A 70,616-nucleotide genomic window follows, 5' to 3' on the forward strand; every position below is an offset into this window, starting at 1 on the left:
AGACTCAAAGCCCGACCACGGTAGAAGATAGAAAGAGAATGAAAGTCATTCCCTATGCTTTGGCCATAGGTTCTATAAAGTATGGCATGCTGTGTACCAGATCTATTGTATACCCTGCACTGATTTGGCAAGGGAGTACAATAGTGATCTAGGAGTAGATCACTGGACAGCGGTCAGAATTATCCTTAGTGAAATAAGGATATGTTTCTCGATTATGGACGTGACAAAAAAGGTTCGTCGTAAAGGGTTACGTCGATGCAAGTTTTTGACACTGATCCAGATGATTCTAAGTCTCAATCTGGATACATATTGAAAGTGGGAGCAATTAGCTAGAGTAGCTCCATGCAGAGCATTGTAGACATAGAATTTTGCAAAATACATACGGATCTGAATTTGGCAGGCCCATTGACTAAATTTCTCTCACAAGCAAAACATGATCACTCTTTGGGTGTTAATCACATAGTGATGTGAACTAGATTATTGAATCTAGTAAACCCTTTGGGTGTTAGTCACATGGAGATGTGAACCAATCACATAAAGATGTGAACTATTGGTGTTAATCACATAGCGATGTGAACTAGATTATTGACTCTAGTGCAAGTGGGAGACTGAAGGAAATATGCCCTAGAGGCAATAATAAAGTTATTATTTATTTCCTTATTTCATGATAAATGTTTATTATTCATGCTAGAATTGTATTAACCGAAAACATAATACATGTGTGAATACATAGACAAACAGAGTGTCACTAGTTTGCCTCTACTTGACTAGCTCGTTAATCAAAGATGGTTATGTTTCCTAACCATGGACAAAGAGTTGTCATTTGATTAATGGGATCACATCATTAGTTGAATGATCTGATTGACATGACCCATTCCATTAGCTTAGCACCCAATCGTTTAGTATGTTGCTATTGCTTTCTTCATGACTTATACATGTTCCTATGACTATGAGATTATGTAACTCCCGTGTGCCGGAGGAACACTTTGTGTGCTACCAAACGTCACAACGTAACTGGGTGATTATAAAGGTGCTCTACAGGTGTCTCCAAAGGTACATGTTGGGTTGGCGTATTTCGAGATTAGGATTTGTCACTCCGATTGTCGGAGAGGTATCTCAGGGCCCTCTCGGTAATGCACATCACATAAGCCTTGCAAGCATTGCAACTAATGAGTTAGTTGCGAGTTGATGTATTACGGAACGAGTAAAGAGACTTGCCGGTAACGAGATTGAACTAGGTATTGAGATACCGACGATCGAATCTCGGGCAAGTAACATACCGATGACAAAGGGAACAACATATGTTGTTATGCGGTCTGACCGATAAAGATCTTCATAGAATATCTTGGAGCCAATATGGGCATCCAGGTCCCGCTATTGGTTATTGACCGGAGACATGTCTCGGTCATGTCTACATTGTTCTCGAACCCGTAGGGTCCGCACGCTTAAGGTTTCGATGACAGTTATATTATGAGTTTATACGTTTTGATGTACCCAAGGTTGTTCGGAGCCCCGGATGTGATCACGGACATGACGAGGAGTCTTGAAATGGTCGAGACATAAAGATTGATATATTGGAAGCCTATGTTTGGATATCGGAAGTGTTTCGGGTGAAATCGGGATTTTACCGGAGTACCGGGAGGTTACCGGAACCCCCCGGGAGCTATATGGGCCTTAGTGGGCCTTAGTGGAAGAAGAGGAGAGGCGGCCAGGGCTGGGCCGCGTGCCCCTCCCCCCTAGTCCGAATAGGACAAGGAGAGAGGGGGCCGGCGCCCCCCTCCTTTCTCTCTCTCTCTTTTCCACCTCGTGAATCCTATTCCAACTAGGATTGGGGGAGTAGGACTCCTCCTGGTCGGCCGGCCTTCCCCTTGAACCTTTATATACGGAGGCAGGGGCACCCCAGAGGAACACAAGTTGATCCACGGGATCATATTTTTAGCCGTGTGCGGCGCCCCCTGCCACCATAGTCCTCGATAATATTGTAGTGGTGCTTAGGCGAAGCCCTGCGACGGTAGTACATCAAGACCGTCACCACGCCGTCGTGCTGACGGAACTCTTCCCCGACACTTTGCTGGATCGGAGTCCGGGGATCGTCATCGAGCTGAACGTGTGCTAGAACTCGGAGGTGCCGTAGTTTCGGTGCTTGATCGGTCGGGCCATGGAGACGTACGACTACATCAAGTAAACGCTTCCGTTTTCGATCTACAAGGGTACGTAGATCACACTCTCCCCTCTCGTTGCTATGCATCACCATGATCTTGCGTGTGCGTAGGAATTTTTTTGAAATTACTACGTTCCCCAACACTCTCCTCTACCAATAAGGACTCTCGATGCCAGCCCTTGGCTGGTGAGGCGTACCGCGTATGACTCCACGATGACATGTGTCGCGACCATGGCGGCCTTCGACGAAGAGGAGGGAGTGAAGGGAGAACGCGATGGGGGGGGAGGTAGGCGTCGACATGGCCGGACTGCAAGATCAAGATATGATCTGTGTAGGCGGTCGTGGGGTCTACCTCAGACCAACGTAGCTATTGTCTGGTCTTTGACTATCCCAATGCATGCCACATAGACAATACCGCCCACAGAAACTACTTAAAACAGGCCGAGGGGGTGTTTTGTATGGTTTAAAAACTTCAGAGGATTAAGATGTCAGTTTTAGAGGTGAGGGGGTGATGTAGCCGAAAGGTGATACTTTAGGGGGTTATGTATACTTTTTTCCTTCTTCCAAGAGTCCGCAGTCAGCCTGATTCTTTCGATGCAAGCTCCCCTACCGGCCTACCCCTCATAGCCATGTGCTTTTCCTACATTCATGTTTGCAAATAAGCTCTTAAGATAAAACTCATCAGTTAAGTGAACTAACAAACCTGGCCTATACAATAACATATGTGTCATAGGGGAGTGGCTATCTGTAAGTTGTCTATGATGCCAGCCAATTTTTTTCTCCCGCTCCTCCTCTTGCTCCTGGCTCCCTTCTTCCTTCCCTTCATCTTCGACATCCCTTCTTTCTCTTCCGACCATTCGCGTCCATGCTTCTCCTATGGTTGCAATTGGCGCGTATTGCTACCACTCATCGCCTCATCCTTGCCCCTGGCAAGGTCGTTGTATAATCCAACCAGTAGTTAAAAAAAAGCCCTACCTGCACCTATCAAGCCCCCACCTGAGATGTCATGACCGGTCCCGTCGTCTACGACTTCGGCTCGTTCTAGGCTCGACTCGTCGTCGGCTCTGCACCTTGCCGCGGCTCGTGGCAAGCCCCCATCTCTGCCTCAGGGTCGCGCCATCTAGAAATAAACTGACACGAGTTACAAATTCAGGCAACTTACTGCTAGCAAATGCGGTGTCATAGATCAACGTCCATCTAGTACATTATTCAAACCATAGATGACACAAACAATTTCTACAACTATATTTTACACGGTGGAACAAGAAAGCTCGTGATACTTAAGTTTGCGGTCAAACAAAAGTGGAGTTATGACCGCATTTTTATGACCCACTATTAAGTGGCAATGCATATTTCAACCGAACATGGAAACTACCTCTAGTTGACCCATTCTGTGACTTATATTTAAATTAATTCTAGATGCTCAATAGAGTATGAAGTGTGAAAATGCATTTTGCCCCCAGTGACATCGGGCCTGGTATCTAGCCCGCACATCTGCGTCCTGATTGCGATGCATGCCCTTTTTGGCCTTCGTATTCATTACAGTGTAGACCATATCAATTATAGTTCGGGATTTCACACAATCTACATGCCCCTCCCCCGCCCGTGGTTTCCTTATGTTCACAGGCTTGAGGGACATTGGACATGGCCTCATTCACAATTATGGTTTTACAACATAAACATAAGTTGGACTTAAAAAGATGTTTCGGGACTTTATTGACAAGATAACATAAAATTTTGGGCAGGAGATCATGTTCAAGCATTGCAACAATTAACGATGAAAATTAAGCAAGTATTTGTTGGAATTGAAGATTGCCTGTCCAATGAACCGTCAGCTACCCGCTAGTCCACAAGACAGTGATTACAACTTAATCCAACACGTGAAACAAAAAAAATCAACATGAAAAGATCATCAAACGTCCGAAGGGAAGTAGGACCAGCCACCTCCTCACCGAGGTCCGCATCCAGAGCGCGCCAAACAGCATCACCGCCGCTTGGCCTTACATAAGTGCAACACGAGATGTATATACCGGTTGGAGTTGGGGTTCTCTTCTTCCCCGATCCGTGGATATCGCTTTCTCCGTTCCGGCAAGGGCACATAACTCCAGCGCCGGCAACGCCGACGCACGCGCAATCGACATGTGCGGGGTAGGGAGGATGAAGGACTCCCGAGGAGTGGACTGTATTTTCCTTTTCTTCTAGGGTTGTGTACTGGTGTTTGATTTCGGCTCTTCTGGAAAAAGGAAAAAGGAAAAAAGAAAGTTACCTCCTTTTTTCTTTGGCGTGGCGTGTCTGACAACCCTGTCCCACCTCCTCATCGCCTCCCTGTCCAAGCCGCGTGGCTGGGCTGAGAAACCCAGGCTGAGCCGCACCGCACGGCACGCCCACGCCCGGCCGGCCCATCCCCCCCACTCCCACCAACGCCACGGCGAAGAAGCTGCTGGGTCTGGGAGGGTGGCGTTGACAGTTAGATTCGCCACCGCCGCCTCCGCCTCCGCCCCCGCCCCCGCCCCAGCTCCAATCTCTCCCTCCCGGGACCGTCGGCGCGGAGGACTCCGCCCCACCCCGCCCCCAGCTCGATCCCGCCGCCCCGCCCCGCCCCGCCCCGGAGGAGGGGAGGCAGCGGGCCCGGCGATGGCGTCGTCGTCGTCGTCCGCGGCCGCGAGGAGGACGCCCCGCGGCCGCCCCCCGAAGCACCGCCACGACGGCACCTCGCCGCTGCCGCTCGGCATGGACTGGAGCCCGCCCCCCAAGCGATGGGTAAGCAGCTCCCGCGATCCCCCTCCCCCCTCCCGCCTCGATCCCGCCCGCGCTCTGATCCGTCCGTGGGCCGACGCCGCGCCGGCCGGCCCGGTGGCGCCGGGTGCTTCTGATCCTGCGCCGCGAGCGTCAGATTTGTTCGATTCCGCTGCTGGATTGCTTCTACTTTCGTTGCTCTCCACCCGATCGCCCGAGCGGGCGGCGAGCAGGGTTTCAGCTCGATTTCGTTGCGTATGTGCGGTCCGCGGCAGCAGCTAGTTAAGTCCGCCGATGTATTTAATGTTGGGGATAGGATCTATCTGCATTGGGATTTTGCGAATTAAGTGTTGCCAAGTTGCCTGCGGTTACTGATTCAGTGACTAGTGATTTGGAGCTTGCCCCAGGCTAGGGTCCAGACTTCTGAATATCAACAAGTTGGGTTTACGAATTTTACCAGCCTGTTGGGCTTATGAATTTTATCGGCCTGAGTGGGCTGTAGCTTCGCCTGCCGAGCCTATGTCTGATAGTTGCATTTGAGTGCATAACTAGGTTAATTCATCTCATGGTAGATGTAGGTTTGGTCCTTCTTTTATTATTCCGAGCGTGCTATTGAATTGACCTCTTAGGCCTGCCTATGTTGTGTGCTGATCATGCCTGTACCCCTGTTTGAGCGACAGACATCCTTACCGTGCATTCGCCAGAAATGGTCTTACACAACCAACTGAATAACGCCTTTGTACTCAAAAACACCTTGGTTAATACACTGAGAATCCCTGACCCTTATTACTAGGGGTTGCGATCCTCTGCAGTAACGCACCATGCAGTATGGTTGCTGCATATTTTTTTTGCCTAATCCCATGCATTGAATTTGTTCCCACCCAAAAAGGAAAGAAATTAACTGCTATGCACAACCAAGCGGATATTTTGTTTAATTAGCAAAATTTAGTAGTGCGTACGCAATTAGGAAGTTGCATGAAGAGTGAATTATTTTTTAGAACAGGTTCCGTCGCAAAGATGAGGGTGTTACCAACAGAATGCTCTGTACATTATCTGAGTCTTCTTACAAGCTCATATTTATTGCCTGCACGCAGGAGGGAAGGAACACCGTATGGCCACATAACCCTCAAACAGGCTGGAGTTACTGTGTGACTATACCTTCTTGGATTGCTCAAACACCCGAAGCCGGTGTAGCCTCTGACAACTTCTTGAAATCTATAGTTGTGAGTATCGTTTATCTTTTACCCTCTTGTTTTTCTCACTTATGTCGGTCCAGGAGTTTAGTCAATCAATTTTGTTACATGTCTGCAGATAGTAATTGACACGTCACCAGTATTAAAACTTCGTGCTATAACAAAATGAGCTAGTTGGAAATACAAGTGATAAAATTTCGACAGATCAATAAAAAGACAAAAATGGTTTGGCATTTATCAAGCCTATATCGAAGTTTTACTTAAGGGCTATCTAAGTTCATATCATGTGCATGTATTAATAAAATTTAGTATATCATGGAGACATGGACTTAAATTTAAGAATTCCAAGTTGTAGATGATATCTTGCATGTCACATTGTTCTATTTTTTGGCCTCATAGGCTTAGGACACAAATTTGCTTGTGGTCTTGCTTCATCTAAATGTTCCTGTTTTTCCATGACCTTTCTTTAATGCCCATAAAGGACAGTTTTACAGGATACATGTTGGTATACAATCACCAGAAGGCGTTAGCTCTAGCCATGGAGTTCTTCGAAGGTTTAGTGACTTTCTAAAGTTGTGCTCTGATGTAAGTTAATACAACTGTTGCTATGTTATTGTTTCACATGTCTTACATGTTAAAGCCGTGGAGTGCATTTTGTGATTTTATGAGTGTACTCTCGCTTCTCACCCACACAATGTGCATTCAGATAGTTGGTGCAGTGTCATTTGCTTTCAAGTGCATGCATATTTCTTGAGTATAACAATTGTATGGCATATTTCCATATTTGATGTGTTCCTGATAGAAGAAAGGATGACTATGTGCTTTGTAATGCTATAATGCAAGATTTTGTTTATATCATCACTCATCATGCTACAATTCTCCCATATTTCAGCTTAAGCGTGCTTTTCCCAGAAAAGACATCCCCCCTGCTCCACCGAAACATGCCTTCTTAAGAATAAATTCAAGCAGGTTGCTTCTAGAAGAGGTTAGCTGTACCCATTGTTAATTGCTACATTCTGTTGTGCTTTGCCTTTTGAACTTGTGGTTCTAAAAATGTTTTGGTTGCAGAGAAGGAATACTTTGGAGGAGTGGATGCAAAAGCTACTTTCTGATATTGACTTATCAAGAAGTGCTCATGTTGCTGCTTTTCTTGAACTTGAAGCCGCCGCACGCTCATGTATGTGCATTGGTCCATATTGAAGTTTTTTTTCTGTGTATGCATTGATCCATGTCTTGATTGTGCGTGCTGAATATCATAATCGACAATTGAATTCTTCCATTTTACTGAATTCAGATTTCCAAGATTGGAATCAGCGTCCCCCCGAAGCAGGTACTTCAGTAAAAAGCAGTACAGACTCTTCTCGTCATTCTGATGATCCTGGTTCAGGTGCTCTCTCTGAGTCCAGTCAAATAAACCCGGTACTTGTTCGTAGCATCAGTCTGACAGGAGTAACTGGTAACGGTGTGCTGGGAGAATCTATATCAGGTCAGTCTGATCAGCATGCTGGTAGTGTGTCAAAAAGCAGGAAACAGGGTCTTGTCTTTTCGGAACATGATGGAAGGAATGGTTCAGTAGAGTCTTCCAAGGGAGTAGTTTCTGAAGAGGATTGTGATTCTAACCCTGGTCATGCTCGGAAGGATTCTTCTGAAAGTTTAGGCAGTGATTTGAGTTCTTTAAGAGGAAGTGAATTGTCAACTCCAGGGGCTAGTAGTTCCCCATGGGATGGTCCTGTGGATGTCCCAAGTGGTGTGGATGGACATAGTCAAACAGAAAGTCTTGCTGGTGTAGATATGCAGTTTTTGTATGATATGGATGCCCAAGTCATCCTTCCAACTGATCAAAGACAGAAGTTGAGTAGACTTTTGGTAACCATGCAAAGAAGAATCGGGACAGCAAAAACTGATATGGAGGATCTCATAGCACGCCTAAATCAGGAAGTAGCAGTCAAAGATTATCTTTCCACAAAGGTATCACTTTTTATCTGATATTTAACTTATATGCTTTAGTGTAAATCAGGCTCTTGGTATTACAGGATTAGGCCAAGTGTCTTTTGTTGCTTTTATGCGTTTTTCATTGGCATTCAGTGGACTTTCTTGGGCCTCGTATAGTTATTATGTGGCTTCTAGGTACTTTCCTTCCACTGATGACTTCTGATGCAGGTAAAAGACTTGGAGGGTGAGTTGGAAGCTACAAAGCAAAAAGGCAGAGACACATTACATCAAGCTATCTTAGCTGAAAGAGAGAGGATTACCCAGATGCAATGGGATATGGATGAGCTTCGCAGGAAGTACTCTGAGATGGAGTCAAACCTGAAGGCGGAACAAGTCAGTTTTTTCACTGTTCCTGTGCCTTAGCATTTCTTAATTCATCATATTATGAGGATTCTGATTATCTTCCTCTATTTACTTACAGGATGAGAAAACTCGTGTGGAGTCAGAGAAAGCAACCGCCAGTGGTAATAGAGAAGAGTTAGCCGAAGAACTTGAAACGAAACGAAAAGAAGTTGAGAGTTTGCAACGGCAGCTTGGAGAAGTTGAGGCAAAGTCTAAAACAGATATGAAGGTTCTTGTTAAAGAAGTCAAGTCCCTTAGGAATTCTCAAAGAGAGATGAAGAAAGTGCTGAATCAGTATGTTGAGGAGAAGACTGAACTAGAGGTACTCGTAAAATTATAATCCATTCCTCCTTTGAGAATTGCAACAATAGCAATATTTAACATCGGTAGAGGCTTGCTGCCACCAGATTAACCCTGTTATGCCTGTTTACACCTTTAAACCAATTATTTATATGCCAACTCATCAATGTTTCCTTAACAGTATCCTACTTGTATGTGATCAGTGTTTCTCTCTCTCTAATTTTTAGTTATTTTCCATTTGTTCAGAGGATTATTAATAGAGAGAAGCAGCGGTCAGCACGTGTGAAGTCATCCCGTGAAAAAATGCTTCATGAATGCCGACTGCTCCGTGAGCGTCTACAAGAATGTAGTGCTAAATTTCTTGCAGAAGAACAAGATAACTTGCCTGTTGACCCATCATCTTTGCCTGATGCACTAGACCTTCTGGCGACGTCTGACAATAGAATACGCCTTCTTGTTGCTCAGGTAAATTTTCTTCTTCTGGTAGGCTGTTTTCATTTGACATGAAGGCCTGCTTTGTCAAACTCCAGCTCTAGCTTGTCGTATAGAAGCCAAAGTCGTAAATTGGAGCTCGAGTTCCAGTTGAGAACTTGGACCATTGGAGTCCTGCTTTTGTATTAGAAAGACTTTACTTACAGATCATTTTTGGTTCGGAGCTGCAGCCGTCATTGAAATAGCATTTCTTTTAACTTGAAAGTACTGTAGCTAGACTTCCCTCGTTCCAAGTTTTGATCATGAATGTGTTACCTGTCTGCTAATTAGTACAGTCTGGAACATGCGCAATCAATCTCAATATCTTAATGTACGTACTTACTATCTTTCCTACTGATTTAAAATGTGGGGAAAATCCTTGCTTTACGTTGATGTCTGTAGGCTCAGCATCTAGCACTGGATGACGAACAGGGGGGCTCTTCCGATGATGGCGAAAATTCCGATGGTAAATCCTCAATTACCATGGGCAGCGAAGACTCAAGCCTCACCGATGAAGAGACAACAAAGATGTTATCTGACCTGCTCATCGACAACGCGCAGCTGAGGATGCACCTCAACTCCGTGATCCGCAACGCTGTAAATACCTCCGTGAAACTGGAGAAAGAAGACGCCGACGGAGTCGTCCCAAAAAAGACGGTCCTCAACTGGCTGCTGGACAGATAGAAACACCGGTGTATATATCCTTGTGAATTAGCTCCCCTAGTTATGCGGCCTGACGAGAGTTGATATGATGAGTATACTGCCAGAGTAACAGCAGGAGGAGTCTCACACTGTCCTGCCCCCTCTGGTCTCGGCGTGGAGGCGGTACTGTCGTGGTGTTGTATTATTGCTTGTTGACGTGGAAAATCCATGGGAGGATAATATATATATTTAGATGGATATGGGGAGGGTTTTTCGGTGCTGAGTGATGATGATAGAGAGAAAATAAACAAGTCCCCATTTTGTGCCATGCTTCTATATATGTAATTGCAAAGCTGCTGGTATACATGATTGCTTTATCTCTGTGTAGATGTTTGAGGTGGTGAGGTGAGAACTCCACTGCGCAGTTTGCTCCGGACCAATCTTCTTCCATGGAGTTTTGCGCTGTTTTGACTTTGTAACTGAGAAAGAATTGTGTTCTCTCATGGAGCATTCTGCATTCGGCCGAGCTGTTGATAAGCTGCATCTTGAATTGCTGTGACCAGTTATGAATATGTTTTTCTGTTTCCTGCTAGAAGCAAAATGGTTTTGCATGAAACCTAATGAACTTCACGTTTGCTCTTGAAATTCTTGAAAGTCATTCTAGAATTGAAACTCATGTAGCATCCTGCATTCCGCTGCATCTTGATACTTGTGACCAGTTGTGAATATGTTTTCTGCTTCATGTGAGAAATTAAAGTTTTTTTTGCACGAAGCCTAATGAAATTCGCATTTGTGCCTGAAATTCACGTGATAAATGAAATGTTTCTTTTGTGAAACCTAATGATTCATGTTTGCTATTCTTCAGTCGTTTGGAGAAAAATCCCTTTAGAGCACCGAGACGTCCGGGCGTGTTGAGTATCTGTGAGGAGGGGGGCAGAGGGACAGTCGGGGCATCGGCAGAGGAGGCGGTGCAGCTACGACGCCGACCACGGGGTGGTGGGATTGGCTGTGGACGGCGGTGATTGGCGGGTGACGACGATGTTGGGTGGGATAGCAAACCAAACGACTTATTCAGCCAAAAAAAATGTTTCTTAAGCTGACCTAGCTTGAAAAATGATCTTATATTATTGTACGCAGGGAGTAGAATCTTTCATTCCCCGGTTCAAACACATGATAGTAAAGAAAACAAGAATATGAAAAATGTAGGAACTGCGAGTGGCCGCATGTCTTGCAAATTCATACATGAACCACTGATCTGGCCCGTGGCCGCTTTGCCTCCCGCATCGGAGCGTCACGCGATGTGACAACGACGTCTGGTGGCCGTTGCTGGAAAGAAGGGATGCGACCACCCGCGAGTGTGGCGCCCGATGACATGACCCGCGGGTGGCCGCATCGGGCTACATTGGTCTTAATTTTTTTGTTTTTAAACCCTTTCGAATGAAAAGGAGGCCCCCGATCCTGCTGCTTCCTGTGTGTGCACGTGTTTTTTTTTGTTTTTGTTTGTTTATAATAATGGGAAGTGATCTCTGGTCGCGGCGGTGATTGAAAAATGAAGGAATCATTTTCTTTCGTTTCGAACACTAGGCCTCCTTTGGGTTGGAGGAATTATGTAGGATTTTCATAGGATAGGATTTCTATAGAAAAAAATTCCTTCAGAGCTCTTTGATTTGTAGGAATGAAATCCTATTTCTATGAAGGAATTCTTCCTATCCTCCACATTTCATAGGAAAATAAACATTAGCCTAGAATCAGTGAAAAAAATCCTATGGTGTGAACTTTGGTTTGTAGGAATGAAATCCTATTTCTATGGAGGAATTCTTCCTATCCTCCACATTTCATAGGAAAATAAACATTAGCCTAGACTCAGTGGAAAAAATCCTATGGTGTGAACTTTGGTTTGTAGGAATGAAATCCTATTTCTATGGAGTAATTCTTCCTATCCTCCACATTTCATAGGAAAATAAACATTAGCCTAGACTCAGTGGAAAAAATCCTATGGTGTGAACTTTGGTTTGTAGGAATGAAATCCTATTTCTATGGAGGAATTCTTCCTATCCTCCACATTTCATAGGAAAATAAACATTAGCCTAGACTCAGTGGAAAAAATCCTATGGTGTGAACTTTGGTTTGTAGGAATGAAATCCTATTTCTATGGAGGAATTCTTCCTATCCTCCACATTTCATAGGAAAATAAACGTTAGCCTAGACTCACTGGAAAAAATCGTATGGTGTGAACTTTAGTTTGTAGGAATGAAATCCTATTTCTATGGAGGAATTCTTCCTATCCTCCACATTTCATAGGAAAATAAACATTAGCCTAGACTCAGTGGAAAAAAATCCTATGGTGTGAACTTTGGTTTGTAGGAATGAAATCCTATTTCTATGGAGGAATTCTTCCTATCCTTCACATTTCATAGGAAAATAAAAATTAGCGTAGACTCAGTGAAAAAAATCCTATGGTGTGAACTTTGGTTTGTAGGAATGAAATCCTATTTCTATGGAGGAATTCTTCCTATCCTTCACATTTCATAGGAAAATAAAAATTAGCGTAGACTCAGTGAAAAAAATCCTATGGTGTGAACTTTGGTTTGTAGGAATGAAATCCTATTTCTATGGAGGAATTCTTCCTATCCTCCATATTTCATAGGAAAATAAACATTAGCCTAGACTCAGTGGAAAAAATCGTATGGTGTGAACTTTGGTTTGTAGGAATGAAATCCTATTTCTATGGAGGAATTCTTCCTATCCTCCACATTTCATAGGAAAATAAACATTAGCCTAGACTCAGTGGAAAAATCCTATGGTGTGAACTTTGGTTTGTAGGAATGAAATCCTATTTCTATGGAGGAATTCTTCCTATCCTCCACATTTCATAGGAAAATAAACATTAGCCTAGACTCAGTGGAAAAAATCCTATGTTGTGAACTTTAGTTTGTAGGAATAAAATCCTATTTCTATGGAGGAATTCTTCCTATCCTCCACATTTCATAGGAAAATAAACATTAGCCTAGACTAAGTGGAAAAATCCTATGGTGTGAACTTTGGTTTGTAGGAATGAGATCCTATTTCTATGGAGGAATTCTTCCTATCCTCCACATTTCATAGGAAAATAAACATTAGCCTAGACTCAGTGGAAAAAAATCCTATGGTGTGAGCTTTGGTTTGTAGGAATGAAATCCTATTTCTATGGAGGAATTCTTCCTATCCTCCACATTTCATAGGAAAATAAACGTTAGCCTAGACTCAGTGGAAAAAATCCTATGGTGTGAACTTTGGTTTGTAGGAATGAAATCCTATTTCTATGGAAGAATTCTTCCTATCCTCCACATTTCATAGGAAAATAAACGTTAGCCTAGACTCAGTGGAAAAAATCATATGGTGTGAACTTTGGTTTGTAGGAATAAAATCCTATTCATATGGAGGAATTCTTCCTATCCTCCACATTTCATAGGAAAATAAACATTAGCTTTGGTGTGAACTTTAGTTTGTAGGAATGAAATCCTATTTCTATGGAGGAATTCTTGCTATCCTCCATATTTCATAGGAAAATAAAAATTAGCGTAGACTCAGTGAAAAAAATCATATGGGGTGACCTTTGGTTTGTAGGAATAAAATCCTATTCATATGGAGGAATTCTTCCTATCCTCCACATTTCATAGGAAAATAAACATTAGCCTAGACTCAGTGGAAAAATCCTATGGTGTGAACTTTGGTTTGTAGGAATGAAATCCTATTTCTATGGAGGAATTCTTCCTATCCTCCACATTTCATAGGAAAATAAACATTAGCCTAGACTCAGTGGAAAAAATCCTATGGTGTGAGCTTTGGTTTGTAGGAATGAAATTCTATTTCTATGGAGGAATTCTTCCTATCCTCCACATTTCATAGGAAAATAAACGTTAGCCTAGACTCAGTGGAAAAAATCCTATGGTGTGAACTTTGGTTTGTAGGAATGAAATCCTATTTCTATGGAGGAATTCTTCCTATCCTCCACATTTCATAGGAAAATAAACGTTAGCCTAGACTAAGTGGAAAAAATCATATGGTGTGAACTTTGGTTTGTAGGAATAAAATCCTATTCATATGGAGGAATTCTTCCTATCCTCCACATTTCATAGGAAAATAAACATTAGTCTAGACTCAGTGGAAAAAATCATATGGTGTGAACTTTGGTTTGTAGGAATGAAATCCTATTTCTATGGAGGAATTCTTCCTATCCTTCACATTTCATAGGAAAATAAACATTAGCCTAGACTCAGTGCAAAAAAATCCTTTGGTGTGAACTTTAGTTTGTAGGAATGAAATCCTATTTCTATGGAGGAATTCTTGCTATCCTCCATATTTCATAGGAAAATAAAAATTAGCGTAGACTCAGTGAAAAAAATCATATGGTGTGAACTTTGGTTTGTAGGAATGAAATCCTATTTCTATGGAGGAATTCTTCCTATCCTTCACATTTCATAGGAAAATAAACATTAGCCTAGACTCAGTGGAAAAAATCATATGGTGTGAACTTTGGTTTGTAGGAATGAAATCCTATTTCTATGGAGGAATTCTTGCTATCCTCCATATTTCATAGGAAAATAAAAATTAGCGTAGACTCAGTGAAAAAAATCATATTGGCGTGAACTTTGGTTTGTAGGAATGAAATCCTATTTCTATGGAGGAATTCTTGCTATCCTCCATATTTCATAGGAAAATAAAAATTAGCGTAGACTCAGTGAAAAAAATCATATGGCGTGAACTTTGGTTTGTAGGAATGAAATCCTATTTCTATGGAGGAATTCTTGCTATCCTCCATATTTCATAGGAAAATAAAAATTAGCGTAGACTCAGTGAAAAAAATCATATGGCGTGAACTTTGGTTTGTAGGAATGAAATCCTATTTCTATGGAGGAATTCTTGCTATCCTCCATATTTCATAGGAAAATAAAAATTAGCGTAGACTCAGTGAAAAAAATCATATGGCGTGAACTTTGGTTTGTAGGAATGAAATCCTATTTCTATGGAGGAATTCTTCCTATCCTCCACATTTCATAGGAAAATAAACATTAGCCTAGACTCAGTGGAAAAATCATATGGCGTGAACTTTGGTTTGTAGGAATGAAATCCTATTTCTATGGAGGAATTCTTGCTATCCTCCATATTTCATAGGAAAATAAAAATTAGCGTAGACTCAGTGAAAAAAATCATATGGCGTGAACTTTGGTTTGTAGGAATGAAATCCTATTTCTATGGAGAAATTCTTTCTATCCTCCACATTTCATAGGAAAATAAACATTAGCCTAGACTCAGTGGAAAAATCCTATGGTGTGAACTTTGGTTTGTAGGAATGAAATCCTATTTCTATGGAGGAATTCTTCCTATCCTCCACATTTCATAGGAAAATAAACATTAGCCTAGACTCAGTGTAAAAAATCCTATGGTGTGAACTTTGGTTTGTAGGAATGAAATTCTATTTCTATGGAGGAATTCTTCCTATCCTCCACATTTCATAGGAAAATAAACATTAGCCTAGACTCAGTGTAAAAAATCCTATGGTGTGAACTTTGGTTTGTAGGAATGAAATTCTATTTCTATGGAGGAATTCTTCCTATCCTCCACATTTCATAGAAAAATAAATATTAGCCTAAACTCAGTGGAAAAAATTCTATGGTGTGAACTTTGGTTTGTAGGAACAAAATCCTATTTCTATGGAGGAATTTTTCCTATCCTCTACATTTCATAGGAAAATAAACATTAGCCTAGAAAAAAATTCTATGGAGTGAATCAAAGGGCATCTCATTTTCTATTCCTATGCATATGATTTGAGATGCATATCATCTCATTTCCTATGACTTTTCTATTCCTATAATTTTTTAATCCTATGAATCAAAACTAAAAACATATGAAGGAATCCTTGCTAGTGCCAAGTACACGTGTCGACACCAGTTGCAGCGACATTCGTAGATGCGTATAATTCTTAAAAGAAAATAATAATAATAGTATTAATAATAAAAGATAATGGCACCGCGTCATCCCAGGGCGACACGGCGACCGTCATCGGAGAGTAGCCCGACCGAAAGCCACACGTGGGCCCCACCCGTCAGCCGCGTCGCCGGGGAAAAGCGCGTGCCCCTGCCAGGGTGGGGCCCGCCTGTCAGCCGCGTCCCACCGCTGGAAAAGGCAGGTGGTAATTCTCGAGGCAAGCGTAGACAACAAGGGACAGCGAACCCCCTCCCTCCGATAAATACGAGGGGTCAGAGGGTCGGAGGAGCCTCGCCATTCTCCCCCCAGCCAACATCCATCCGCCGTCGCGATCCGTCCGGCCCGACGAGACCCGAAAGCCCATCCACCCACCCGGACCGGGCCAGGCGGCGGGCGACGACCGGGGCGGAGGAGGCGGCGGATCGGGGGACGGACGGACGGATGGGCGGCGGGCAGTAGGACGGCGGCGAGACGCGGCGCGACCGGGAGGAGGACGAGGGCGGCGCCACCACCATGTCTGCGGTAGTCTGCGGCAAGAGGTCCTCCTCCATCTTCGCGGACGACCTACTGCTCCAACAGGCCTCCTCCTCCCCTCCCTCCCCCCGCCACAGCCCCGCGCCCAAGCGCTCCCGCTACGCGCACCACCACCACCGCCGGGACGGCCGGGACGCGCTCCTCCAACACCTCCGGGCCGCCTTCCCCGCCATGGATCCCCAGGTAACTTTCCCCGATCAAGTTTCCCCCTCGATTTGACCTAGTTTCCGAGTCTCCGGCGCCGAAAGGCGGCTCATTTAGGCGTTCCCTCGTAGATTCGTCGGCTGGATTTCCCGGCCATTTTTGGGCGGCGGATTCCCCCGTTACTTTCAATTATGATGAATGGCATGGGACGGGGCTTTGTCCGCCGTTTCTAGATTTGAGATTTGCTATTACGGGCGCCTCGATGCCGAAAGCTAGATCCCCAAAGGTTTACGCGTGCTCGTCTCCTTGCCTGCTGTGGATGTGCAAGGGGAGGCGTGCAAGCAACCCCAATCTGAATGGATTCAGTCAGGGTCGCGCAGGGGGTAAGGCATCCCGTCGCGGTCAGGAAACACAACTTGGTTCTGATGAATTCGGTCAGCGTCAACCCGGTCTGAGGGGGAGGCCGCCCTGCAATTCTGGACCAAGAGGGAAAAGTATTGGTCTTTTTTAGTAGACAGAAAAAATGCAATTGAGAACGCATATGCCTGTTATTCTTTTTGACTGATGATGAGTTTAGTAACTATGGCATTCCTGGGAAGCTTAGAAGGGCAGATACAGGGTAAAGTAGCTGCTTCTACTTCAGTTTGATACATATGTAATACTGTACATGCTTAAGAATCCAGCCCAAGACGGGTAATTACTCGCGTATTGTGCGCTTGCGTGTGCTAAGGATGACTTGCAGGGGTTTCCTGCCCCCAGGGACCCTGACCTGGTTTTACCCTCCTCTTAGAATCCTGATGGGGTCAATTGCTTCTGTAGTTTATGAGCTCAATAGTTTATGGTCTCAATCGCTGTACCACTGACTAAATGTGCAGATGTTTGCTATTGTTTATGTTCATATAGCTGACTATGGTTTCTCATAATGATTTCAGCTGCTTGAGAGAGCCCTTGAAGCGTCTGGAGATGATTTGGATGATGCAATAAAGAGTTTGAAGGAGCTGCACCTCATGGAGTCAAATCAGGCTAACCTGCCAGCCACTGGATCCACATTTGAAAACGGGCTAACAGCAGTTCAGCCATCTGTTGAAGGTTCATTTTCCTCTAAAAGCTATTCCATTCCTAGGGTACATAGTAGTAACATGCTTCCTCATGCATTTGTCCTAGTTGTACTAACAACACACTCCAAACACTGCAATATTATTATCTTCGTATGATATATATAGAATCTCTGCAGGTTGCATTTACTTCTATTTTGTTGTTATATTTCTACAATGCCATGTGCTGTCAAATCAGAACAGAGAACATGTGTGGATCCATTTGTGTCATAAGAACTTCTGGAGTATGCATGTCACTGTATGTGATTGTCTACCCATATATTCAGATCACCGCACCCTTGCCCACTCTTATATGTTTCGCATTGAGTAGAATAGCAATTCATCTGTCTATCCAGTAGCACCAAGCACTCGATTTCTTGCACTATTGCATACTACATGACTGCTCTGTATTGAACATCATATGAGTAGTCGTATCTCACTATTTCCTAGCACATTTTGTTAATTTCATGAACTTAGAATCATATTAACAAGAACAACAAATTTTGCATATGTTGGCAGGCATTGTTACCAGCGGCGGTGTGGACACAGCTACTGAACACCAACCTGCTGCAGATGGCCAACAGCCAAGTAATAGTGGCCCTGAATGGGTTGATCTTTTTGTGAGGGAGATGTCAAATGCTTCTGACATGGATGACGCGCGGGCCCGTGCGTCAAGAGCTCTTGAAGCCTTAACGAAGTCCATCCTGGAGGGTGCAGGAGCTGAAGCAGCGCAGAGCTTGCATCAGGTACCCACCAAATATGTCTTGAGGAAATAAATAGCCTTAGGATTACAAGGAGGGAATTGCAATGCCTGACAAGATCCTGTTTTTCCCTTTCTTGGCAAAACAGGAAAACATGATGCTCAAGGAGCAGATGACAGCCGTCCTGTCGCAGAACGCGGTCCTGAAGCGCGCGGTGGCGATCCAGCACGAGCGGCAGAAGGAGTTTGACGAGCGGAGCAACGAGGTGCAGGGCCTGAAGCAGCTCGTCCTGCAGTACCAGGAGCAGCTGAGGACTCTCGAGGTGACGATCGACCCTAGGCCCCTCCTTTCGGCAAATTCACACATCCTTTTCTGTTTGATGACATATGAACTGAAGAATCTACTTTGTGTCGCAGATCAACAACTACGCGCTGCAGATGCATCTGAAGCAGGCCCAGCAGAGCAGCTCCATGCCCGGGCGCTACAACCCGGACGTCTTCTAATTTGGCTTGAGGGTGATGATGGTGAGCCCTGGCCCTTGGGGATTGAGAGTTGAGAATAGCGGTGCTCTGCCGTATGATGATGATGAAGATGACTAGAAAATGTTGTTGTCTGGGATTTGTTGGGTGGATGTTGGCTTGCTGACCACCCCGTTGGCCGTGGGATGGGGCGCAAGGCTCCCATGATAGATGATGTGCTGGTTCAAACGTGCTGCGTTTAAACGGTTTTTCGTATTTAATATATGAGTTAATACCACTATTCATACATAAACTTGTAGGGGTGGGAACAGTTTCATACAAAAACTAAAAAACCCCACAAAACTAGCCCTCCAACTTGTCTGCTGTAACAAATTCATACAAAACAACTGTGGATGCGACATTTGGCATGCAACGCTGGATTTTGGCCTGCGCCTTTAATTTTACAAAAGCCTCCTCGCACTCTGTGTATTTTACAAAAAGCCCCCCGCCCTCTCTCTCTGCATCGATTCCCCATTCGTAAATCCCTAGCCGTCGCCCTCCCCTTTGCCGTCGCCCTTGTTCGCCGCCAGCCGTCTTCGCCTTCCCCTTCGACGCCAGCCGTCTCCGCCGCCCTCTTCGTCGGCAGCCGTCTCGGTCGCCCTGTCGAGATGAAGGGGTGCACATCATTGAGCGGGAAGCAGCAGGCAGGACGCCGTGGAGCAGGGGCGTCGTCATCCTCAAGCCACCCTCTCCCGCTCAATGGATGTGACCTCGCCGGTGCCGACATGACGAAGGACGGCGAGCCTTGGGCGAAAATCACCGGAGAGGTGCGCTACATGGATGTCGATTTCTGCAAGGTGCGTGTCCCCCTTCCCCTCGCCGATTTGGTTCGGATGCCCATGAATTTGGGCTTTCCTGATGAGTGCGAGCTTTCTGATGCTAACATTTGATTTGATGGCCATGGTAGGGGACTGAAAACCTACCTGAATTTGACTGGAGTATACCTCTATCCTCTCCTGATGCTGCTTTCAATGGCAGTGACAAAAGTGACCATTGTTGCCACTTACTGAACCCTGCGAGAAGAGTTTGCTCTGATGGATATGACTATGGTCGTAGATTTCTTGTTTGTCCTCGTGAGGTTAGTCAAGTGCCCAACTTTTATTTAAAAAAGTGTGTTGTTTATCTGACCATTGTTATATGTTGATCTGACCATTGTTGTACTGAACAAATTGGTGTGTTTTGCAGGGTTATGATACATGTGCTTATCTGAAGTGGGTGGACAAAGAATGGCAGGGGAGACCTAGGCAGGTGATTGGCAAACTTGCTGAAGAGAATGTGGCTCTTCAAAAATTTGTGTTTGACAAGGATGCTGAAATTATGAGGCTGAAGGAAGAAAGGAAGGCCATGATCATGAAGCACAAGAAGGAGATCAGAACTAGGGATAGGAGGGAAATTTGGTTAGCCTGTTTGGTCTGCTGCTCCGCACTGTTGTATGGTGTTGTAGCACTAGTGATAAGAGGTTTTGTGTAGCACTAGTGATGTTAGAGGTGAAACTATTTGTTATCAGTTGCTACTTGTACTGATTATATGAAATCAGTGGCTACCTATTATCTATGTTCAGTGTTGTAAACATTCCAAACTGGAATCAGTGGCTTGAAATGAAATCAGTGGCTATGTTCAGTGTTCTGTTTACTTAACTGAAAATTCTATTATTTGACATGAAATCAGTGGCTTGTTTACTTAACTGAAATCAATGATTCTCTTATTTGACATGAAAATTCAGTTAACTTAAGCAAAATTCAGTTAACTTAAGCAAAATTCAGTTAACTTAACAGTGCAAATTTCAGTTAAGTTAACCATTTGGAAGGGGCCCAGGGATCTTCAGGTAATACAACTTGGCATATTTGGCACAAAGTGAGCACCTAGTACATTCTATTTTAGGATGTGTGCACATGGGCACAACATAAGCAGACAACCTGGGCACATGCAAATTAACAGCAGATCAACATGGGCACATTTAGTTCAACAGCAGATCAACATGGGCACATGCAGTTCAACAGCAGATCAACACTAGATTGCCAAAGATACAACAGTTCAACATCGACTGCTCAAAATAGATAACTTATATGCCAACATATAGATCAGCAGACCTAACTACTCTTCTGCATCTTCACCTCTTCTGCATCTTCTTCAGTTCTTGAGCTGCTGCAGGCGGATGGAGCGGCGCACCTTCTTCACCTCTTTCTTCAGAGGCGCCTTCTTCTTGTTTTGCTCTGGCTCCTTCACCTCTTCTTCTTGTTCAACCTTCACCTCTTCTGGCAGGAGCTCGACGTCCGGCAGGAGCTCGACATTGATGGGCATGTTTCTGCCACCCACAACGGCGACCGGCGCAACGAGCACAACCTCGTCCGCATCTGTGTCGTCGTCACTGATGACAACAGTCTCTTTCAGGTCGTCGTCAGAGGCGTAGTCCGCAGGGTTGACTGGAGTAGGCAGCGCGAGCACGACGCCGACGATGTTCGCAGGGTCGTCGTCGAGGGGGACCGGGGCCAGAGAGGTGGTGGAGCGGTACATCCACCACCTAACTCGCTGGTACGGATCCACGCTAAGCGTGCCCTCACGCATTGCCCAGACGAGGAACATCGACGGCGGCACTTTGCAGCCTGTGGGGAAGGCACGGGCGTTCTCACCGTCCGTCAGCTGCTTGGCCAACCCGCGCGCATGCATGAGCATCATCTTCAGGGTGGTGAACCAGGTGCAGACCTCTCGAATCTGCGCGCGGAACGACTGGTCGTTGCCGGCCAGATCCTCCAGTGCGAGCTTCCAGCCCTCGATGTTCGCCATGGCGGCGGTGGCCGGCGGTGGTGAGTGGGGAGAGGAGGCGACGCGGTAGGTGTGTGGGGAGTGGTGAGTGGGGAGTGGTGGGCGGAGCGGTGGGTGGGCGGAGCGGTGGATTTATTGATGCGGCGACTGGGAACGCGAACCGTCCACAGTGGGAGTTGGCGACTGGAAGAGTAGAAGTAAGTTTCTGCATCTACAACTAACAAGCTCCTACTCTTACCGTACTGGCATTGCACCCTACTTCTCTATCCACAGGTCCTGGGTTCAAGACCCAGGCCAAACAATTTTTTGTTTATTTTTTTAATTGTGGGATTTCACCAAATTCAGTTCAGCAAATGCAGAAAATTTAGTACATTCAGCAAATGCACATTCAGTACATTCAGACATTTTTCATGTAATGCACAAACAACTCAAATGTGCTGGTATTCAAAACTCAGATGTTTTTAATTCTTCAGTACATGGCCATGAAGTTCACTACATGTCTAACTGTCATTGCAACAGAAAATTGGTATTACATGAAAAATGCTAGCATCAAGTTCAGATATGAACTTCTACAGTTTAGCATGAAGTTCATTGATGAACTAAACAGACATCTAAATGTCAACCCCAGGTGCATTCTGAGAAACTGGAATTTCTTCAGTTAAGTTGAGATCAGGTATTGGCTCCCCCCTTGCTCCATCTTCACCAAACATGAGCCTGTATGCTGGATAAGAGCTAGCTTCCCTCCTGTCTCTTCTCCCAGCCACTCCTCTGCCTCTTGCTCTACTCCCAGAAGATCCTCTTCTCTCTGTAGTGCCAGATCTCACTGTCTTTCCTTTCTTCCTTCCTCTTCCTCCAGTTGCACTTGACCCTGGCTCATCTGGATGTGGTACTGCTGCAGCTTTCTTCCTTCCTCTTCCTCTTCCCCTCACACTTGTTGTGGCTGTGGTTGTGGTTCTTCTGGGAGGGATAGAATCCCTAGCTTGCACCACAAAAGCAGACTCTTCAGGAAGTGGCCCAGGAGGATTCCAAGTGCTCACATATGCCCTTTCCTATGCAGGATCACAAAATGTCAGGAAGATACAAAATGAGAAAAGGAAATGCAGATACAAATTCAGAGAAAAACAGTTAACTGAAAATGAAAGACAGTAATATTAAAGGTGCACCTCCTGGCCTATGGTGTAGACCATACTGCTTCTGTCATTCATAGGATCAAGCCTAGGATCAAGTCTTGTTGGCATAATATCCTGTAGTCAGAAAACAATTCATGTTAGTAACATAAATGAACTTAAATGCAGTTAACTAAAATCACTGTTCAAAGTCCAAATTCAGAGAAAAACAGTTAACTGAAATCACTGATTTAACCTACAGAATTGAAGGATCTTCTACTTCATCATCATCTTCTAATTGAGCTTCCTGTTGCCTCATAAACTTGGCATGTCCTCTCTTGTTGTGGTCAGCACTGCCACACACTGAGCAATGCATGGCCACTCCTTTTTTGTTGATGTAAACAGTTCCATCTTTCTTCTTCTTCTCTTCTGGTGTCTTTCTCCTGTTCTTTGCTGGCCTGCCCATTTTCTTTGTGAAGACTGGAGGGTGGATGGGAATGCCATTCATCTTGTCCCAGCTTTTCCTGTCCCTCATAGGCATGATGTTGTGCCCATATGCCTTTAGATAATTTTCTATGCTATAGCATTTGTGAACCAATGTTTCAGGGTCAATCCTATCAGCTCTACAACAAGCAATCACATGATTGCAAGGGATGCCATCCAATTGAATTTTTTTGCAATCACAAGTTCTTGCTAGAATATCCACAACATACTTGTTGTTGCCTGATTCAACACCATAAATTCCAAGTCCTGAATGTGTTGGAAAGCAGTTACCTGAGTACTCTGCATTTTTGTCCAGTTTCTTCCTAATCTTGGGGCAGATAAGTCCAGTCCACTTTTCTGAAGCTTCTTTGTACTTTTTGTCATGCCTCACAGTAATTTTATGTGTTATGCATTCTAGCATTGATATAACACACAATTCTCTTGCATCCAAGATGTAGCTGCAAGAGATATATAGTAAAGTTTTGTCAGAACTAACTGAAGTCTTATGTGTTAAACATAACATAACTTGTTTGCTAGAAAAGTGAACTAACTGAAGTTTACCTGTTGTACACCTCTGACATGTTGTTCAGCAAAATGTCACACTTGGGGAAATCTCTGAAGTATGCTTTCACCCACTGGTTGGGGGGCTTGCCATCCAACCAATTATATGCCTCCAAGTTCTGTGCCCTAAGCTTCTCTCTGTTCAAGGTCCACTTGTCCACATTAGTTGACCTAGCAATGGCCCACAACATATTCTTCAGTGTTTCTCCTTTGAACTTCTGGTGGAAGTTTTGATAAAGATGTCTAACACAGAATCTGTGTTCTGCATCTGGCCATATCTTCTCAATAGCATTGATCAAACCCTGCAAAATTAGTTCATAAACATGTGAGACAACAGCACCATATGGAAATATGCAACAGCAGCATGTTTGGACAAATGGAACACACCTTTTGCTTGTCACTCATTATAGTGAAAGGGGAGGTGTTAATGATGTTCAAATCATTCTTCAAAGTGGTGAGAAACCATTCCCAAGAGTAAGTTGACTCCACCTCCACCATCCCCATTGCAATTGGAAATATGCAATCATTGGGATCAATCCCAACATATGAATCTGCTCATTTCCACCGTAGCGATCGCATACGGTCAGCTTCTCCAAGTCTCTTGTGATGTGATCAGTGGCACCACTGTCCAGGTACCAGTTCGTGCCCACCCCGTACTGCGGTGCAGCGAGGTTGGCCGACTTTTCCTCCACTCCTTGATAGGATTCGTCGTAGCGCTTCCAGCACTTCCAGGCTGGGTGGCCCATCTTGCCACAGATCTGGCACTGGACCCTGGGGACGGAGGCATGATTGTTGTTGTAGTTGCCCCTGCCGCCGTTGTTGCCGCTGTGTCCGCCGCCGCATCCGCCAGACTTGGAGTAGCCACCGCGCCCGCCGCGGTCACCACCATTGCCGCCTTGTCTGCGGCCGCGGTCACCACCGCCACCACCATTTCTACGGCCTCGGGTAGCGGCGTTGGCAGAGGATTGAGAACCCCCGCCGTGAAGGTTGAGCATCGTCTCGAAGCTCAGCAGCTGCGAGAACAGCTCAACCACGGTCACCGGCTCCACCCGGGAACACATGGCCGACACCACCGGGTCGAAATCTTCGTCTAGCCCGGCCAGGATGTGGGAGACGATGTCGTTGTCGTCGTCCACCTTCTTCCCTGCAGCGATCAGCTCGTCGCAGAGGGACTTGATCTTCCCGATGTAGTCGGTGATGGAGGAGTTGCCCTTCTGCAAGTTTGTGAGGGCGATCCGAACATTGATGGCCTGGGAACGAGTGTGGGATGCAAGCATCCCTTCCACCGTGTTCCAGAGCTCAGCAGAGGTGTGACATGAGGCGACCTGGATAGCTATCTCGCGAGGAAGAGTCGTCAGGAGATAGGAGAAGACTTGTTGATCTTGTGCATACCAGGTTTGGAATTCAGGGTTCGGCGCTTTTGCCGTCGTCTTGCCATCGGAGGAGGTCACATCGATCTGCATGGGAGGTGGCTGTTGCTCGACGTCAAGGTACTTGGCCATCTGCGCTCCACGGATGGCCGAGAGCACCGTCGCGCGCCACAGTGCTTGGTTGCCCTTCGTCAGCTTCTCGGTGGCGGCGTGCACGAATGGCGAGGACGGGAAGGAGCTTGAAGACGACGCTGCCATGGATGTGTTCGAGGATGGCTCTGATTACCATGAAAGAACTAGGATTGGAAGCGTGTGCTCTCAGCAGGGACGCGTGCGTGTTTATATAGGCAATAGGTTACATGATGCGGCTAGGTTGTTGTAGACTTGATCCATACTCCAAGGCTATACAAGAGAGGATCTATCTATCCTAACAACCTGCCTAGATACAACAAACTCAACGTACAAACACGCACACATTACATATTGTCACGTTACAACTTAAGCCTATAACTTAACATACATTAAAAAAACTGTACATAAAAGTTTGAAAAAATGTTAATGATGGGTTCAAAAAATGTTAAATGTGCATTTGATAATATTTCTGATGTATACATAAATTATTTAACCATATGAACAGAATTAGGTATCACACTATGTATGTGAAAGAAAATCTTGATCGTGCATTTGAAAAATTTCAGGCTGGTATACAAAATGTTCCTAGTGTATTCAGAAAGTGTACTACAAGGACTAGTGGAAGAAAGTATACATCAAAAATTATATTTTTAAAAATGTTAGTCATATGCTGAAAAATGTTAAACATGTATAAAAATGTTTATATGTATACAAAAAATGTACAATGTGTATGAAAAAGATAGACATCAAAACATTATTTTCGAAACTGTTTATCATGTACTTAAAAAATGTTAAATGTGTATAACTAAATGTTCCTGATGTATAAAAAATGTGTAAGGTGTTTTAAGAAACTATTGTTTTTAAACTGTTAATCATATATTGGAAAATATTAAATGTGTATAAAAATGTTTATATGTACATAAAAATATAATTTATATAAAAAAGATAGAGATCATAACATGTATTTTCAAAAATGTTAACCTTCAGTTGGAAAAATGTGAAACATCTATTAAAATAGGATTGTTCTAAGGCACATCTAGGTGTGCTCTAATTATTGCCCATGTAAGTGACTCAATCAAACTTGAAACGAAAAAGGAAAAAGGCAAAAAACAAAATGCTTGCACGAATCTTTGCGTAAAATCAATGGCATAGGACTTAGATGTGCAATACTTAAAGCACGTCTAGGTGTGTTTTAGCAAAACCCATAAAAATATTAGTTATGTACATAAATTTTTACAATGATAGGCATCAAAACATATATTTTATAATATGATAATCATTTATTTGAAAAATCTTAGACATGTATAAAAATATACCTGTGTGTACGAAAAATATATACTTGTTTTGAAAACACCGCGAAGAAAGCCAAAAAACAATTAAAGAAAATAAGAAACCATTGAAAACACCAAAAATCAAGAAAACAAACGAATTATAAGGAAGAAAAATAAAAAAAATAATGGTGCAAGAACTAAAAAGTAACCGACGTATACCAAAGATAAAAACAAAATAAGAACCAAAGAAACCAATGAAGAAATATTGAAAATTGAAGAAAAAAGGAAAGAAAACTAAAGTGACGAATTAGCGAAGCAACCACGAGCGAGTGAGCGAACGACAAGGCTGGCCTTGTACTAAATCATGATTGGAAATCTTTCACGCGAGTGCTTTCATCTCGTGATAAGTCTTGCGGGGCAGCGCTTAGTCTCGCTTATGCGAGGGATCACCATAAATGGGTCAGCCCATTTAGCTTCGATACAGTTTCATCTCGCTTCTGTTGTTTCATTCTTTCATTGTTTTGTCTTGTTTTCAAAAACATTGTAAATACATATATTTCAAACCATCAGTAACTCAAACATTAACAAACTTAAATTGAGAAAGGTTTAGCATAGTTAATAAATTGTTTAGCTTAACTAAAAACTGATAGCATTAAGGAACATGTTTGTGAAATTTTTAAAAGTATTCACATGATTCAGCAAATGCACGTGACATTTTTTTACAACTTTTGAAAACCTTTGTGTAATTCAAAAAATGTTTTGAACCATTCAAAAAAATGTACATCACATTTTAAAAAATGTTGAAATGTTTAAAAAATATGTGCATGGCATGTCTTTTTAAATGTTTATGCAATCTAGAAAAATGTTTGCAGATTTTAATAAAAATCTTTCATATCATAAAAAAGTGTTTCAATGTGTATTTGAAAAACTTGTTTAAAACGTTCTCAAAATCATGTGTTTGAAAAATGTTAAATGTATACAAAGAACTATTTTTGATGTATATATCAAATTTCAATGCGTACGAAAAACAGTAGGAATCAAAACCTATATTAAAAAAATTATAGTCATGTATTTGAAAATTCTTAAACATGTATAAAAAACATTCCTGATGTATTTGAAAAATGTAGATTTTGCATGAAAAATATAGACATGTGTTTGTAAAAAGGAATGGAAAAAAGGAAATTGTTTATGTCATTAAAAAATGGTCAACATGTATTTGAAAAGGTTTACCATGTATTCGATTTTTTTTCGAACCATGTGTCAAGAAAATGTACATCGTGTATTTATAAAATGGCCGACTTGTATAAAAAAAATGTTCCACTGGTACAATGAAAATATATATTGTGTAAAAGTAGACATTTTTAGAAATAAATTAGAATAAAAAACAAAGAAAACCGTGATGAAACAAAGAAGTACAAAACCCCGATGAAGAAAAGCAAAGAAATAAACCCCCAAAGAAGACCATGCAGAACAGTGGAAACAGAAAACCATACAACAGTGCTGGTACAAGACACGACCTCGACACGCCAGAGGCGTGGCCAGGCTATACTATGAGATATAGCCCTTGTGTGCAGCGGACACAATTGACGTACGAAATCATGGGCTGTGGGTTTATTCTCATAAAAATCAAGAGGTTTTGTGCAAAAGTTCATGACGGACCAAGAAACTTACCCCCCCCCCCTATTTATTACTAGCATAGAGCTCGTGCGCTGTAACGGACGAAATTTCTTTTTCCAAACACCTCTAACCCAATAACCATGAGTCAAGACCTCAATAGGTCCATGTGCATACCATCTATGTTGCCACTTATCTTCCTTCTTAATCTTGCCGATGGTGGCCTCAGTGCTGACACATTCACAATGCGTTTAAATATGGCCAATCCTAAGTTCTCTCTCCGCATAAGATGAGAGATTTGCTTTCTTTTCCGCCTGCGATGTTTCACCGAGGTGTGCATACATGGTTATAAATGATTCTTTTGTCTCCAATGTGCTTTTGTTGAGGTGTTGATTTTCAATCCGGATCTACACCGGTACGAAAGAAAAACGTATCGTGCACTATTGTTTAAGGTTGCACCCTAAATAGCATTATAAAAATGTTTAACTAATAAGACAACATCACATCTAGATCACATTTTTCTAACCAATTTTCATATATAACATGTCAAAATTGGAGTTAGGATTTAAAATATATAGATATTAAAAAACATTTGATTTTGCCAAAAAATAACGTTATTTTCTAAATGGTCCGCGAGTTTATTAACCAAAATATTACAGGGGTTTCTGCAAAAAACCAAAACATTTTCTAGAATCACTTAAAACATGACCACTGGTTAATTAACCGAAAGATAAGGGGGTTTTCTATAAAAAGCAAATATTTTTTCTAGACTCACTTAAAACAAGAACGCGGGTTGATTTGGAGAAACAGTAGGGGATTTTCTCCAAAATGCACGATGGACGGGCAGAAACGCTTCTTCCTTTAGGTATAGTTATTAACCAAAATATTAGAGGGGTTTCTGCAAAAAAAACATTTTTTAGAATCACTTAAAACAGGACCATGGATTAATTAACCGAAAGATCATGGGGTTTTCTATAAAAAGTGAATATTTTTCTAGACTCACTTAAAACAAGAACGCGGGTTGATTTGGAGAAAGGGTAGGGGATTTTCTCCAAAATGCATGATGGACGGGCAGAAACGCTTCTTCCTTTCGGTATAATATAGGTAGAAATTATGCCAGGTGTCACAAAAGATTGGAATTATGATTTATGCCAAAAGAAAATATATTTTAATGCATGAAACTTGAAGTGCTCAAATCTAAAAACAAAGTTCAGATTTGAGATCTGGTCAAGAATTCTTGGAACATGGTTACATGCACACCCATTAGAACGAAAATCAACTTTTTTTTTTAGAAAAACAAAGCAAAAATCTTTTGTTTAACATACATAGTGGACTCAGTGTACTCGCGTGTGAATATCATAAAGAAATGACATCTGTCATGGTCAGAGCAAAAATGATGAAATAGATTGTAAGGTCTCGACTCTTCACTAAAAATACAACGGGTGTCAATAATTTATGAAACTTCTCAGGTGAGTAGAACGGTCGACCAGGTTTGAACCCCCAAAATTTCAGAAATTTAAAATTTCCCTGGTATTTTTTCTACTGCATTTTCTGTTCACGTGAGTAAGCTCGTGGAACCAGGTTTACGCAGAAATCACTGTTTTGACCTAAGGACGAAATCAATTCACAAACCGAACTGTCTTGAAATTTTTTTCATCCAACTGACTTTTTTTATGGCGCCCGACAGTTAGGCGCTACACTATACTATGCAGCGCCTAGCACACTGGCGCTACACATCTGGACAGCGTGGCACCCCGGAGCCAGGCCTGGCCCCACCCCTAATGGTGCAGCGCCTAGGCGAAAGGCGCTACACTATCATATGCAGCGTCTAGACGAAAGGTGCTACACATGCACTTACTAACCGCCTCGAGGCAACAGAAAACAAAGCTGAAAAATGCTAAGTCAGTGTGTAGGAAATTGATAATGTGCTTACATGTTATCATAAAAAATTGGGAAGTTGATAATGTGCTTCATCAAAGATGTATTTACGTTATTAATAGGAAATTGTAATGACAGGTCCCCTTGCAGGATCACTCTCAGTGGTTGGCCCTCCTGTTCAGTTCCACGGTGACAGAAGGCAGAAGATGATATTGGCCCTGCTGTTGAGCCGCAAACATAGAATGTTGCTTTGGCAGGTACATAATTTGTGAGTTATTGGTGCGGAAATTAACTTTTATTCTTTATCCTGACGTATCTACTTGGGACAATGAAGTTATATTTTTTATCCCCACAGCTAGATGTAATCTAAATTATGAATGGCTATTTTAGTTCACACCAGGTCTAGGACATAGGATGCATGTATCAGTTAGGCTGGAAATCGCTATAGATGTGTAGTATTGTGATGTGCACATGTGTATATTTTAGAACTATATATATTCTGAAAATTACAATTCCGAGTATTGCTGCAACGGGTCAAAGGAAGAAGCAGGCCACGGAAGAAGTTTAGACTAAAGTGGAGAGAAGAATTTTACACTTGCGTATATCCGGCTGGCTGCAACGGGCAGGGCGGGCTGTACCAGTGGGGATCTCCCGACGGGATGCCACGCTGCGAGGGCAGGGTCCTGGGCGTTCCGTGGCGTCGCTGCCCTGGCGACCTTGCTGGGCGTTCCGTGGCGTCGCTGCCCTGGCGACCTAGGGGAAGGATGCTCGGCAACAATGGCGATGACGTTGGCGATGGTGCGACGATGCGATGACGAATTAATTTTGTTTCCTTATTTTACCAGGAGAACAACGTGGTGCGATGGTGCGATCACGAATTATTTTGTTTCCTTATTTACCAGGAGAACAGCATGATTGTAGGGGGTGGATGGGGGGTGCTGGAGGTGGAGCACGGTCAGTCAAGGGTATTTCCTAAGTCCACACCGTACAGGCAGCAAATGAATGATGGCTGTTAGATTTAGATGTGCGGGTATAATTGTGTGGTGCTGATTGTTTCGTGCGTTTTGTGAGATAAATTGCCGGGTGTACTTAGGGAAGTTCTTGTTTGCTTGTTTATTAGTAGTAGAGAAGAGATAGAGAAGAGATAGAGATAAACACGACCCCGCCCGGCACGCATCGATCCACCACATCACACAGTTCGCCACCCCTCCCTGCATCTCTCTTCCACACCTCGCCGCAAGCATGACGGCGAAAGTGTCCGGCTGCCGGAAGCGCGGGGCGGAGGCCTTCATGGAGGACCCCTTCGCGGCGCTCCCGCCGCTGAACGCGAAGAGGGGGCGATGCTCGCCGTCCGCCGCCGCCGACGTGGCGGAGCTCGGGGTCAGCATGGACTTCGACCCCGTCGACGCGCTCCAGCTCATCTTCCCCGGCGCCGACCCGCAGGTACGTACCTTGGCCGCTGCGCCCTATGTTTCTTCTGCTTTTACTTCTGCTGATTCTTAGTAGATCATGTACAACACCGACTAAATTGATCACAAAATCCCCTCGCGAATCAACTGAAAAAGGTTGAATCCTGATGCAAACTTTTCTCTGAGGAAAAAACAACATCCTGATCCAAATTTATTCTGAGAGAGCCGTCATCAGGTAAAAGTAAAATCAGCGTCGGTAAAATAATTTGACAGTCAGATCACCATCCAACGGACAGGATCACGTTGCAACTGTTGTCTTCAATCTCCAATCGTCCTGTCGCTCGATCCACTGCAGGCCGGGCAGCTTGCTGCCACCACGGCCGGCCGGCGGAGCTCCGGCGATCGCCCCGCTGTTCCGCCCTCCGCGTCATCACCCACGGCCATCCCTCTTAGCCTCCCGAGCAGTTGACTTTTCCGGCGAGCCCGCATACCCTCTCACCCCAATCTGCTTCTCTCGCCCTAGCGCCACCGTCTTCGACCTTGGAGCTGACACGAAAATTGACCGACGCGATTCACGTTTTGAGGTACATGAGAATTAGAAAAAACCATTATTTTAAAAGTCTGGAAAGGGAAGGCAGGCCCCTGCCTTGTTTATCCATACCCCCTTTTGAGGAAGTAGATCAATCATACTTCCTCTGTTTTTATTTACTCTGCATAAATATCTTTTACAAAAGTCAAACTTTATAAAGTTTAACCAATTAAGTTTATATAAAACTATTTGAACATTTACATTAAAAGGTACATATGATTTGAAAATATATTCGATGATGATTCCAGTTGTATTGGTTTGGTATTATAAATACTAGCAAACTTTTATATAAACTTGATCAAAGTTTACAATGTCTGACTTAAGACAAAGCTAATATGGAGAGTAAATAAAAACAGGGCAGTAGTAGAGTTCATCAAGGTAAATGGATATGCTATTCCTCGGGCAACTGAAAATTTGTTTGGATCGGTGGATTTTCTATGAAGAGAGCAACACAACACTGAGCTCAAGGGGACATCGCAGCTTGCTGTGGCGTCGCCAGCAAGGGCTTCTAAGGACCTTGTCGAAGGCAGAAATGACGAAGGAGAGGAAGTGGGTTCGCTGGTTGGGCTTTTTAATTTCGACCCCCCTGAGATTAGGCAGCGCTCAAGCTTGAGCCGGGACACCACGACCTGCCTCGATGTCGTCAGCGAGGGCTCGCGAAGACCAATCATCAAGCTGTAGACGATGTAATTCGGAAGAATCATCCACGGCCATTTCTCTCGCGGAAGGAGGTCATGAATCACCCATGAGGATTATTCCTCTGTTTTGTGGGATCATTTGACCACTACACACTTTTGCCTCGACAGATTGCCCGCTACTTTGGATCTTCAGAGATGATGACTGAAATAAGTATTCAGCAAAAAAAAAAGGATTGAACTAAGAAACAGTAGCATGTGTATCAAAGTTGTCTGGTGGAAAACATCTAGGCCGAGGTTTTCTTGAATCCTGACATAACATTGGTTCATGTCACCATGGTGGAGACTTGAGAACCCTGGTTCATACAGTATTGCTCAGTAGGCATCTAATGGGTTATTCTGGGGATTTTTTTTAGCTTCTTCGAGGCTATTTCGAAGCGTCGGGAAATGTCTTGGATGCTGCAATCAGAGGCTTCAAGGATTATTTGGCGTCGGGTTCAGCACCGACCAATGCTCATGCGGCCTCATCTGGCGGTATGGTTGCACGACATTATGAATATTGTTCAAAATTGAACCTGGCCGTTTCTTCCTCATGTTGCCTGATGATTATGTCAGGTGATATAGACGAATACTAATCTTACGATGTCCATACTGTCTAACTCAAGTTGTTCATATGTCGATGATTGTTAATCGCAGTGGCATCTGATGTCCCGGTGATGAAGATGAATAATCTGAGAAACGGCACTGAATGGGCGGAGCTAATTGTCAAGGAGATGTCAGCTGCTTCAGATTTGATCGACGCCAAGAATCGAGCCTTCAGGATACTTGAATTGTTCGACAAATCTGCCGCAGACTGCAATACTCCTGATGAAAAGCAGAAAATGCGTGAGGTAACTGATGCATCTACCGTTGATTGATACACGCCCTGTTGATAATTATGACAAAGTATTTTGCTAGTCCAAGTTCAGACACTGACAGTAAATCACAACCATAAGACACCAATTGATACATGATACTGCTAAATCCCATGTTACTTCTGGGATGTTACTCTGGAAATACCAATGTGCTCATCTGTCCTCGATCCATCCAGGAGCACAAGATACTGAAGCAGATGCTGGGAGGCCTGCTACACCAGAACGGCGTCCTGAAGAGGGCCTTTCTTATCCAGCACAACCGGCTCAAGGACTACCAGGACATGGTGCAGGAGCGGTCCCAGTTCAAGGAGATCGTCGACAAGTACCAGCAGCAGATCAAGGCGCTAGAGGTATGCAAAACTCGCCGAAAACGTATCGCTTTATTCTGCATATCATCTCCACTACAGGCTTTGCTTTGCTCATCAGCTCTTTGCGTTGCATTTGGTTGCAGGATAGGAACTATGTGCTGTCGTTGCATCTCGCGCAGTCGGATCATCGGAGTGGCATATCTGGGCACCGCAACCCCGACATCTTCTAGGCGTCTACTGCATCCTGCTGGATTCGGATGCGAGACCCTGAAGCTGTGATTGTTGAAGAAATCATGAATACAAGAAAACATCTTTGTGTAGTTATGTTGACACAATATATATGTGTGGTGCGATCGTTTCGAATTCGTATCGGTAGCATTGAGGAGCATTTGTGAACTCGTATCTGGTTGGCTCAAAGAGATGCAACAAGTGACAAGCTCAAACTAACAAATAAGACTATGAATAATGATTGATCTGATGATGCATACTCAAACGGCATACTCAAACTAACAAACAAGTGACAAACTCAAGTTTTGGAACGGAGCTAGCAAGCATCTGCTAGCTTCTCAAACGGCATCAATAACCTCACCATCTTGAGAGCAACAGCTACATCTGCTAGCTCCTACATAAACCCAGACCGATTGGTTCCAAGCCATAGCCATGGCGGGGAACCACGAGAACCATGGCCTGCTTTTGGCCGGTGCCATCCTGCTTCTCACTCTTCTCCTCGTCTTCGACCTCAGGCGGCGTCGCAAGAAGTATGGTGGCTTGACGCTGAACCCGCCTCCGGGGCCGTGGCAGCTGCCGGTGATCGGCAGCATGCACCACGTCGTGGGCGCGCTCCCTCACCGCGCCATGCGCGACCTCGCCCTCCGGCACGGCCCGCTCATGCTGCTCCGCATGGGCGAGCTCCCCGTCGTCGTGGCCTCGTCGGCGGCCGCGGCGAGGGAGGTGATGAAGACCCACGACGCCGCCTTTGCCTCGCGGCCGAGGACCAACACCTTTGCCACGCTCACCAAGGATGGCCTCGGCGTCGCCCTCGCGCCGCTCGGAGATCACTGGCGCCGCGTCCGCAAGCTCTGCGCCACGGAGCTGCTAGGCGCGCCGCGGGTCCGGTCGTTTCGGTGGACGCGCGAGGCCGAGGCGGCCGCCCTCGTCGCGTCCGTGACCGCCGCGGCGGCGTTTGGGGACGTTGTGAACGTCAGCTCCCTCGTCACCACGTACGTCGTCGACGCCGTGGTGCGCGTCATGGTCGGCGACCGGATCACCGACCGCGAAGCCTTCCTGGCGTGCCTGGACGAGGCTGTCAGGGTGGCCGCTGGGTTCAGCCTCGCCGACCTGTTTCCGTCGTCGCGCCTCGCGCGTGCACTCAGCAGGACGGCGCGCCGCGTGGAGGCGGTGTTCGGAGAGATGTCCCGGCTGATGGACACCGTCATCAAGGAGAAACGCGCGAGGAAGGCGGCGGGCGTCGGCCGCGAGGAAGAAGAGGATATCCTTGACGTGCTTCTGGACGGCGGCGGCGACGGTGTGCCTCTCTCCATCGAGACCGTCCGTGCTATGATGAGGGATCTCTTCGGGGCCGGTAGCGAGACCTCGGCGTCGACGCTGCTGTGGGCCATGGCGGAGCTGATGCGGGAACCGGCGGCGCTCCGGAGGGCTCAGGCGGAGGTGCGCGGCGCGCTCGCCGGGCAAAGCCGCGTTCGGGAGGAGTCGCTGCAAGAGCTGCCGTATCTGCGGCTGGTGATCAAGGAGACGCTCCGGCTGCACGCAACGCTGCCGCTGCTGCTCCCACGGGAGTGCCGGGAGGCCAGCCGCGTCCTCGGGTACGACGTGCCCCAGGGCGCCATGGTGCTGGTCAACGTGTGGGCCATCGGCCGGGACGCGGTGACCTTTGGCTCGGACGCCGAGGAGTTCCGGCCGGAGAGGTTCGAGGAGGGGGCCGTGGCGGCGCTGGACTTCAGGGGGACAGACTTCGAGCTCGTGCCGTTCGGCGCGGGGCGGAGGATGTGCCCCGGGATCACGTTCGGGCTCGCCGTCATTGAGCTCGCGCTCGCTAGCCTCCTCTTCCATTTCGACTGGGAGCTCCCCGGCGGCACGACGGAGCTGGACATGGCGGAGGCGTTGGGGATCACGGCGAAGAGGAAGAGCGACCTGTGGCTTCATGCTACCGTCATCATACCACCTCTGTAAATGAGTTCGTATTTGGAGATCGATCAACGTACGTGTGGGTGTACGGTCGATCGTCTAGTTTGCGTCTCTGCAAATTTGTCTCAAAATTCATATGAATGCATGTGGTAAATTATTTCACTTTTGCGTCCTGTGGAAATTCTTGAAATAGTACATGTTAATGAGAGAAGTGCGAAAATGCCAAATGAAGACCGAGCTCCATGAAAACCTTATTTGGAAAACTTCAAAATTCAAACTTTCCAGCTTCAAAAAATTCTGCAAAAAAATACACATATACCTAGATGAATATTGTACATATGCGCAAATTTTCAGACCGGAATACATTAAAATGAGATATACACACAAAAAAATCTGGGGCCTTTTAGCATATAACTATTCATCTTCAAAGTCCATGATTTTAATTTTTTTGTGCAGCTCGCAATTCAAGGCAAATTTTTGGCACATAGTACACTTCACATCCTTGCATACTTGTGTATTTATTTTCAGAATTTTTTAAAACTGAAAATTTTGAATCTTTATTTTTCAAAATAAAGGCCTTTATGGAGTTGGCCAGTTCGGCCCTCAAAATGCCCTGCTCAGAGAAGTGAGTATTTCAACCCTAAAATGTAGGGATAGCTTAATTTACGGGACTGGCTAGTGGTAAAGTGACTGGATTTTTTATTTGGGTCAGTTATTTTTTCTTTGTCAAAAGGGCAGGCGTACATCCTGGCCACGAACTGCAGTCGAACGTGGTATACTCGCGTCCACACCCATCGAGTCAGTGCGCCAGCACCTGAAGTATATACATTTGTGCTCTTATTAGTGACCTTTTCGTCATCCCAGTATACATCATGTAGACATTTATGTTGGAAATATGAGCAAATTACTACGAGATTTAATCCGAATAAACAGAAGATAAATCATAACTACATCAACAGAGATTAAACTAATCATGTGAACTAGCATAGCAGATGAACAGATCACATCTAGGGCACATATTAGAAACATGAATTTTACCACGATCTCGAACAGGAAGGATAGAATCACATACGGTGCAGCGGGAGCAACACCGCCGGCGTTGACATTGTCACCCATGTCGTCGAGGACGAGGTTGCCGAGGTCAGGAAAGAAGTCGTCGTTCGCGAAGTCGTCGCTGCCAGCAGTCGCGCGAGTGCGCTCCCCAAAAACCTGATCGCCCCTCTCCCGTACAGGATCACGAGAGGCGGGGTTCCGGAGGCCTGCTGTCCCTTCTCGCGGTGCACGCCGGAAGGAGGGATGGAGAAGACTTGCTTGGCGGCGCAATGATCTGGAACGGTGATGAGAAACCATACGAAGCGGCGGCGGCTAGGGTAGACGTCTGCCTGACTATATAATGCGGGCCGGGTAGGTCGTGGGAATAAACCCCACGTCCGAGTTGTCACGATCCAAAAGAATCGGAAACGGTTCAGTAATTAACACGTCCGTTAATTATTAATTTTCCCGAGCAGCAAAAATATAGACAATGTGCATAGCTCTGTCCTCGGCTCGGCTCAATCCCGCAACCCGCGGCGTGTCGTGACGAGGCGTGACATGGCGTGGCGTGGCGAGGAGGAGGAGCGCGCGTGTAGGTCTTTTCTTCTCATGCTCATACAAGTGGTAGAAGAACTCACCTTATAAAAAGGTGCAACTCTCTCTCAACTTCCGGCGTGGGACTAAACTTTAGCCTCACTCACTCCACTCACATGTGTGCATGAATGGGCCAAGAGAATTTCAGAATTTTAGTTGGGCTTTGGGCCAAAGGCCTACTAGCAAAATTCCAACAATCCCCCACAAAGTCTCATTGGCACATCTCATCATTTAGTTCCAAAATATTGTTTATATACCGGTGCTTAGTAAAGACTGTGAAGTTAAACTTCCACTTAGAGATTTATGTTACACTAGATCACAACTTGAATAATGGACTATACCTTGAACTACAAGTTTTCTGCGAGACTAGTTTCACACAAATTCTTGACCGATACTTGGCTGCCGTAAGGCTTCCCTGCGGATGGAGCGTATACGTCACACTCCAGGGCCTTTTCATGAATTTATTAGAGAACACTCAATTCTCACAGACTGCGACGTTAACAGTCAAATTCATATAGGTGTGTTCCTCAGAAGATGTTCTGCAGGACAACATCTCTGTTTACCCGAATAAGCCACTTGGAGCACATTAAGATAAGTATCAACCTGCCATGCAGATCAGGAGAGTATTGCATCTTCACGGAGTGGGATAGTTAATATAGGGATACTCTCCTCCCAGCTGACCAACAGCTTGTCTCCCACTTCTACTTCACGGGATCTCCGATCACATAGAGTGGATTACCACTATGGACAACTCATGCGGTGGGTCTCAAACCCATCTCCATCGATGCATTATCTATCACATTACGTGATAGACCCTTTGTGAAGGGATCTGCCAAGTTTTTCGACGTCTGAATATAATCCAACGTAATAACTCCGGAGTTCCTCAATTTTCTGACAGATTTTAGTCTCCTCTTCACATGTCTTGAGGACTTCATATTGTCCTTCGAACTGTTTATCTTGACGATCACAGTTTAATTATCACAGTTCATGAGGATATGGGGTATTGGTTTTTCAACCATAGGTAAGTCCATCAAGAGTTCACGAAGCCACTCTGCTTCAACAATGGCAGTGTCCAATGCTATGAGTTCTGCTTCCATAGTTGACCTCGTTAAGATGGTCTGCTTGCAAGACTTCCAGGAAACAGCGCCACCACCAAGTGTAAAAACATAACCACTTGTGGCCTTTATCTCATTAGCATCAGAAATCCAGTTTGAGTCACTATAACCCTCCAGTACCCTTGGATACCCGGTGTAGTGAATCCCATAGCTCGAGGTGCCTTTCAAATAGCGCATAACTCTCTCAAGCGCATGCCAATGATCATCTCCCAGTTTTGACAAAAACCAACTCAGCTTGCTCACAGCAAAAGAGATGTCAGGCCTCGTGGCACTCGCCAAATACATAAGCGAACCAATAATCTAAGAATACCTCAGTTGATCTCTAGCAATTTGTCGATTCTTTCGAAGCAACACACTAGCATCATATGGAGTTGGAGAAGGTGTGCAGTCGCTATACCCAAAACGACTCAAGACCTTTTCCATATAGTGAGACTGAAGCAGTGTGATCCCACCATTCTCATCTCTCAACAGCTTGATGTTTAAGATAACATCAACTAATCCTAGATCCTTCATCTCAAAACAGCAAGATAAGAAATCCTTAACCTCCTTGATTAAATCAAGTTTGGTTCCAAATATCAATATGTCGTCGACATACAGACAAAGAATAACTCCTTCGCCCCTACCATAGCGATATTACACGCACTTGTCACCATCGTTTACTACAAAGCCGACAGCAATTAATGTTCTTTCGAACTTCTCATGCCACTCCTTAGGAGCTTGTTTAAGGCCATATAAAGACTTTAATAACTTGCACACCTTTCCTTCCTGACCAGGTACTACAAAACCATCTGGCTGATCCATGTAAATTTCCTTCTTCAACTCTTCATTGAGGAAAGCTGTCTTAACGAACGAGAAGACCATGTGAGGCAGCCAGTGATAGTAGCACCCGAATTGTGGTCAGTCTAGCCACGGGTGAGTAAGTATCAAAGAAGTCTTCACCTTCTTTCTGTGTATAACCCTTGGCCACAAGCCATGCCTTGTACTTTTCAATCGTACCATCAGGTCTAAGCTTCTTCTTGAACACCCACTTACATCCTACAGGTTTGCACCCATAAGGACGGTCAGTGATCTCCCAGGTATCGTTAGCTAAGATGGAATCCATCTCGCTACGTACAACTTCCTTCCAGTAGTCAGCATCAGGAGATGCATAGGCTTCTGAAATAGTCCTGGGTGTGTCATCCACGAGGTACACAATAAAATCATCACCAAAGGACTTTGCAGTCCTCTGTCTCTTACTCCTCACAGGAGTTCCATTGTCACCCTCAACAAGATTCTCAACGTGTTCCATCGCAATGGTGGGTTCAGGAATTACAGTGAATTCCTCACTAGATGGAGTAGGTATCTCCTGATTTGATGAACTCGACATATCCTTCATAGGAAATATGTCCTCAAAGAAAGTTGCATCATTTGACTCCATAATCGTACCAACATGCATGTCGGACACCTCATATTTTATTATCAAAAATCTATAGCCGATGCTATGAAAAGCATAGCCCAGAAGAACACAATCCACGGTTTTTGGTCCAAGCTTGCGCTTCTTGGGAATTGGTATATTGACTTTTGCCAAACAACCCCAAGTACGTAGGTAAGAGAGTTTCAACCTTTTCCTTTCCCATTCCTCAAATGGAGTCATGGTCTTATGCTTTGTGGGAACCCGGTTTAGGACATGACACGCAGTCATTAGCGCCTCCCCCGACCATTCCTTGAATAGACCCGAAGTGTCTAACATGGTGTTAACCATATCAGTTAGAGTTTGGTTCTTTCTTTCGGCTACCCCATTTGACTGGGGTGAGTAGGGAGGCGTCCTCTCATGGATTATACAATATTCCGCACAAAACAGATCAAATTCATTAGAAAAATACTCTCCACCACGATCGGACCTAAGCCGTTTAATTTTTCGATCAAGTTGGTTCTCTGCCTTAGCTTTATAGTTTTTGAAGAAAGTCAAAGCCTCATCTTTTGATTTCAGAAGATACACATAACAATATCTAGTGGAGTCATCAATCAACGTCATGAAGTATCTCTTTCCATCTTTTGTCAACACGCCATTCATCTCACAAAGATCAGAATGTATAAGCTCTAGTGGTGCCAAGTCTCTTGCCTCTGCAGTCTTATGGGACTTGCGAGGTTGCTTAGCTTGCACACATACTTGGCACTTAGAGCCCTTGACAGGAGAGATTTTCGGAATTAAATTCATATTGGCTAGCCACGTCATGCATCCAAAGTTAATATGACAAAGTCGTGAATGCCAAATATCAGACTCATTATTGTGGCAAACATTATTAATAACTTTAGTGCAAATATTTGACAAAGATAGGCGGAACAAACCTCCGCACTCATAGCCTTTTCCAACAAATTGTCCACACTTAGAAATTACAACTTTATTGGATTCGAAAACCAACTTAAAACCATCTCGACATAAACGGGAACCGCTAACGAGATTTTTATTGATGGACGGCACATGATGAACGTTCTTCAGACGCACGGTCTTCCCCGAAGTAAACTTTAGATCGACCGTACCAACACCTCGAACGATGGCATGTGACCCGTTCCCCATCAACACGGGAGAAGTCCCAGTGGCCTGGTAAGAAGAAAACATGGAGGCGTCAGCACAAACATGTACATTGGCACCGGTGTCAATTAACCAATCAGGGGATTGAAATACTGAAAGGATGGTAGGAAAAATACCGTACCCTGATTCCTTCATATCAGTATCACCGATGACGATATTAGCGGACTTGCCGCTCTTCTCATGTTCGCACTCCTCAAAGCGGTTAGGACACTTCGGAGCCCAGTGATTAGGATCACCGCAGACATGGCAAAGTCCCTTCTCCTTCTTATGAGAATTCTTCTTGAAGTTGGTAGAATGTGATGGCTTATTCTTTGTATCAAACTTGCCTTTGCCCTGAGTTTTGTTCTTGTTGTTTTGAACTTGTTGGGCTGGAAGTTCTTCTTCTGTACCATGTGGGCACTAGAACCTCCCTCAGCAACTCGAGCACGTGTGTCCTTTGCTCTCGCCTTCTCTTCAACATCAAGAGTACCAATGAGATCCGCAACGGAAAACTCCTATCTCTTGTGTTTCAGGGAAGTAGCAAAATTGTTCCACGAAGGTGGAAGCTTGGCAATGATGCCCCCGGCAACAAATTTGTCCGGCAACACACACTTGAAGTACTCAAGTTCTTTTGCGAGCGACTATATCTCATGAGCCTGCTGTACAACAGCGCGCGCATCAGTCATCTTGTAGTCATAGAATTGCTCCATGACGTACAACTCGCTGCCGGCGTCTGAGGCACCAAACTTGGCCTCGAGCGCAGCCCACATGTCTTTGCCGTTGTCAAACGACATATATGAATCCACAATTGAGTCATCAAGAACAGAAGAGCGCCTTTAAAGAGGGTATCGATTTTCTCAAAACCTTCCAGCTGTGCTGGATTAAGATCGCCCTCAGGCTTGCCCTTGGTGGCGTCATAGCAGCCCATGGTCTGAAACCAGTAGACTGCTCTCGTGCGCCACCTCTTATATTGCGCCCCCTTAAAGGCAGGCGGCTTCAGATGCGTAGCAAAACCACTCGGAGTAAATTGCCTATAGTCAGGTTTTTGGATTGTTTGAAATATGAGCAAATTACTACGAGATTTAATCCGAATAAACAGAAGATAAATCATGACTACAGCAACAGAGATTAAACTAATCATGTGAACTAGCATAGCAGATGAACAGATCACATCTAGGGCACATACTAGAAACATGAATTCTACCACGATCTCGAACAGGAAGGATAGAATCACATACGGTGCAGCGGGAGCAACACCGCCGGCGTTGACGTTGTCACCCATGTCGTCGAGGACGAGGTTGCCGAGGTCGGGGAAGAAGTCGTCGTTCGCGAAGTCGTCGCTGCCAGCAGTCGCGCGAGTGCGCTCCCGAAAAATCTGATCGCCCCTCTCCCGTACAGGATCACGAGAGGCGGGGTTCCGGAGGCCTGCTGTCCCTTCTCCCGGTGCACGCCGAAAGGAGGGATAGAGAAGACTTGCTTGGCGGCGCAATGATCTGGAACGGTGGTGAGAAACCATATGAAGCGGCGGCGGCTAGGGTAGACTCTGCCTGACTATGTATTGCGGGCCGGATAGATCGTGAAAATAAACCCCACGTCCGACTCGTCACGATTCAAAAGAATCGGAAACGGTTCAGTAATTAACGCGTCCGTTAATTATTAATTTTCCCGAGCAGCAAAAATATAGACAACGTGCATAGCTCTGTCCTCGGCTTGGCTCAATCCCGCAACCCGCGGCGTGTCGTGACGAGGCGTGGCGTGGCGAGGAGGAGGAGCGTGCGTGTAGGTCTTCTCTTCTCATGCTCATACAAGTGGTAGAAGAACTCACCTTATAAAGAGGTGTAACTCTCTCTCAACTTCCGGGGTGGGACTAAACTTTAGCCTCACTCACTCCACTCACATGTGTGCATGAATGGGCCAAGAGAATTTCAGAATTTTAGTTGGGCTTTGGGCCAAAGGCCTACTAGCAAAATTCCAACAATTTACCGAGGTACTTGACTGAAAATTTGGGACCGGCTACTATTTTGCTAGTCAAGTACTCCCTCCGTTTCATATTAGTTGTCGCTCAAACGGATGTATCTAGCATTGAAATAAGTCTAGATACATCCAATTCAGAGACAACTAATATAGAACTGAGGGAGTATGAGATGCTAGTGTCAACAAACGTGTTTTACTATGAGACGAAGGAGGCAGTATTTATGATTTTTTTAAATAATATCTTTTTAATAACAAATTATGAAAATATATGACCTAATTTGTAAATTACAAATATATAACCTGCCGGCCTTGTTTAGCCCCAAGAGGCGATCTTCGGGCTACTGTAGACCGAAGAACTATTTTCAAGCGCGTATATAAGCCGAAGACTAGAAGACCTGTGCCGAGCACACACTCCTCGGCGTTGGGTGGGCCGAAGAGATTATCTTTGAACGCGTCAAGACCGAAGAGTGATCTTCGGTTTTCTGGCGACCGAAGACTTCGGAGGGTGGGGTCAGCCACACGAGTGCTGTGCGACCAAGACGGAGGTCCTGGCGATCCTGGTCATCAAGCTTATATCCATCCAATATGTTGACGGCGCACAAAAGTAAATGCATGGCCATTTTTGTCTGCTCGAAACTAGCCAGCTTAGAGCCAGAAATTGCTAATTTGGACCCCTAAATATCTGCGGGCGCATTGGACGCGCCCGCGGACACTGACAAAGCACATCTTGAATTTTATTTCTCACAACCGAATACCTCAATTATTACATCTCAAATTCATGCAAAGACATGCTACGTTACGTGAACAATGCACCACACATTGTCTGGCTCCTACAACAAAATATGTGATCGGACTATCAAATTTTGGCATGTTCTACCTACATACTAGTTATGGAGAAGATCGTCCATAGGCGGGCGTCCTTTTCCAAAACTACGATTAAGAATAAGAAGAAGAAAACGTGCGTGCAATGTCTCGGTGCTTGCCATCACAAACTCTTCGGTAGCCAGAAAACCAAGGATCTCTTCAGCCCACATAACACTGAAGAGTGTCTCTTCAGCCCAGCACATGTAGTCTTCGACCCTATACGCGACTGAAAAGCCACTTCGTCCTAAGCGAGGCCGAAGAGTCGGCCTACACGAAGCCGACCGGGTCATATATTTGTAATTTACAAATTAGGTCATATATTTTTGTAATTTGTTATAAAAAAAGGTAATATATTTTTTAAAAATCGTATTTATGCTAGTCCAAGTTCAGACATGGACAGTAAATCACAACCATAAGACACCAATTGATACATAATACAGCTAAATCAAATGTTACTTCTGGGATGTTGTTCTGGAAATACACATGTCAAACCTTTGTGGCTGGTTATGCTTTCCTCGATTCATCCCGAAGCACAAGATACTCAAACAGATGTTGGGAGGCCTGCTTCACCATAACGGCGTCATGAAGAGGGCCTTTCTTATCTGGCACAACCGGTTTAGGGTCAGTTCTTTTGCAACTTCTAGCAGCTTATTGTCAAAATAAGCCAAAAGCTCAAAAGAACTCGTTTTGGGGAAGTGAGCTTAGCTTATTTCCGCCTCCTTCACAATGGAAAAAAAGCTGGGGGAGCGTGGCTTCCCGAAGCTTCTGACTTAAAATGAAGGGGTATAGCAAAGTGTCCTTGTTGTTTCCTCTTATTTACACCAAAGTTGCCACTGCCCAGGCCCGTGTTCGAACTGACCCTCCCTCGATCCCCTCCCTCTCGCACTTGATCCCCTGTCCCTCTCGCTCCTGCAGGCTAGGGTTGCTCCAGCTCCACCTACCCGCTGCTGTCGCCGGTCCCCAGCTCCTCGACGAGGCCGTCTCCGGTGACATGGACGGCGCGCAGGCCTCCATCTCCCGCCGATACTCCTCTCCTTCCTCGGGGGCGATCCCTCCTTCCTTTCTCAGGCACGACCGCTACCTCGCTCGGTGTGCAGCAGCAGCAACACTCCGGTGGACGGCACCCCACTCCGGCCGACGTCCCCCTCCGGCGAAGAACCCCCGTGTTGGGGAACGCAGTATTTCAAAAAAATTCCTACGATCACGCAAGATCTATCTAGGAGATGCATAACAACGAGAGGGGAGAGTGTGTCTACGTACCCTCTTAGACCGAAAGCGGAAGCGTTAAGCAACGCAGTTGATGTAGTCGGACGTCTTCGCGATCCAACCGATCAATTACCGAACGTACGACACCTCCGCGATCTGCACATGTTCAGCTCGGTGACGTCCCTCGAACTCTTGATCCAGCTGAGGCCGAGGGAGAGTTTCGTCAACACGTCGGCGTGGTGATGGTAATGATGAAGTTACCGGCGCAGGGCTTTGCCTAAGCACTGCGACGATATGACCGAGGTGTGTTTCTGTGGAGGGGGCCACTGCACACGGCTAAGAGAAATTTCGGTGTGTCTTTGGGGTGCCTCCCTGCCCACGTATATAAAGGAGGGGGGAAGAGGAGGCCAGCCTAGGAGGGGCGCCCCTATAGGGGGAGTACAACTAGGATTCCCAATCCTAGTTGGAGTCCCCTTCCTTTTCCAAGAGGGGAGAGAGGGAAGGAGTAGGAGAGGGAGAAGGAAAGAGAGGGGGGCGCCGCTCGCTCCCTAGTCCAATTCAGACTTGCCATGTGGGGGGGGCACCCCTTGAGGCCCTTCTCTCCTTTCCCGTATGGCCCATTAAGGCCCACTACTTCCCCTAGCGAATTCCCGTAACTCTCCGGTACTCCAAAAAATACCCCAGGACCTCGGAACCTTTCCAATGTCCAAATATAGCCTTCAAATATATAGATCTTTACGTCTCGACCATTTCGAGACTCCTCGTCATGTCCGTGACCTCATCCGGGACTCCGAACAACCTTCGGTACATCAAATCACATAACTCATAATACAAATCGTCATCGAACATTAAGCGTGCGGACCCTACGGGTTCTAGAACTATGTAGACATGACCGAGACACATCTCCGGTCAATAACCAATAGCGGAACTTGGATGCTCATATTGGCTCCTACATATTCTACGAAGATCTTTATCGGTCAAACCGCACAACAACATACGTTGTTCCCTTTGTCATCGGTATGTTACTGATGGGGAACGTAGCAGGACTTAAAATTTTCTATGCATCACCAAGATCTATCTATGGAGTTATCTAGCAACGAGGGAAAGGGGAGTGCACCTACATACCCTTGTAGATCGTGAGCGGAAGCGTTCAAGAGAACAGGGTTGATGGAGTCGTACTCGTCGTGATCCAAATCACCGATGACCGAGCGCCGAACGGACAGCACCTCCGCGTTCAACACACGTACGGTTGGGAAGATGTCTCCTCCTTCTTAATCCAGCAAGGGGAAGGAGAGGTTGATGGAGATCCAGCAGCACGACGGCGTGGTGGTGGAAGCAACGGCGATCTCGGCAGGGCTTCACCAAGCTCAGCGAGAGGGAGAGGTGTCACGGGAGGGAGAGGGAGGCGCCAGGCGCTAGGGTACGGCTGCCCTCCCTCCCTCCACTATATATAGGGCCCCTAGGGGCGGCTCCGGCCCTAGATATTGGATCTCAAGGGGGGGGGGCAAGGGGGGTGGCTTGCCCCCCAAGCCAAGTGGGGGGCCCCCACCCCTAGGGTTTCCAACCCTAGGCGTAGGGGGAGGACCAAGGGGGGCGCACCAGCCCACCAGGGGCTGGTTCCCTTCCCCAATTCAGCCCATGGGGCCCTCCGGGATAGGTGGCCCCACCCGGTGGACCCCCGGGACCCTTTCGGTGGTCCCGGTACAATACCGGTGACCCCCGAAACTTTCCCGATGGCTGAAACTGGACTTCCTATATATAATTCTTCACATCCGGACCATTCCGGAACTCCTCGTGACGTCCGGGATCTCATCCGGGACTCCGAACAACTTTTGGGTTACCGCATACTAATATCTCTACAACCCTAGCGTCACCGAACCTTAAGTGTGTAGACCCTACGGGTTCGGGAGACACGTAGACATGACCGAGACGACTCTCCGGTCAATAACCAACAGCGGGATCTGGATACCCATGTTGGCTCCCACATGTTCCACAATGATCTCATCGGATGAACCACGATGTCGAGGATTCAATCAATCCCGTATACAATTCCATTTGTCAATCGGTACGTTACTTGCCCAAGACTCGATCGTCGGTATCCCAATACCTCGTTCAATCTCGTTACCGGCAAGTCACTTTACTCGTACCGTAATGCATGATCTCGTGATCTACCACTTGGTCACATTGAGCTCATTATGATGATGCATTACCGATTGGGCCCAGAGATACCTCTCCGTCATACGGAGTGACAAATCCCAGTCTCGATTCGTGCCAACCCAACAGACACTTTCGGAGATACCCGTAGTGCACCTTTATAGTCACCCAGTAACGTTGTGACGTTTGGCACACCCAAAGCACTCCTATGGTATCCGGGAGTTGCACAATCTCATGGTCTAAGGAAATGATACTTGACATTCGGAAAAGCTCTAGCAAACGAACTACACGATCTTTGAGCTATGCTTATGATTGGGTCTTGTCCATCACATCATTCTCCTAATGATGTGATCCCGTTATCAATGACATCTAATGTCCATAGTCAGGCAACCATGACTATCTTTTGATCAACGAGCTAGTCAACTAGAGGCTTGATAACCCACAAGTATAGGGGATCAATTGTAGCCTCTTTCAATAAGTAAGAGTGTCGAACCCAACGAGGAGCTAAAGGTAGAACAAATATTCCCTCAAGTTCTATCGACCACCGATACAACTCTACGCACACTTGACGTTCGCTTTACTGGAAACAAGTATGAAACTAGAAGTACTTTGTAGGTGTTGTTGGATAGGTATGCAAGATAATAAAGAGCAAGTAAATATAAAGTAGGGGCTGTTTAGATGAAGACACAACTAAATTAGTTTTAGTAAAGAGCTTTTGTCAACAAGAAGGTTATTTGTCCCTAGGCAATCGATAACTAGACCGGTAATCATTATTGCAATTTTATTTGAGGGAGAGGCATAAGCTAACATACTTTCTCTACTTGGATCATATGCACTTATGATTGGAACTCTAGCAAGCATCCGCAACTACTAAAGATTCATTTAGGTAAAACCCAACCATAGCATTAAAGTATCAAGTCCCCTTTATCCCATATGCAAACAACCTACTTACTCGGGTCTGTGCTTCTGTCACTCACGCCACCCACCATAAGCAAATCATAAGCATATTGCAAACCCTACAGCGGAAATCCCTCACGCTTGCGCGACACGGAGAGCACCATAGGACAACACCAATAATAAAACATACAACTCAAACCAATCACAATCATCAAATAGCCATTAGGACAAAACGGATCTACTCAAACATCATAGGATAGCCATACATCATAGGGAAATAATATATAGCGTTGAGCACCATGTTTAAGTAGAGATTACAGCGGGTAAGAGAGAGGTTACACCGCTGCATAGAGGGGGGAAGAGTTGGTGATGATGGCGGTGAAGTTGTTGGTGAAGATCGCGGTGATGATGATGGCCCCCGGTGGCACTCCGGTGCCACCGGAAGCGAGGGGGAGAGAGCCCCCCTCCTTCTTCTTCTTCTTCCTTGACCTCCTCCCTAGATGGGAGAAGGGTTTCCCCTCTGGTCCTTGGCTCCCATGGCGTGGGAGGGGCGAGAGCCCCTCCGAGATTGGATCTATCTCTCTGTCTCTCTCTGTTTCTGCGTTCTCTTCTGGCTCTGTTTCACCGTTTCGTGTATATATGGAGATCCGTAACTCCGATTGGCCTGAAACCTTCGCCGTGATTTTTCCCTAAAATTAGCTTTCTTGCGGCAAAAGAAGAGCGTCAACCGCCTTACGGGTGGTTCACGAGGGTAGGGGGCGCGCCCAGGGGGGTCAGGCGCGCCCCCCTACCTCGTGACCACCTCGGGCACCGTCTCGCGTGGATTTTTCTTCCGGAATTTTCCAAATATTCCAAAAATAAGCTCCGTCCGTTTTTATCCCGTTTGGATTCCGTTTGGTATGGATATTCTGCGAAACGTAAAACATGCAACAAACAGGAACTGACACTGGGCACTGGATCAATATGTTAGTCCCAAAAATAATATAAAAAGTTGCCAAAAAGTATATGAAAGTTGAATAATATTGGCATGGAACAATCAAAAATTATAGATACGATGGAGACGTATCAAGGCTCACTAGGGATGTGTTGTGGTCTATGTATTCACACATGTATTACGATTTCCGGATAACACAATTATAGCATGAACAATAGACAATTATCATGAACAAGGAAATATAATAATAACCATTTTATTATTGCCTCTAGGGCATATTTCCAACAGTATCCCACTTGCACTAGAGTCAATAATCTAGTTACATTGTGATGAATCGAACACCCATAGAGTTCTGGTGTTGATCATGTTTTGCTCTAGGGAGAGGTTTAGTCAACGGATCTGCCACATTCAGTTCCGTATGTACTTTACAAATATCTATGTCTCCATTTTGAACACTTTCACGAATGGAGTTGAAGCGATGCTTGATATGCCTGGTCTTCTTGTGAAACCTGGGCTCCTTGGTAAGGGCAATAGCTCCAGTGTTGTCACAGAAGAGGGTCATCGGGCCAGATGCATTGGGAATGACTCCTAGGTCGGTAATGAACTCCTTCACCCAGATTGCTTCTTGTGCTGCCTCCGAGGCTGCCATGTACTCCGCTTCACATGTAGATCCCGCCACAATGCTTTGCTTGCAACTGCACCAGCTTACTGCCCCACCATTCAAAATATACACGTATCCGGTTTGTGACTTAGAGTCATCCAGATCTGTGTCGAAGCTAGCATCGACGTAACCCTTTACAACGAGCTCTTCGTCACCTCCATAAACGAGAAACATATCCTTAGTCCTCTTCAGGTACTTCAGGATATTCTTGACCGCTGTCCAGTGTTCCATGCCGGGATTACTTTGGTACCTTCCTACCAAACTTACGGCAAGGTTTACATCAGGTCTAGTACACAGCATGACATACATAATAGACCCTATGGCCGAGGCATAGGGGATGACACTCATCTTTTCTCTATCTTCTGCCGTGGTCGGGCATTGAGCCGTGCTCAATTGCATACCTTGCAATACAGGCAAGAACCCCTTCTTGGACTGATCCATATTGAACTTCTTTAATATCTTGTCAAGGTACGTACTTTGTGAAAGACCAATGAGGTGTCTCGATCTATGTCTATAGAATTTATTGCCTAATATATAAGCAGCTTCTCCAAGGTCCTTCATTGAAAAACACTTGTTCAAGTAGGACTTTATGCTTTCCAAGAATTCTATATCATTTCCCATCAACACTATGTCATCCATATATAATATGAGAAATGCTACGGAGCTCCCACTCACTTTCTTGTAAACACAGGCTTCTCCATAAGTCTGTGTAAACCCAAACGCTTTGATCATCTCATCAAATCGAATGTTCCAACTCCGAGATGCTTGCACCAGCCCATATATTGAGCGTTGGAGCTTGCACACCTTGTTAGCATTCTTAGGATCGACAAAACCTTCCGGCTGCATCATATACAATTCTTCCTTAAGAAAGCCGTTAAGGAATGCCGTTTTGACGTTCATTTGCCATATCTCATAATCATAGAATGCGACAATTGCTAACATGATTCGGACGCACTTCAGCTTCACTACGGGTGAGAAAGTCTCATCGTAGTCAACCCCTTGAACTTGTCGATAACCCTTAGCGACAAGCCGAGCTTTATAGATGGTCACATTACCATCCGCGTCTATATTCTTCATAAAGATCCATTTATTTTCTATGGCTTGCTGATCATCGAGCAAGTCAGTCAAAGTCCATACTTCATTTTCATACATGGATTCTATCTCGGATTTCATGGCTTCTAGCCATTTGTCGGAATCTGGGCCCGCCATCGCTTCCTCATAGTTCGAAGGTTCACCGTTGTCTAACAACATGATTTCCAAGACAGGATTGCCGTACCACTCTAGTGCGGAACGTGTCCTTGTGGACCTACGAAGTTCAGTAGCAACTTGATCTGAAGTTTCATGATCATCATCATTAACTTCCTCTCTAGTTGGTGCAGGCACCTCAGGAACATTTTCCTAAGTTGCGCCACTTTCCGGTTCAAGAGGTAATACTTCATCAAGTTCTACTTTCCTCCCACTTACTTCTTTCGAGAGAAACTCTTTCTCTAGAAAGGATCCATTCTTGGCAACAAAGATCTTGCCTTCGGATCTGAGGTAGAAGGTATACCCAATAGTTTCTTTAGGGTATCCTATGAAGACGCATTTTTCCGACTTGGGTTCGAGCTTTTCAGGTTGAAGTTTATTGACAAAAGCATCGCATCCCCAAACTTTTAGAAACGACAGCTTAGGTTTCTTCCCAAACCATAATTCATACGGTGTCGTCTCAACGGATTTTGACGGAGCCCTATTTAAAGTGAATGTGGCAGTCTCTAAAGCATAGCCCCAAAATGACAGCGGTAGATCGGTAAGAGACATCATAGATCGCACCATATCCAATAGAGTGCGATTACGACGTTCGGACACACCATTACGCTGAAGTGTTCCAGGCGGCGTGAGTTGTGAAACTATTCCACATTTCCTTAAGTGCATGCCAAATTCGTGACTCAAGTATTCTCCCCCACGATCTGATCGCAAGAACTTGATTTTACTGTCATGTTGATTCTCAACCTCACTCTGAAATTCCTTGAACTTTTCAAAGGTCTCAGACTTGTGTTTCATTAAGTAGACATACCCATATCTACTCAAGTCATCAGTGAGGGTGAGAACATAACGATAGCCACCGCGAGCCTCAACACTCATTGGACCGCACACATCAGTATGTATGATTTCCAATAAGTTGGTTGCTCGCTCCATTGTTCCTGAGAATGGAGTCTTGGTCATTTTACCCATGAGGCATGGTTCGCACGTGTCAAATGATTCATAATCAAGAGACCCCAAAAGTCCATCTGCATGGAGCTTCTTCAAGCATTTGACACCTATGTGACCAAGGCGGCAGTGCCACAAGTATGTGGGACTATCATTATCAACCTTACATCTTTTGGTATTCACACTATGAATATGTGTAACATTACGCTCGAGATTCATTAAGAATAAACCATTCACCAGCGGGGCATGACCATAAAACATATCTCTCATATAAATAGAACAACCATTATTCTCGGATTTAAATGAGTAGCCATCTCGAATTAAACGAGATCCTGATACAATGTTCATGCTCAAAGCTGGCACTAAATAACAATTATTGAGGTTTAAACTAATCCCGTAGGTAAATGTAGAGGTAGCGTGCCGATGGTGATCACATCGACCTTGGAACTATTCCCGACGCGCATCGTCACCTCGTCCTTCGCCAGTCTCCGCTTATTCCGCAACTCCTGCTTTGAGTTACAAATGTGAGCAACCGCGCCGGTATCAAATACCCAGGAGCTACTACGAGTACTGGTAAGGTACACATAAATTACATGTATATCACATATACCTTTAGTGTTGCCGGCCTTCTTGTCCGCTAAGTATTTGGGGCAGTTCCGCTTCCAGTGACCACTTCCCTTGCAATAAAAACACTCAGTCTCGGGCTTGGGTCCATTCTTTGGCTTCTTCCCGGCAGCTTGCTTACCGGGCGCGGCAACCCCCTTGCCGTCCTTCTTGAAGTTCTTCTTACCCTTGCCTTTCTTAAACTTAGTGGTTTTATTCACCATCAACACTTGATGTTCCTTTTTGATCTCCACCTCCGCTGATTTCAGCATTGAATATACCTCAGGAATGGTATTTTCCATCCCCTGCATACTAAAGTTCATCATAAAGCTCTTGTAGCTCGGTGGAAGCGACTGAAGGATTCTGTCAATGACCGCGTCATCCGGGAAATTAACTCCCAGCTGAGTCAAGCGGTTGTGCAACCCAGACATTTTGAGTATGTGCTCACTGATAGAACTATTTTCCTCCATCTTACAACTGAAGAACTTGTCGGAGACTTCATATCTCTCGACCCGGGCATGAGCTTGGAAAACCATTTTCAGCTCTTCGAACATCTCATATGCTCCGTGTTTCTCAAAACGCTTTTGGAGCCCCGGTTCTAAGCTGTAAAGCATGCCGCACTGAACGAGGGAGCAATCATCAGCACGTGACTGCCAAGCGTTCATAACGTCTTGGTTCTTTAGGATGGGTGCATCACCTAGCGGTGCTTCTAGGATATAATCTTTCTTGGCAGCTATGAGGATGATCCTTAGGTTCCGGACCCAGTCCGTATAGTTGCTGCCATCATCTTTCAGCTTGGTTTTCTCTAGGAACGCGTTGAAGTTGAGGGCAACATTAGCGTGGGCCATTTGATCTACAATACATATTGCAAAGATTTTAGACTAACTTCATGATAATTAAGTTCATCTAATCAAATTATTCAATGAACTCCCACTCAGATAGACATCCCTCTAGTCATCTAAGTGAAACATGATCCGAGTCGACTAGGCCGTGTCCAATCATCACGTGAGACGGACTAGTCAACATCGGTGAACATCTTCATGTTGATCGTATCTTCTATACGACTCATGCTCGACCTTTCGGTCTTCCGTGTTCCGAGGCCATGTCTGTACATGCTAGGCTCGTCAAGTCAACCTAAGTGTATTGCGTGTGTAAAACTGGCTTACACCCGTTGTATTCGAACGTTAGAATCTATCACACCCGATCATCACGTGGTGCTTCGAAACAACGAACCTTCGCAACGGTGCACAGTTAGGGGGAACACTTTCTTGAAATTATTGCGAGGGATCATCTTATTTAAGCTACCGTCGTTCTAAGCAAATAAGATGTAAAACATGATAAACATCACATGCAATCAAATAGTGACATGATATGGCCAATATCATTTTGCTCCTTTTGATCTCCATCTTCGGGGCGCCATGATCATCGTCGTCACCGGCATGACACCATGATCTCCATCGTCGTGTCTTCATGAAGTTGTCTCGTCATCTATTACTTCTACTACTATGGCTAACGGTTTAGCAATAAAGTAAAGTAATTACATGATGTTATATGTTGACACGCAGGTCATAAATAAATTAAGACAACTCCTATGGCTCCTGCCGGTTGTCATACTCATCGACATGCAAGTCGTGATTCCTATTACAAGAACATGATCAATCTCATACATCACATATATCATTCATCACATCCTTTTGGCTATATCACATCACACGGCACATGCTGCAAAAACGAGTTAGACGTCCTCTAATTGTTGTTGCAAGTTTTTATGTGGCTGCTATAGGTTTCTTAGCAAGAACGTTTCTTACCTACGCCAAAACCACAATGTGATATGCCAATTTCTATTTACCCTTCATAAGGACCCTTTTCATCGAAACCGATCCGACTAAAGTGGGAGAGACAGACACCCACTAGCCACCTTATGCAACTAGTGCATGTCAGTCGGTGGAACCAGTCTCACGTAAGCGTACGTGTAAGGTCGGTCCGGACCGCTTCATCCCACGATGCCGCCGAATCAAGATAAGACTAGTAACGGCAAGTAAATTGACAATATCGACGCCCACAACTGCTCTGTGTTCTACTCATGCATAGAAACTACGCATAGACCTAGCTCATGATGCCACTGTAGGATAACGTAGCAGAATTTAAAATTTTCTACGCATCACCAAGATCAATCTATGGAGTTATCTAGCAATGAGGGAAAGGGGAGTGCATCTACATACCCTTGTAGATCGCGAGCGGAAGCGTTCAAGAGAACGGGGTTGATGGAGTCGTACTCGTCGTGATCCAAATCACCGATGACCAAGCGCCAAACGAACGGCACCTCCGCGTTCAACACACGTACGGTTGGGAAGACGTCTCCTCCTTCTTGATCCAGCAAGGGGGAAGGAGAGGTTGATGGAGATCCAGCAGCACGACGGCGTGGTGGTGGAAGCAACGGCGATCTCGGCAGGGCTTCGCCAAGCTCAGTGAGAGGGAGAGGTGTCACGGGAGGGAGAGGGAGGCGCCAGGGGCTAGGCTACGGCTGCCCTCCCTCCCCCCACTATATATAGGGCCCCTAGGGGGGTGCCGGCCCTAGAGATTGGATCTCAAGGGGGGCGGCGGACAAGGGGGGTGGCTTGCCCCCCAAGCCAAGTGGGGCGCCCCCCACCCCTAGGGTTTCCAGCCCTAGGCGCAGGGGGAGGCCCAAGGGGGGCGCACCATCCCACCGGGGGCTGGTTCCCTTCCCCACTTCAGCCCATGGGGCCCTCCAGGATAGGTGGCCCCACCCGGTGGACCCTCGGGACCCTTCCGGTGGTCCCGGTACAATACCGGTGACCCCCAAAACTTTCCCGATGGCCGAAACTGGACTTCCTATATATAATTCTTCACCTCCGGACCATTCTGGAACTCCTCGTGAAGTCCCGGATCTCATTCGGGACTCCGAACAACTTTCGGGTTACCGCATACTAATATCTCTACAACCCTAGCGTCACCGAACCTTAAGTGTGTAGACCCTACGGGTTCGGGAGACACGTAGACATGACCGAGACGACTCTCCGGTCAATAACCAACAGTGGGATCTGGATACCCATGTTGGCTCCCACATGTTCCATGATGATCTCATCGGATGAACCATGATGTCGAGGATTCAATCAATCCCGTATACAATTCCCTTTGTCAATCGGTACGTTACTTGCCCGAGACTCGATCGTCGGTATCGCAATACCTCGTTCAATCTCGTTACCGGCAAGTCACTTTACACTACTAGGGAAAAGCCTATACACAGAATTTTACCAGTAGCGCTGTACAAAATCAAGCGTCGCTGCTACTTAGTAGCAGCGCGCGTAAATAAACCACGCTACTGCTATAACTTTAGCAGTAGCGCGTACTAGCGAAAAGCGCTGCTGCTACATTTGAACTGGGCGCACATGGCTAGCCCAACCTAGCAATAGCGCGTATAACGGCCCAGTGTTACTGCTAATCTCCTTAGTTGCAGCGCGCTTACGTGTAAAGCGCTGCTGCTAACGGAAATAAAATAAAGTGAAAAACAAGTAGAAAAGTAAATGAAAATGAAAGAAATAGAAAAAGGAGAAAGGGAAAAAATAAAATGTAAAGAAAAATAAAAGAAAAAAGGGAAAAAAGGAGAAAGGAATAGCAGTAACGGGTTCTGCAGAAAATTGCTATAGCTGCAGCGTGTATTCCAGAACGCGCTGTAGCTAACGTAGCAGTAGCGCCCTTTCTAGAACGCGCTACTGGTACTTCTGACTTAACCACGCGGTTCGTCCTTCCCCACGGCCACTTCATCCCCCAAATCAACTCCACTCTCGCCGCCGCCGTCGCCCCTCGGCCGCCGCACGCTCTCCCCACGCTGCCCTGACCCCAGATTCAACGCCGGCCCTGCCCCCGACCTCAACGCCGCCCGGGACGCCGCCCCGACCCCGACCTCAACGCCGCCCCGGACGCCGCCCCCGCCCCCCCGACCTCAACGCCGCCCCGGAGCCCCGACCACGACCTCGACGCCTCCTGCCCCTCCCTCGTCGCAGGCACCCGAGGTGAGCACGCCTGCTCCTCCCTCTCCCCTACCTCTGCCTAGGGTTTCTACCTCCATCAAATAGTTAGGGTGGAAACGAATCGGATGCGGATGCGGCTCAAATGAGTTAGGGTTCATGTAAGGGTGGAAACAAATCAAATTTCTAAGATGAATCATAAAATGAGTAAAATTTGACCACTCATTTCACTTTATAGTTGGATAATTGGAATATCCGCTACCACTTTCCACCCCTATAGGTTCATCAAATTAGATGGTAATTAGGGCAGTAGTTTTTAGATACTAATTAGTTAGTAAGAACTAGGTACTAATTATGTACTAGAATATTTTTATTTATAGTAAGTTTATTTTTAGTAAGAACTAGTTGAATTAATAGAACTAGTTAGTAAGAACTTGTTGCTATTTTTTTAGTTAAAGCAATTTTCCCGCATCAACGTGGACGATGCCTGTCCCGCATCCTCGTCGTCGAGTCGGCGGAGGACGACACCTGCTTGACCAGATGGGCCATGTCCGGGACTGGGCTCCGCCGGGGTGGTACTGGGAGGCGCTACCTACAGGGGGGCGCAGGTTGGTGAGGAGCCAGCCTGTCGTTGACCCGAACCTTCTTTGGTGGAGGTCGCGTGGGCCAGTGACGGTCCAGAGGCTCGAGGACTCCGCGGAGGTGGTGCGTCACCGTGTCAGTGAGGAGGATGCGCACGTCCGTCACTACTTGTTTGCGTTGGAGCACAGGTTCTCCAATACCTGGTAGGTTCTCTAGGGATCTCACTGGAGCTATGATCCCGTGATGGTTCCTTCTCTGTGGGTGTCCACCGCCCGCGCCGATACCCATCGTGTGCTAGGGTTTTAGTTGTACTAGGGATGTTATATGTATGACACTATTCGGGATGTATTAGTGATAATATTCGACGATGTACGGACGCATGAGCTGATTTACTTTTGCTTATTGAATGCATGCTAATTTGAGTCTTATAAGATATTCTGAAATGTATATCTTGTGTTGCTCAATATCCAAGTGGCCGGTCATGTTTGCAGGTTACACCTCCGAGTGGCCTATGTTTTGCCGGAGTGTTGATTCATTTCCGTTCCGGAAAATTTCAGGCACTCGATATATCCTATTTTAGCAAAGGTCATGCCGGATTTTTCCGTGAATTTTGGCATGACTTTTGCCAGAATATGTAGGAAATATCGAGTGCCCCAAATTTGTGTGTTGAGTATCCTGGTAGTTGTCTTCTATCGATTTTCAATTAATGTTTTAACTATGAACATAGGAAATGTCTGACGACAAAAAGGATTTTGGTATTTGCAAATACTGCGAAGACGAGCGCGGCCTGTGCGACGGAATCTTCCTAGATGATGATAGGCGCTTCAGCATCAAGCTGGACGAGAACTTCGAAGTGGATACAGTAAGTCACAACGACAAGTCTTTTTTCGTAATTAAGCATGACATTTGCTTCATTTGCTTCAACTTATATTTTTTTACTATTCTACTAGCGTATCCCCTGCCATGCAAGAGTTTTTGTATTGGATAAGATAGGTTTCAGTCATACTATGGAGGTAAAGAAAGTTTATTTGAAGACCGAGCATGGTTATATTTTCCACGCAAAATTATACAATTCAGACGACTACACCTATTTTGGATGCAAAACATGGCGAGCACTATGCAAGACTTATGCATTTCAGCCTGATATGGTTATCACCTTTGATATTCGTCCGGAAGACGATATTGAAGGTAATACCGACATCTGGGTCGATGTGCAGACGCCTCCAGTTACACCAAAATGTAAGTTTCTCAACCATATTTATGTCTTTGATATTGTTTATTCAAAAATAGTTGATAACTAATTTGTATTGTCAGCTTATTTCGGTGCAAGCAAACATGTCCAGCGCTTGGTAGACAGGACCTACTACTGTCCCGGGGCTGAACTAAACTGCGAGGAGCTAAGTCATTATGTTTCATGGCTTGAGGATCTTGATACCGTCAAGACAAATTTTCTTCCTGGACTTAGAAATCTTAGTACTGAAAACGTGCGACCAATAGTGTTCGTCATGAACTATGGTCACATCTATTTAGGAAGGATGGTAAGATTTTTACTATTTGTCCTCAGTGCATCTTTTCCATACATTATTTGTGAAGCTAAACTTCATTTCTAAGTATGTGACCATACGATGTTCTTCAACAGGGACTCCCGATGAATGTTGTGCCTTATGGGATCGAGACCAAAGGTATCATGAGTATTATTAGCTTACGGCCAAGATATCCTACATGTTACTTTAGTGCATTCAAGATCAGCGATGAATGCTTAATAGTGCAAGACTGGACCAGATATGTGATGGGGGAGCGCAGACAAGTACTAGGGGGCAGCAAACAGATGTGCTACCCAAAATTAGGAGACAGGTTCATCTACATGCTCCAACTTGATCAAGGAGGAGAGCTACACATGTTTTATGTTGTTTTACCTAAGAGAGAGCAGCAGGAGTGATTAGCTAGAAATAAGTTTGAGGATGATGATGTGCTACACTATTACTATGATGATAAAATAGCTAGTGTTGGTGGTAATGACTGATGATTATTATTAGCTAGTGTTAGTGGTGATTAAATAAATATTGTTGGTGCTAATGATTATGATGATGATTAAATAGCTTGTGCTGGCGGATTAGATTCAAGTGGAGGCAACATGTGGTGCACATCGAAAGTACTACTAGTCCAAACTAGATCAAGTTTGGATTAGTAGTATACTTTTGACATGCACCACATATTGCCTCCACTTGAACCTAATCCACCTTCATTTGACACACTGTTATGGACATAATGATGTAAACCTCATAACTGGTATTGTACCAATATTTGTACGATGACGCATAAATACACTAAAAATAAAAAAAATAAAAAAACAATACTAGTAGCGATGGAAGGAAAACACGCTGCCAGTAGTTACATTAGCAGCAGCGTGGGAGTGAACAAGCGCTGCAACTATTTGTCCTAGCAGTAGCGCGTGCGGCACGCGTTACTGCTAAGCAATAGCTGTAGTGCCTTATTAGTAGCGCGCCTACCCGCGCTACTAGTGAGCACAAAACCAGCACTACTGCTAGGGTTTTCCCTAGTAGTGTTACTCTTACCGTAATGCATGATCCCGTGATCGACCACTTGGTCACATTGAGCTCATTATGATGATGCATTACCGAGTGGGCCCAGAGATACCTCTCCGTCATACGGAGTGACAAATCCCAATCTCGATTCGTGCCAACCCAACAGACACTTTCGGAGATACCCGTAGTGCACCTTTATAGTCACCCAGTTAAGTTGTGACGTTTGGCACACCCAAAGCACTCCTACGGTATCCGGGAGTTGCACAATCTCATGGTCTAAGGAAATTATACTTGACATTTGAAAAAGCTCTAGCAAACGAACTACACGATCTTTGAGCTATGCTTATGATTGGGTCTTGTCCATCACATCATTTTCTTAATGATGTGATCCCGTTATCAATGACATCTAATGTCCATAGTCAGGAAACCATGACTATCTTTTGATCAACGAGCTAGTCAACTAGAGGCTCACTAGGGACGTGTTGTGGTCTATGTATTCACACATGTATTACGCTTTCCGGATAACACAATTATAGCATGAACAATAGACAATTATCATGAACAAGGAAATATAATAATAACCATTTTATTATTGCCACTAGGGCATATTTCCAACAGTTACTTGCCCGAGATTCGATTGTCGTTATCCTCATACCTAGTTCAATCTCGTTACCGGCAAGTCTCTTTACTCATTCCGTAAAGCATCTTACTGTAACTAACTCTTTAGTCACATTGCTTGCAAGGCTTATAGTGATGAGCATTACCAAGAGGGCCCAGAGATACCTCTCCGACAATCAGAGTGACAAATCTTAATCTCGATCTATGTCAACTCAACAAACACCATCGGAGACACCTGTAGAGCATCTTTATAATCACCCAGTTATGTTGTGACGTTTGATAGCACACTAAGTGTTCCTCTGGTATTCGGGAGTTGCATAATCTCATAGTCATGGGAACATGTATAAGTAATGAAGAAAGCAATAGCAACAAACTAAACGATCATAGTGCTAAGCTAACAATTGGTCTTGTCCATGACATCATTCTCTAATGATGTGATCCCGTTCATCAAATGACAACACATGTCTATGGCTAGGAAACTTAACCATCTTTGATTAACGAGTTAGTCAAGTAGAGGCATCAAGTTTCCGGTTAATACAATTCTAGCATGAATAATAAACATTTATCATGATATAAGGAAATATAAATAACAACTTTATTATTGCCTCTAGGGCATATTTCCTTCAGTCTTCCACTTGCACTAGAGTCAATAATCTAGTTCACATCATCATGTGATTTAACACCAATAGTTCACATCTTTATATGATTAGTTCACATCTCCATGTGACTAATACCCAAAGGGTTTACTAGATTCAATAATCTAGTTCACATCGCTATGTGATTAACACCCAAAGAGTGATCATGTTTTGCTTGTGAGAGAAATTTAGTCAACGGGTCTGCCACATTCAGAGCCGTATGTATTTTGCAAAAAAAAAATTATGTCTACAATGCTCTGCATGGAGCTACTCTAGCTAATTGCTCCCACTTTCAATATGTATCCCGGTTGAGACTCAGAATCGTTCGGATCGGTGTCAAAACTTGCATCGACGTAACTCTTTATGACAAACTTTTTGTCACATCCATAACCAAGAAACATATCCTTATTCCACTAAGGATAATTTTGATCGATGTCTAGTGATCCACTCCTGGATCACCATTGTACCCTCTTGCCAAACTCTTGGTGAGGTACACAATAGGTCTGGTACACAACATAGCATACTTTATAGAACATATGACCGAGGCATAGGGAATGACTTTTCATTATCTTTCTATTTTCTGCCGTGGTTGGGTTTTGATTCTTTACTCAATTTCACACCTTATAACTCAGGCAAGAACTCCTTCTTTGACTGATCCATTTTGAACTCCTTCAAAATGTTATCAAGGTATGTACTCATCGAAAGTCTTATCAAGCGTCTTTATCTATCTTTATAGTTTTTGATGCCCAATATGTAAGTAGCTTTACAGGTAATTCTTTCTTTGAAAACTCCTTTCAAATTCTCCTTTATGCTTTCCCGAAAATTCTAAATCATTTCCGATCAACAATATGTCATTCACATATACTTATCAGAAAGGCTGTAGTGCTCCCACTCACTTTCTTGTAAATACAGCCTTCACCGCAAGTCTGTATGAAACTATATGCTTTGATCAACTCATCAAAGTGTATATTCCAACTCCGAGATGCTTGCACCAGTCCATAGATGGATCGTTGGGGCTTGCACACTTTGTTAACACCTTCAGGATTGACAAAACCTTCTTGTTGCATCATATACAACTCTTCTTTAAGAAATCCATTAAGAAATGCAGTTTTGACATCCATTTGCCAGATTTCATAAAATATGGCAATTGCTAACATGATTCGGACAGACTTAAGCATCACTACGAGTGAGAAAATCTCATCGTAGTCAACATCTTGAACTTGTCAAAAACCTTTTGCGACAATTCGAGCTTTGTATATAGTAATACTACTATCAACATTTGTCTTCCTCTTGAAGATCCATTTATTCTCAATGGCTTGCCGATCATTGGGCAAGTCAACCAAAGTCCACACTTTGTTCTCATACATGGATCCCATCTCAGATTTCTTGGCCTCAAGCCATTTTGTGGAATCTGGGCTCATCATCGCTTCCTCATAGTTCGTAGGTTCGTCATGGTCTAGTAACATGACTTCCAGAAAGGATTACCGTACCACTCTGGTGCGGACCATACTCTGATTGACCTACGAGGTTCGGTAGTAACTTGATCTGAAGTTTCACGATCATGATCGTTAGCTTCTTCACTAATTGGCGTAGGAATCACTAGAACTGATTTCTGTGATGAACTACTTTCAATTCGGGAGAAGGTACACTTACCTCATCAAGTTCTACACTCCCCCCACTCACTTCTTTCGAGAGAAACTTCTTCTCTAGAAATGATCCATTCTTAGCAACGAATATCTTGCCTTCGGATCTGTGATAGAAGGTGTACCCAATAGTTTCCTTTGGGTATCCTACGAAGACGCATTTCTTCGATTTGAGTTCGAACTTATCAGGTTGAAACTTTTTCACATAAGCATCATAGCCCCAAACTTTAAGAAACGACAGCTTAGGTTTCTTGCTAAACCACAGTTCATATGGTGTCATCTCAACGGATTTAGATGGTGCCCTATTTAACATGAATGCAGCTGTCTCTAATGCATAACCCCAAAAGGATAGTGGTAAATCGGTAAGAGACATCATAGATCGCACCATATCTAATAAAGTACGGTTATGACGTTCGGACACACCATTGCATTGTGGTGTTCCAGGTGGCGTGAGTTGCGAAACTATTCGACATTGTTTCAACTGAAGCCAAACTCGTAACTCAAATATTTTGTCTCTGCGATTAGATCGTAGAAACTTTATTTTCTTGTTACGATGATTCTCCACTTCACTCTAAAATTCTTTGAACTTTTCAAACATTTCAGACTTGTGTTTCATTAAGTAGATATATTCATATCTGCTCAAATCATCTGTGAAGGCCAGAAAATAATGATACCCGCCACGAGCCTCAACACTCATCGGACCGCATACATCGGTATGTATTATTTCCAATAAGTCAGTGGCTCGCTCCATTGTTCTGAAGAACGGAGTCTTAGTCATCTTGCCCATGAGGCATGGTTCACAAGCATCAAATGATTCATAATCAAGTGATTCCAAAAGTCCATCCGCATGGAGTTTCTTCATGCGCTTTACACCAATATGATCTAAACGGCAGTGCCACAAGTATGTTGGACTATCATTATCAACTTTGCATCTTTTGGCATCAATATTATTAATATGTGTATCACTACGATCAAGATTCAATAAACCATTTATATTAAGTGTATGACCATAGAAGGTTTTATTCATGTAAACAGAACAACAATTATTCTTTGACTTAAATGAATAACTGTATTGCAATAAACATGATCCAATCATATTATGCTCAACATAAACACCAAATAACATTTATTTTAGGTTCAACACTAATCCCGAAGGTAAAGGGAGTGTGCGATGGTGATCTTATCAACCTTGGAATTACTTCCAACACACATCGTCACCTCGCCCTCAACTAGTCTATGTTCATTTTGTAACTCCTGTTTCAAGTTACTAATCATAGCAGCTGAACCAGTATCAAATACCCAGGGGCTACTATGAACACTAGTAAAGTACACATCAATAACATGTATATCATATATACTTTTGTTCACTTCGCCATCCTTCTTATTCATCAAGTATTTGGGGCAGTTCCGCTTCTAGTGACCATTTCCTTTGCAGTAGAAGCACTCAGTTTCAGGCTTGGGTCTAGCTTTGGCTTCTTCATGGGAGTGGCAACTTTCTTGCCATTCTTCTTGAAGTTCTCTTTCTTTTCCTTGCCCTTTTACTTGAAACTAGTGGTCTTGTCAACCATCAACACTTGATGCTTTTTCTTGATTTCTACCTTCGCCGATTGCAGCATCGCGAAGAGCTTGGGAATCGTTTACGTCATCCCTTGCATATTATAGTTCATCACGAAGTTCTAGTAACTTGTTGATAGTGACTAAAGAACTTTGTTAATCACTATCTTATCTGGAAGATCAACTCCCACTTGATTCAAGCAATTGTAGTACCCAGACAATCTGAGCACATGCTCACTAGTTGAGCTATTCTCCTCCATCTTGTAGGCAAAATATTGTCATAGGTCTCATACCTCTCGACACGGGCATGAGTCTGAAATAATAATTTCAACTCTTGGAATATCTCATATGCTTCATGGCATTCAAAACGTTTTTGAAGTCCCAGTTTTAAGCCGTAAAGCATGGTTCACTAAACTATCAAGTAGTCATCATACCGATCTTTCCAAGCGTTCATAATGTCTGCATCTGCTCCTGCAATAGGTCCGTCACCTAGCGGTGCATTAAGGACATAATTCTTCTGTGCAGCAATGAGGATAATCCTCAGATCTCAGACCCAGTCCGTATCATTGCTACTATCATCTTTCAACTTATTTTCTCTAGGAACATATCAAAAAATAAAACAGGGGAGCTATACGCGAGCTATTGATCTATAACATAGATATGCAAAAACTACCAAGACTAAGTTTATGATAAATTAAAGTTCAATTAGTCATATTACTTAAGAACTCCCACTTAGATAGACATCTCTCTAATCATCTAAGTGATCACGTGATCCATATCAACTAAACCATGTCCGATCATCACGTGAGATGTAGTAGTTTTTAATGGTGAACATCACTATGTTGATCATATCTACTATATGATTCACACTCGACCTTACGGTCTCAGTGTTCCGAGGCCATATCTACATATGCTAGGCTCGTCAAGTTTAACCCGAGTATTCTGCGTGTGCAAAACTGGCTTGCACCCGTTGTATGTGAAAGTAGAGCTTATCACACCAAATCATCACATGGTGTCTCGGCACGACGAACTGTAGCAACGGTGCATACTCAGGGAGAACACTTATACCTTGAAATTTAGTGAGAGATCATCTTATAATGCTACCATCGTACTAAGCAAAATAAGATGCATAAAGGATAAACATCACATGCAATCAATATAAGTATATGAAATGGCCATCATCATCTCGTGCCTCTGATCTCCATCTCCAAAGCACCGCCATGATCACCGTCTTGACACCTTGATCTCCATCGTAGCATCGTTGTCGTTTCACCAACTATTGCTTCCACGACTATCGCTACCGCTTAGTGATAAAGTAAAGCAATTACATGGTGATTGCATTTCATACAATAAAGCGACAACCATATTGCTCCTGCAGGTGTAAAAAACCATATGGCTCCTGCCAGTTGCCGATAACTGTGTTACAAAACATGATCATCTCATACAACAATTTATATAATCACGTCATGACCATATCACATCACAACGTGCCCTGCAAAAACAAGTTGGACGTCCTCTACTTTGTTGTTGCAAGTTTTACATGGCTGCCACGGGCTTAGCAAGAACCGTTCTTACCTACTCATCAAAAACCACAACGCGGTATAGTGATTGCTTTTTGATCTTCAGAAAGAACCATGTTCATTGAATCTGATTCAACTAAAGTTGGAGAAAATGACACCCGCCAGCCACCTGTGTGCAAAGCATGTCGGTAGAACAAGTCTCATGAACGCGGTCATGTAATGTCGGTCCGGGCCGCCTCATCCAACAATACCGCCGAATCAAGAAACAACTAGTGACCGCAAGCAATATGTATATACCCACGCCCACAACTTTTTTGTGTTCTACTCGTGCATATAACATCTACGCATAGACCAGGCTCTGATGCCACTGTTGGGGACGTAGTATTTCAAAAAATTCCTACGATCACGCAAGATCTATCTAGGAGATGCATAGCAACGAGAGGGGAGAGTGTGTCTACGTACCCTCGCAGACCGAAAGCGGAAGCGTTATGCAACGTGGTTGATGTAGCCGAGCGTCTTCGCGATCCAACCGATCAAGTACCGAACGTACGACACCTCCGCGATCTGCACACGTTCAGCTCGGTGACGTCCCTCGAACTCTTGAGATCCAGCTGAGGCCGAGGGAGAGTTTTGTCAGCACGACAACGTGGTGACGGTGATGATGAAGTTACCGACGCAGGGCTTCGCCTAAGCACTACGACGATATGACTGAGGTGTGTTTCTGTGGAGGCGGGCACCGCGCACGGCTAAGAGAAACTTTGGTGTGTCTTTGGGGTGCCCCTGCCCACGTATATAAAGGAGGGGGGAAGAGGAGGCCGGCCTAGGAGGGGCGCGCCTATAGGGGGAGTCCAAGTAGGATTCCCAATCCTATCCTAGTTGGAGTCCCCTTCCTTTTCCAAGAGGGGAGAGAGGGAAGGAGCAGGAGAGGGAGAAGGATAGAGAAGGGGGGCGCCGCCCCCTCCCTAGTCCAATTCGGACTTGCCATGGAGGGCGATCATCCCTTGAGGCCCTTCTCTCCTTTTCCGTATGGCCCATTAAGGTCCACTACTTCCCCCGACGAATTCCCGTAACTCTCCGGTACTCCAAAAAATACCCGAATCACTTGGAACCTTTCCGATGTCCGAATATAGCCTTCCAGTATATTAATCTTTACATCTCGACCATTTCGAGACTCCTATTCATGTCTGTGATCTCATCCGGGACTCCAAACAACCTTCGGTACATCAAATCACATAACTCATAATACAAATCGTCATTGAACGTTAAGCGTGCGGACCCTACGAGTTCGAGAACTATATAGACATGACCGAGACATATCTCCGGTCAATAACCAATAGCGGAACCTAGATGCTCATATTGGCTCCTACATATTCTACGAAGATCTTTATCGGTCAAACCGCATAATAACAAATGTTGTTCCCTTTGTCATCGGTATGTTACTTGCCCGAGATTCGATCGTCGTTATCCTCATACCTAGTTCAATCTCGTTACCGGCAAGTCTCTTTACTCGTTCCGTAATGCATCATCCTGTAACTAACTCTTTAGTCACATTGCTTGCAAGGCTTATAGTGATGAGCATTACCGAGAGGGCCCAGTGATACCTCTCCGACAATCGAAGTGAAAAATCCTAATCTCGATCTATGTCAACTCAACAAACACCATCAGAGACACCTGTAGAGCATCTTTATAATCACCCAGTTACGTTGTGACGTTTGATAGCACACTAAGTGTTCCTCCGGTATTCGAGAGTTGCATAATCTCATAGTCAGAAGAACATGTATAAGTAATGAAGAAAGCAATAGCAACAAACTAAACGATCATAGTGCTAAGCTAACAGATTGGCCTTGTCCATCACATCATTCTCTAATGATGCGATCCCGTTCATCAAATGACAACACATGTCTATGGCTAGGAAACTTAACCATCTTTGATTAACGAGCTAGTCAAGTAGAGGCATACTAGGGACACTCTGTTTGTCTATGTATTCACACATGTATCAAGTTTCCGGTTAATACAATTCTAGCATGAATAATAAACATTTATCATGATATGAGGAAATATAAATAATAACTTTATTATTGCCTCTAGGGCATATTTCCTTCACCCCGTCCCCATCCCAGTCGGTGGCCGTGACCATGAGCAGCTCCTATGTTTTTTATTCCAAATTTTTCATCTAGATTTGCTATGAGCGGCTGCCAATGTATAACGTTTTCATACTGATTTGCTATGAGCTGTTGCTTATATATGGTAGAACTAATTTTGATATAGATGTGCTGATTGTGCCTGGTACAGGATTGTTGCCCTCTGATTGCTACCATTTCATTTGCATAGAAGAAACATTGATGGCTTGTGTGTATGCTACCATATAGTATTTCAATTAGAAGAAATATTGATGGGAGAATCATGTAATAATTTGAAGATCTTTTCTAGTATTCATGTGTTCTTCTCAAGTACTCGTACGTGAGACCATGATGCATGTATGATATTCGTATGTCAGACAATTATCTTCCTTATGTTTGATTATAACATACTTTGGTGTTTTGAAGTCGAATTCATGTTCTTAGTTACAGGCAGCAAAATGCTGAAAAAAATAACACAATATCATTTAATCAGAACAACAATATAGTACAAGGGTATTATAGACTTTTGATTGATCATACCACGGATAATAAGATAAAAATAGGCACTGAAAAGAATTGACTAGCTTATTATTTGGAGCTTCTTTTTAAGCAAGCTTACCCGGAGCTTATTTGGACGGGATAGCTCAAAAGAACTGGCCCTTATTTAGGTGGCACGATGACGGTGGCATGCAGCCACAGGTCGCTCTTCCTCTTCGCCGTGATCCCGAACGCCTCCGCCATGTCCAGCTCATCCGTGCCCCCAGGGAGCTCCCAGTCGAAATGGAAGAGGAGGCTCGCCAACGCGAGCTCTATGATGGCGAGCCCGAACGTAATCCCGGGGCAAATCCTCCGCCCCGCGCCGAACGGCACGAGCTCGAAGTCCGCACCCCGGAAGTCCACCGCCGCGGCGGCCCCCTCCTCGAACCTCTCCGGCCGGAACTCCTCGGCGTCCGGGCCCCAGCTCGCCTCGTCCCGGCCGATGGCCCACGCGTTGACCAGCACCATTGCGCCCTGCGGCACGTCATAACCGAGGACACGGCTGGGCTCGCGGCACTCCCGCGGGAGGAGCAGCGGCCCCACCGCGTGCAGCCGGAGCGTCTCCTTGATCACCCTCCGCAAGTACGGCAGCTCATGCATGGACTCCTCCCCGACACGGCTCTGCCCGGCGAGCGCGCCGCGCACCTCCGCCTGCGCCCTCCTGAGCGCCGCCGGGTTCCGCATCAGCTCCGCCATGGCCCACTGCAGCGTCGACGCGGAGGTCTCGCTACCGGCCCCGATGAGGTCCCTTATCACGGCACGGATGGTCGGGATGTCCATAGGCGCACCGCCGCCGCCGTCCAGAAGCACGTCAAGGATGTCCTCTTCTTCCTCGCGGCCGACGCCCGCCGCCTTCCTCGCGCGTTTCTCCTTGATGACGGCGTCCATGAGCCGGGACATCTCTCCGAACACCGCCTCCACCCGGCGCGCCGTCCCGCTGAGCGCACGCGCAAGGCGCGACGACGGGAACATGTCGGCAAGGCTGAACCCGGCGGCCACCCTGACAGTTTCGTCCAGGCACGCCAGGAAGGCGTCGCGGTCCGCGATCCGGTCTCCGACCACGGCGCGCACCGCGGCGTCGGCGACGTACGTGGCGACGAGGGAGCTGACGTTCACAGCGGCTCCGGACGCCGCCTCCGCGGCCACGGACGCGACGAGGACGGCGGCCTCAGCTTCGCGAGTCCCCCGGAACGTCCGTACGCGTGGCGCGCTGAGCAGCTCCGTGACGCAGAGCTTGCGGACGGCGCGCCAGTGCTCGCCGTGCGGCGCGAGGGCGATGCCGAGGCCGTCGGCGGTGAGGCTGGCGGTGGTGTTCGTTCGCGGCCGCGTGGCGAAGGCGGCGTCGTGGGTCTTCATCACCTCCTTGGCCGTGGCCGCCGACGAGGCCACCACGACGGGGAGCTCGCCCATGCGGAGCAGCATGAGCGGGCCGTGCCGGAGGGCGAGGTCGCGCATGGCATGGTGCGGGAGCGCGCCGACGAGGTGGTGCATGCTGCCGATCACCGGCAGCTGCCATGGACCAGGAGGCGGGTTCAGAGGCATGCCAACGTGCTTGCGACGTCGCCTGAGCTGAGCTTGACGAGGAGGAGACGAGGGAGCAGTAGGATGGCGGCGGCAAGAGGAGGTGGCGATGGTTCTCGGTGGTTGCCATGGCCTGGGCCAACCAAGCGTAGTTTATGTAGGAGCAACCCAGCAAGTAGCTGCTCTCAAAATGGTAGGTGGTGCCGGCGGATGCCATTTGAGCACCTAGCAGAGATGCTTGCTTAGCTCCGTTCCAAAAAGGATCATCTTTCAGGACTATACATGCTGCTTTTCGTCAGAGCTGTCTAGATCATCACCGGTTAGAGTAGTTCATGCATTATTGACTATTTGGAAATCAGCATTTTGTCAATTTTGCATAGCTCACATGTTTACTTATTTCATCACAAAACTTTACACATATGTAATATACTCCCTCCGGATCTTTTTAGTTCGCATATAAGATTTGTCTAAAGTCAAGCATCTTAAAGTTTGATCAACATTATAGAACAAAATACCAACATTCACAATATGAAATAAATATCAGTACATGTGTCATGACTTTAATTTTCATATTATATAACTTTAGCATGCTAGATGTTGATATTT

General features: G+C 45.2%; 6 protein-coding genes and 1 pseudogene across 9 annotated transcripts; 5 read left to right on the top strand and 2 right to left on the bottom strand.

Moving 5' to 3' along the window:
- The first annotated feature begins 4,580 nt into the window (after positions 1-4,580).
- On the top strand, positions 4,581-10,218 carry LOC123149576 (PX domain-containing protein EREL1). Its single transcript, XM_044569260.1, has 10 exons — positions 4,581-4,921; positions 5,992-6,120; positions 6,577-6,675; positions 6,983-7,075; positions 7,159-7,267; positions 7,385-8,058; positions 8,251-8,415; positions 8,504-8,746; positions 8,971-9,189; positions 9,598-10,218. Exons 1-10 carry the CDS (start codon positions 4,796-4,798, stop codon positions 9,877-9,879), a joined length of 2,139 nt encoding a protein of 712 aa, XP_044425195.1. The 5' UTR covers positions 4,581-4,795; the 3' UTR covers positions 9,880-10,218.
- A 5,846-nt stretch (positions 10,219-16,064) lies between these two features.
- On the top strand, positions 16,065-19,040 carry LOC123149578 (uncharacterized). Its single transcript, XM_044569262.1, has 5 exons — positions 16,065-16,521; positions 17,415-17,571; positions 18,096-18,322; positions 18,426-18,599; positions 18,694-19,040. The coding sequence occupies exons 1-5, from the start codon at positions 16,318-16,320 to the stop codon at positions 18,778-18,780; spliced, it is 849 nt and encodes a 282-aa protein (XP_044425197.1). The 5' UTR covers positions 16,065-16,317; the 3' UTR covers positions 18,781-19,040.
- Positions 19,041-19,148: 108 nt separating this feature from the next.
- Positions 19,149-20,409, top strand: LOC123149577 (uncharacterized). The gene is made up of 3 exons (XM_044569261.1): positions 19,149-19,592; positions 19,703-19,873; positions 19,981-20,409. Exons 1-3 carry the CDS (start codon positions 19,149-19,151, stop codon positions 20,263-20,265), a joined length of 900 nt encoding a protein of 299 aa, XP_044425196.1. The 3' UTR covers positions 20,266-20,409.
- A 4,296-nt stretch (positions 20,410-24,705) lies between these two features.
- On the bottom strand, positions 24,706-24,844 carry LOC123155184 (uncharacterized; annotated as a pseudogene).
- Positions 24,845-31,109: 6,265 nt separating this feature from the next.
- Positions 31,110-34,230, top strand: LOC123149579 (uncharacterized). Of its 4 annotated transcripts, none has more exons than XM_044569265.1 (5): positions 31,110-31,416; positions 33,023-33,221; positions 33,303-33,496; positions 33,697-33,870; positions 33,972-34,230. In XM_044569265.1, exons 1-5 carry the CDS (start codon positions 31,216-31,218, stop codon positions 34,056-34,058), a joined length of 855 nt encoding a protein of 284 aa, XP_044425200.1. In that variant the 5' UTR covers positions 31,110-31,215; the 3' UTR covers positions 34,059-34,230. The 4 variants fall into 4 exon arrangements, with proteins under 4 accessions (XP_044425200.1, XP_044425198.1, XP_044425199.1 ...); XM_044569266.1 differs by having other exon boundaries at positions 31,111-31,416; positions 33,023-33,140; XM_044569263.1 differs by having other exon boundaries at positions 33,697-34,230.
- Positions 34,231-34,488: 258 nt separating this feature from the next.
- On the top strand, positions 34,489-36,018 carry LOC123153819 (desmethyl-deoxy-podophyllotoxin synthase-like). Its single transcript, XM_044572748.1, has one exon. It carries the CDS (start codon positions 34,489-34,491, stop codon positions 36,016-36,018), a length of 1,530 nt encoding a protein of 509 aa, XP_044428683.1.
- Positions 36,019-68,603: 32,585 nt separating this feature from the next.
- LOC123146897 (desmethyl-deoxy-podophyllotoxin synthase-like) lies at positions 68,604-70,404 on the bottom strand. The gene has a single exon (XM_044566162.1). It carries the CDS (start codon positions 70,029-70,031, stop codon positions 68,613-68,615), a length of 1,419 nt encoding a protein of 472 aa, XP_044422097.1. The 5' UTR covers positions 70,032-70,404; the 3' UTR covers positions 68,604-68,612.
- Between the last annotated feature and the right edge of the window lie 212 nt (positions 70,405-70,616).

The sequence above is a fragment of the Triticum aestivum genome, chromosome 7A (genome assembly GCF_018294505.1).
Source record: "Triticum aestivum cultivar Chinese Spring chromosome 7A, IWGSC CS RefSeq v2.1, whole genome shotgun sequence".
NCBI classification, from domain to species: Eukaryota; Viridiplantae; Streptophyta; class Magnoliopsida; order Poales; family Poaceae; genus Triticum; species Triticum aestivum.

What these genes read in the sequence shown, in the direction of transcription:
- LOC123153819 (XM_044572748.1), top strand. Translation starts at nt 34,489, where the DNA reads ATGGCGGGGAACCACGAGAACCATGGCCTGCTTTTGGCCGGTGCCATC.
- LOC123149576 (XM_044569260.1), top strand. Translation starts at nt 4,796, where the DNA reads ATGGCGTCGTCGTCGTCGTCCGCGGCCGCGAGGAGGACGCCCCGCGGC. An exon ending in ACTTCTTGAAATCTATAGTT is followed by an intron (nt 6,121 to 6,576) that starts GTGAGTATCGTT and finishes CATAAAGGACAG; the next exon opens with TTTTACAGGATACATGTTGG. An exon ending in TACGCCTTCTTGTTGCTCAG is followed by an intron (nt 9,190 to 9,597) that starts GTAAATTTTCTT and finishes TGATGTCTGTAG; the next exon opens with GCTCAGCATCTAGCACTGGA.
- LOC123149578 (XM_044569262.1), top strand. Translation starts at nt 16,318, where the DNA reads ATGTCTGCGGTAGTCTGCGGCAAGAGGTCCTCCTCCATCTTCGCGGAC. An exon ending in CAGCGCAGAGCTTGCATCAG is followed by an intron (nt 18,323 to 18,425) that starts GTACCCACCAAA and finishes TTGGCAAAACAG; the next exon opens with GAAAACATGATGCTCAAGGA. An exon ending in AGCAGCTGAGGACTCTCGAG is followed by an intron (nt 18,600 to 18,693) that starts GTGACGATCGAC and finishes TTTGTGTCGCAG; the next exon opens with ATCAACAACTACGCGCTGCA.
- LOC123146897 (XM_044566162.1), bottom strand. Translation starts at nt 70,031, where the DNA reads ATGCCTCTGAACCCGCCTCCTGGTCCATGGCAGCTGCCGGTGATCGGC.
- LOC123149579 (XM_044569263.1), top strand. Translation starts at nt 31,216, where the DNA reads ATGACGGCGAAAGTGTCCGGCTGCCGGAAGCGCGGGGCGGAGGCCTTC. An exon ending in TTGCCTGATGATTATGTCAG is followed by an intron (nt 33,222 to 33,302) that starts GTGATATAGACG and finishes TGTTAATCGCAG; the next exon opens with TGGCATCTGATGTCCCGGTG. An exon ending in AAAAGCAGAAAATGCGTGAG is followed by an intron (nt 33,497 to 33,696) that starts GTAACTGATGCA and finishes CGATCCATCCAG; the next exon opens with GAGCACAAGATACTGAAGCA.
- LOC123149577 (XM_044569261.1), top strand. Translation starts at nt 19,149, where the DNA reads ATGCGACATTTGGCATGCAACGCTGGATTTTGGCCTGCGCCTTTAATT. An exon ending in TGGATGTCGATTTCTGCAAG is followed by an intron (nt 19,593 to 19,702) that starts GTGCGTGTCCCC and finishes TGGCCATGGTAG; the next exon opens with GGGACTGAAAACCTACCTGA. An exon ending in TTCTTGTTTGTCCTCGTGAG is followed by an intron (nt 19,874 to 19,980) that starts GTTAGTCAAGTG and finishes TGTGTTTTGCAG; the next exon opens with GGTTATGATACATGTGCTTA.